At 32.7% G+C, this 70,705-nt stretch overlaps 8 protein-coding genes and 1 non-coding gene across 9 annotated transcripts in view; 4 read left to right on the forward strand and 5 right to left on the reverse strand.

Moving 5' to 3' along the window:
* The first annotated feature begins 10,655 nt into the window (after window positions 1-10,655).
* Window positions 10,656-15,307, forward strand: LOC137814181 (sugar transporter ERD6-like 7). Its single transcript, XM_068616772.1, has 18 exons — window positions 10,656-11,168; window positions 11,345-11,407; window positions 11,849-11,938; window positions 12,039-12,098; window positions 12,190-12,255; window positions 12,357-12,422; window positions 12,576-12,651; window positions 12,992-13,056; window positions 13,149-13,241; window positions 13,337-13,417; window positions 13,748-13,832; window positions 14,023-14,066; window positions 14,156-14,218; window positions 14,320-14,379; window positions 14,461-14,514; window positions 14,614-14,673; window positions 14,766-14,880; window positions 15,003-15,307. Exons 1-18 carry the CDS (start codon window positions 11,004-11,006, stop codon window positions 15,116-15,118), a joined length of 1,422 nt encoding a protein of 473 aa, XP_068472873.1. The 5' UTR covers window positions 10,656-11,003; the 3' UTR covers window positions 15,119-15,307.
* A 7,285-nt stretch (window positions 15,308-22,592) lies between these two features.
* Window positions 22,593-26,959, forward strand: LOC137814182 (sugar transporter ERD6-like 7). Its single transcript, XM_068616774.1, has 18 exons — window positions 22,593-22,851; window positions 23,060-23,122; window positions 23,508-23,597; window positions 23,677-23,736; window positions 23,821-23,886; window positions 24,000-24,065; window positions 24,218-24,293; window positions 24,411-24,475; window positions 24,570-24,662; window positions 24,775-24,855; window positions 25,177-25,261; window positions 25,426-25,469; window positions 25,634-25,696; window positions 25,799-25,858; window positions 25,937-25,990; window positions 26,067-26,126; window positions 26,388-26,502; window positions 26,647-26,959. Exons 1-18 carry the CDS (start codon window positions 22,690-22,692, stop codon window positions 26,760-26,762), a joined length of 1,419 nt encoding a protein of 472 aa, XP_068472875.1. The 5' UTR covers window positions 22,593-22,689; the 3' UTR covers window positions 26,763-26,959.
* Window positions 26,960-26,973: 14 nt separating this feature from the next.
* LOC137814180 (probable indole-3-acetic acid-amido synthetase GH3.6) lies at window positions 26,974-30,054 on the reverse strand. The gene is made up of 3 exons (XM_068616771.1): window positions 29,568-30,054; window positions 28,607-28,720; window positions 26,974-28,521 (listed from the first exon to the last, which is right to left on the reverse strand). Exons 1-3 carry the CDS (start codon window positions 29,843-29,845, stop codon window positions 27,189-27,191), a joined length of 1,725 nt encoding a protein of 574 aa, XP_068472872.1. The 5' UTR covers window positions 29,846-30,054; the 3' UTR covers window positions 26,974-27,188.
* A 3,288-nt stretch (window positions 30,055-33,342) lies between these two features.
* On the reverse strand, window positions 33,343-36,717 carry LOC137814183 (uncharacterized). Its single transcript, XM_068616775.1, has 4 exons — window positions 35,519-36,717; window positions 34,069-34,276; window positions 33,861-33,990; window positions 33,343-33,777 (listed from the first exon to the last, which is right to left on the reverse strand). Exons 1-4 carry the CDS (start codon window positions 36,217-36,219, stop codon window positions 33,506-33,508), a joined length of 1,311 nt encoding a protein of 436 aa, XP_068472876.1. The 5' UTR covers window positions 36,220-36,717; the 3' UTR covers window positions 33,343-33,505.
* Window positions 36,718-48,916: 12,199 nt separating this feature from the next.
* Window positions 48,917-48,998, reverse strand: TRNAS-UGA (transfer RNA serine (anticodon UGA)). Its single transcript has one exon. It is a non-coding gene; the product is annotated as a tRNA-Ser (tRNA).
* Window positions 48,999-50,112: 1,114 nt separating this feature from the next.
* LOC137814184 (protein RESISTANCE TO PHYTOPHTHORA 1, chloroplastic) lies at window positions 50,113-52,059 on the forward strand. Its single transcript, XM_068616776.1, has 4 exons — window positions 50,113-50,547; window positions 50,715-50,925; window positions 51,505-51,674; window positions 51,762-52,059. Exons 1-4 carry the CDS (start codon window positions 50,242-50,244, stop codon window positions 51,786-51,788), a joined length of 714 nt encoding a protein of 237 aa, XP_068472877.1. The 5' UTR covers window positions 50,113-50,241; the 3' UTR covers window positions 51,789-52,059.
* Window positions 52,060-53,091: 1,032 nt separating this feature from the next.
* Window positions 53,092-55,082, reverse strand: LOC137814185 (exosome complex component RRP4 homolog). Its single transcript, XM_068616777.1, has 6 exons — window positions 54,745-55,082; window positions 54,623-54,668; window positions 54,447-54,536; window positions 54,144-54,209; window positions 53,981-54,046; window positions 53,092-53,776 (listed from the first exon to the last, which is right to left on the reverse strand). The coding sequence occupies exons 1-6, from the start codon at window positions 54,999-55,001 to the stop codon at window positions 53,324-53,326; spliced, it is 978 nt and encodes a 325-aa protein (XP_068472878.1). The 5' UTR covers window positions 55,002-55,082; the 3' UTR covers window positions 53,092-53,323.
* A 7,579-nt stretch (window positions 55,083-62,661) lies between these two features.
* LOC137814187 (BSD domain-containing protein C22A12.14c) lies at window positions 62,662-64,330 on the forward strand. The gene has a single exon (XM_068616779.1). It carries the CDS (start codon window positions 62,817-62,819, stop codon window positions 64,128-64,130), a length of 1,314 nt encoding a protein of 437 aa, XP_068472880.1. The 5' UTR covers window positions 62,662-62,816; the 3' UTR covers window positions 64,131-64,330.
* An 846-nt stretch (window positions 64,331-65,176) lies between these two features.
* Window positions 65,177-70,705, reverse strand: part of LOC137814186 (RNA demethylase ALKBH10B-like) — a 6,713-nt gene continuing 1,184 nt past the window's right edge. The window contains exons 2-7 of the mRNA XM_068616778.1: window positions 67,965-68,095; window positions 67,707-67,824; window positions 67,383-67,484; window positions 67,103-67,218; window positions 66,847-67,001; window positions 65,177-66,168 (exon numbers count right to left, since the gene is read on the reverse strand). Of these exons, the coding sequence (XP_068472879.1) occupies window positions 65,691-66,168; window positions 66,847-67,001; window positions 67,103-67,218; window positions 67,383-67,484; window positions 67,707-67,824; window positions 67,965-68,095 (1,100 nt within the window). The 3' untranslated portion in view covers window positions 65,177-65,690. The remainder of the gene's footprint in view (window positions 66,169-66,846; window positions 67,002-67,102; window positions 67,219-67,382; window positions 67,485-67,706; window positions 67,825-67,964; window positions 68,096-70,705) is intronic.

Consider the following 70,705-nt stretch of genomic DNA (forward strand, 5'->3'; position numbering starts at 1 on the left):
AAATCAAACAAATTTACTCAACACAAGGTTTTAAGGAGAATGATTCTTTCTCAGATTTTAATGATTAGACTATTTGTTCACAGATCACTTAAACCATCATATACAACTGTCTTGTTTGTGATTAGAGAACTTTAACAAATCAGGAAGAACAGTTTTTACTTAAACCCAGAATTAACAGATTCAATTTCAAAAGAACAGATTTAGTTTTTGACATGATTAAGCAAAACCAGAAATGAGTGCAGGGATGAAAAGGAAAGGCACACAAGTTTTTATACTGGTTCACTCATACAGAGCTACATCCAGTCTCACCTTACCCCAAGGTGGAATCCACTAAAAACAATACCAATTACTTACAAGCACAGCAGTTCTTGAACACTACAAGAACAACACAATCAATGCTGAAAAACCCTATTTCAGCACACCTTGCACTCCAACAAACCCTATCAAGGAGTGACTAACACTTACACCTTTACAAACCAGAATAAAGGAAAGATTACACCTGAAAAGAAGATGCAAGAACTCAAAACCAGTAGTTCAATTTGCTGCAGAACTGCACTAGCACCTTCACCAAGATCAAAGGTTTCCTAGAACAAGCACACTGGAAAATCTCTTTGGAAAACCTTTCAAAAATCTTTCAATCCTTCTTCTCACATGGAAATTGTTTGATCTCTGTCAAAAACGTAATTGCTCAGCACCTTTTCATGTGAGAGAGACTTTTCTTTATATAGAAAACAGTTTCTAACTTCTTTTCAAAAAACAGTTGAAAAGCAGTTATGAAAACAACAGATTCATTTTTGAACTTAACAGATTTATTTTGTGAAAACCGCCAACTCAGCTAACTGAAATAACTGTCTGAGTTGTACCTTTGGTGCCCTAACTAACTTGTGAAAAACCTTTCAGCTGACCAAAGAATAAACCTGTTCTTTCACAGTGAAACAGATTAAAATATAGCAAACAGGCCAGCTCATCTTTAACTGAAATAACTAACTAAGCTTTACCTGTGGTGCCTTATCAGAATTTTATAAAAGTCTTTTAACAGAGAAGAAATAAACCGATTCTTTCTCCATAAAACAGATTTCTTTGTGTACTGATTTAAAACTTTTAAGAACACTTTAAAAAGCTTTTCAAAAACCATTTAACCACATCATGTGCTTGATCTAGACTTGGTTAGGCATCTAGGATGGGTCATACAGCAAAAGGCAACCTTACACAATTACAAGCCTACATACAAGATCATCTAAACCTATTACAAACTTCAAAGCAAACTAGCTATTTTTCTACATCAAACACACACAACACTAGGTAGAGAAGAGACTTCATCCATCTTCAACATTTATTTCAAAAAACGTATCATCCCACGGAATGTCCATAGGATTTTGACCAATCTCTCTAGCAGCTGCAGCTAAGGATGTTATAGGATCGTTAATCAAAACCTCGTGTTTTTTTTTTCGGACTTGGTTTCTGACGAGGTTTCTACAAAATAAAGAACGTTTATATTAAATTAGATGTAATATATAAGTATAAATTAATATAATGAAAAGAAATTATTACCAGAGGTTCTGGTATATTTCGAATGAGGTGTCTGGGCCAGGCTATGAACTTCTGAAATGCGTCGGCCACAGTTATTACCTCATCTGAAGGTAGTGGAACACGACCATCAGCTACTCGTACTCTTTCAACTGTTACCTTCGCCACATCAAGGGTGAGAGGAACGTTATGTAAGGTGGTGGCCTCTTGATAGACTTTTTCAATGGCCACCACCTGAGGAAGCATGTCGCCCTTTACTAGTAGCTCACATTGGCTCGTCTAGCCAATGATATCCTCCCCTGATGTTGTAGGATCTGCACAACTCCCTTTTGTGCTCTTGGGAGCGAGACTAACAAGTGCCTCAGTCGGCTCAACATAAACTTATTGCAATAGAAACTCTTGTTGCAACTTTAGCCGCATCCGATCAGCCTCCTTTCTCCTTTCCTCCATTAATTCTTGACGTATCTTACTCGTCATTTCTGCTTTGGTCTCTATGGTGGGGGAGGAGGGTGAGTGTCGTGGTGCAGCTCCAAAATATATTTTAATTCCAACCTTTTTCCAGTTGCACGAACACGACCACAGTGCTCAGGTTGTCCAATTGCTTCAACTAGGATATCACGACGACCTTCAGGTACAAAATTACCTTGAGATCTTTGCTCAACCAAGAAATCCCGCAAAAGACCAAAATCATATAAGTTTTTAATATAATTAATGCCTTAAAATAAATACAAAAGAGGATAAAAATAACTTACAATTTTTTTCTGAGACTATCCGCGATTGGTCATAACTAAATGCACCCGACTTTTTAATTCGGGTCATCTTCCATTTTACGTGGCGCAAAGGTGGTGATGGAGGAGAACCCATGTATCAATCTCAGACCCAGTCCCCTATCTGGATTGTTCAAGCTTTTGATACCTCGAACGAGACAGTACGTGCAGGGTAACATTCTTTAATGTTATGTCTTGAGCTTTCTTCTGACGATCCTAAATGAAATAAATATAGTGAATTAAATAATATTAAGTTATTAATGTTATATAAATAAAAAATAGTTAAGTAACTTCACTTACCTTCCAAGCTTCACATTCACGCTTTGAAAAAAAAGATGTCATGTCTCTTCTTCAATATGTTTGTACTTTAAACAATGATTTTCGCCTTTAAACTTGCCAAAAATATATTTCGTCGTCAGTGTTGACTTAAACTGACAGAATTTAAGTCTGATATTGGATATGATCTTTGATTGAAGCAATTCCACATTAGGGATTTCAAAATTTTCCTACAAAATAATATCATCAAATTAAAATTGATCAATGAATATTAAAAAGCATTATATGATAACGATAATAATGTAAAGCTTACCCAAACATTAGAGCATGTTCTGATCGACCTCTGACACAACATCCGATGAATTAATCAAAATGGAGAGTCTCTCACGCGAAACAACTCCAAGATAGTTGTTAAACGTCTCAGCATTAGGACCAGAAGCCACTCCAATGTTAACGTCAATGTCAACACGTGTCTTCTCACCAGCAGCACGTCTTAATGAGAGACGCTCCAATCTAGTAAGTCCCATGCTGCCTCATCCGATGGGGTCTAATTGGAGTTTGATCGTCATCCATATCTTTGTTAAAAAATTAGGTAATAAACATTAGTTAATCTGCATCGAAAGAAAATAATATAAAACAAATACATAAAATTCTAAATGCGTATTATAAAAAATATTTCTAAATTTATTACCATGGTGGGTTGAATGTTCATATGTAAATTCCTTCACTGTGGTCTTTACGAGTTGTATGTACATCATCAACTACATCGTCATCTTTATTAATTATCATTGGTGTGAATAAACGAGGGTCACCATTTTCAATATCAATTATGGCCTCCCCTTGTTTGTTCCCGTGTAAAACGACATACCAATGTTCTGACATAGAATCTTTGATGTAGAAAACCTGAGATGTTTGTTGAACCATTATAAATGGATCATCTCGATACTCTATCTTTCGAAAGTCCACTAGTGTGAATCATGATTCATCAATTTTAACCTCACTTTAATTGTCAACCCATTTACACTTGAAAACTGGAACGAGAAACTTTAGTATAGTCAACCTCCCATATCTCTTCTATAAACCCATAGTATGCCATTGATCCAAGTACAAGATTTGTATCTTTCGAAGTGGAAAATTGCATTAACTCAGCTTCAAGAGTAACACCAGAATTTTGAATTGTACTTTTTTCATCTATAGACTTCGTGTAAAATGTACAATTGTTCACTTCGTATGGTGTATAGGAAATGACATCAAACTTCAATCCAACAGCCAACCAGGTCAAGGTCTTCGATGTCGTTGAATCCTTTAACACCTAATCTTTAAACCAAGGCATGAAAGTTCTATTATGTTCCATCAAGACCCATTTCTCTGCTTGTCTTAGGTTATTTTCCTTCACAATGGCGTTATATGTAAGGTATAACTTTATCTGTGTTATTCAATATATACAAATATGCTTTCAACACTTTTGATCGAGATTTGCTTACAATATGTACACCATGTAAACATTTACTTGTAGAACGACTGTGGTGTCATGAATTAGCTGAAAGACCTATTGAATTTGCTTTTGACATGTACTCTGAACAAAATTCAATACTTTCTTCAGTTATGTACCTTTCTATCATTGAAGCTTCTGAACGATAATGATTTTTCACAAAACCTTTCAAAGTTTTCATATACCGCTCAACATGATGCATCCATCTTAAGTACACAGGTCCACACAATCTAACCTCTCTTACCAGATGCACAACTAGATTAACCATGATGTCAAAAAAAGATGGAGGAAAAAACATATCCAATTCACACAAGATAACAACAAGTTCATCTTCAAGTTCATCTAATTTTAATGGATCAATGACTTTACAAAAGATGGAAGAGAAGAATGAGCACAAACAACTTATGATATATCTAACATTTTTTTGTAAGATCCCACAAATAGTTATCGGCAACAACTGTTGCATCAAGATGTGACAATCATGAGACTTCAATCTAATTAACTTCAAATCTTGCGTTGACACTAGGCTCTTAACATTTGAGAAATGTCCTTGTAGCACTTTCACACCATTTAGACATAGACAAAAACTTATTTTTTCATCTTTTGACATGGTGTAATAGGCTAGGGGCAAATATTATGCTTACCCATTTCTATCGGTGCCAACTTGCCTCGTATATTCATCTCAATCAAATCTAAACGAGCATTTAAACCATCCTTCGTCTTCCTGTTAATGTTAAGAAGTGTACCAATTAAGCTATCACACACATTCTTCTCAACATGCATTACATCTATAAAATGTTTGACTTCTAACCTCGATCAGTAAGGAAAATCAAAGAAGATTGATTTTTTCTTCCAAATGTTTGTCACAAATGACTTCTTTTTCGACTTACCAAATGTGTGGTATATGTTATTTACCTTTTCGTAAACCTTAACACCAGTTAATGGAGTTGGTGGACTACTAGCCTCTTGACATCCATTAAAGGCTTTTTTCAACCTCTGATAAGGATGATGACTTCTAAAATACTTTCGATGCCAAAGATATATTGTCTTTCTTCCAGGTTTCAATTGTTGAGAAGCTGTGTCTTCTTCGCATATTGGACATGCTTTATGACCCTTAACATTATACCATGATAAGTTACCATATGTCTGAAAGTCATTGATGGTGCAAAATAACATGGCATGTATCTTGAAAGTTTCATTAGCAAATTCGTCAAATACTTCAACACCCTGATCCCACATTAACTTCAAATCTTCAAATAGGGGATTTAGATAAACATCTATGTCATTTCCTGACTATTTCGGACCGGATAATCATAGATAACATCATGTATTTTCGCTTCGTGCACAATCCAAAAGGTAAGTTGTAAATAACTAGTAAAACAAACCATGAACTGTGATTCGTACTCATATTACCAAACAGATTCATTCTGTCAGTAGCTAAACCAAGTCAGATATTTCTTGATTCTTTACCAAACTCTAGAAACTCATAATTAAATTTCTTCCATTGTATAGAATCATCTGGATGTTGGTACATGCCATCACATTTCCTCTCATCTGCATGCCATCTAAGATTCTTAGCATCATTTGGGTTTGCAAACAAACGCTTCATCCTTGAAATGATGGGAAGATCCACATAACCTTCATTGGGGGTCCATGCTTTTCTATCTCTTCAATAATATCCTCATATTTTTGTTTCAATTTATAGTGTGATAACCCACTCTTCGGATAACTTTTCAACAATTCAAAATCTTCCATGTATAATATAATCATTAGGACATGCATGTATCTTTTTATACTCCATAACCATTGGACAAATAATCTTTTTGGCCTCATAATTACGATTAGGTAGAGTATTTCCCTATGAAAGCATATCCTTCAACAACTGAAGCAATTTCGTGAAACTTTTATCAGTCCATCCATTTATTGCCTTCAAATTTATAAATCTTAACATCCCTGACAATCGTGTGAAGTTAGTTGATCCAGGATACAATGGAGTCTCTACATTGCTTGACATACTTCCATATCCATGCGCTTCTGCAAAAGACTCAGCTCCCACATCATGAATCATGTCCTCCAAACGATCATCATCTACTTCATCATGTACTGCATCATCTATGGTGGACCCCACATATTCTTCAGTTACGGAAACACGTGGTAGATTTAATAATTCACCATGTCATGTCCAAGTTGTATAAGATCGAAGAAACCCATCACATAGAAGGTGCTCCCTGATTTTCTTAACATTCAGTATCCTTCCATTCAAACAATTAATGCACAAACACCTAATCTTTGCTCCATCATGACCACTATTATTCGCGTTACGTAGCGCAAATTGTATAAATTCTTCTACTCCTATTTTGTACTCATCACTTATGTGAACAAAATTAACCCAATTTCAATCCATTATATTTTGTAATAGATACAAATTAATAAATACAAATTATAATAAATACTAAATATACAAATTAAAAATCATTAAATTAATTATAAATATTAAATAATATAAATCTATCTACCATATAATAATTTAATAATTCTATTCTAACCCAGAAACAAAAATAATATAAATTAAAAAAAAATACAAATTATAATAAATACAAAATAAACAAAATAATAACATTTAAAAAAAATAAAAAAATTTAAAACACCACCAACCTTGTGCGTGAAGGCGGCGGTGGTGGTGAAGAGTGGCGCGGGACCGACAACAACGTGACAATGAAATAGTGGTAACCTTCAAGCAATGACAAAAAACAAACAAATAAGAGAAACGAAAAAAATACAAAAACCAATGGTGAAGAAGAAGTAGAAAGCTCGAAACGACCTTACCAATGGCACAAAGAAGACAATGCAGGCCCGAGGAAGACAAGAGGAAACACTAGAGCAGAAGAACAAAAGATAAAACGAAATGCTAGAGAAAGAAAGTATGAAAGTGCAAGTGATGTGCTTTTGTGTTAGGGTAAAAAAATGTTTTAAGAATGCGGCTTTGAGATAAAACCGCATTCTTAAACAAAACGCTTTATTTAAGAAGGCAACTTTACTTAATAGTCGCTTCCTTAAAACAAAGCGATTTGTTTAAGAATGCGGTATAACAAATAGTCACCCTCTTAGAGGAAGTTAATTTAAAAAATACTACCACTTTTTGAATGATAACGTCTAACCGTAAAAATGACTTAAATGTAGGGTCGTTGTTTTGATATTTTGTACTAGTGGTAAAATAAAAAAAAATAAAAAATAAGGAAGATGTTTGCTTTCAAATTACTTGTCCTAAATTGTTTAAGATCATATACAATTACATCTTATTTAATTCGAAGGAAAAAGCATGTCCTACTTTGACCCTTTTTATTAACACCAATCAAATAATGATTTAGTTATCTATGATGTTGATGTCCATGAATAACAAATGATTTCTTAAAAATCTCAATTTCCTTTCAATACCATAATTTATTGAACTATATGCTACGTTTAAAAGATCAACTAAAAGAATTTTGATAATTCTTTTAATACTTATAAACCTGTCTACACAAAACTCTTCTACAAACTCCAACTATTACTTCCACTAAAACAATAATTTACTTCAATGGACTTTACAATCATATAAAGTCAAAATAATTATGATTTTATTTACAAAAAGTCAAAATAATTATGATTTTATTTAAAAAAGTCAAAATAATTATGATTTTACTTAAAAATTTTGTAATCCTAAAATAATGTTCTAATATAATTAATTAATCTTTCAGTCAACTATTTCACATATTCATCAAAATATTAGAATATAGAAATTGCTGAGTAACAAAAATCTGCATACCATCTTTAATTTGAGTGATAAATAAAAATATCATCCACAACTTAATTATAATAAAATAACAATTAAATAACACTAATATGACATAAATGAACAACTTTAGAAAAAGAAAAAAAAAAATTCGTTTGCTTTGCCCAAGCGTGTGCAGGAAAATTGTAAGGCAAATTTGATTTTTATTTCCAAACCATAAATTTATACGTGGTAGAAAGAAACCTAAATCGCTTCCTGCACCACTGCACCCGATCTCACGAAAAAAACGAAATTATCTTTAAAAGAAATTTCCGAAATATGTGTTCTAGATTTTTTTTTCCAGAACAAAATTTTATATTACGGATTTATTTATCTGGAATGAATTTTTCATTTTTTTTTCTGGATTTTCATTTCTGAAGCACAATAATTTCTTTTCCAGATTTTTTTCTGAATGTATTATTTTTCAATTCTGGATTTTTTTATCCAAAATAGAATTTTAATTTTTTTTCCAGATTTTTATTTCTAGAACTCAATAATCACTTCTAGATTTATTTTTCCGAAATATATTATTTTTAATTCTGAATTTTTATTTCCAGAATTAAGGATATTTTTGGAAATTAAAAAAATATGTTGGGTGCAGGTTAAAAATGATTGGGTGTACCATTTGCCATCGTATTTTTTGGTTCCCTTCCAATGCGTATATATTGCATTTCAATTATATATTTTTAATTTAATTTATTTTCCCTTTTATGTATGTTTAACTTTTAAAAAAATAGAATTTCTATTAGTCTTATATAAAAAGTAAGATCTCTCTACATTTAAATATTTTATTATTAACTATTATTTAATATATTTTAGATTAATTTTTCAATAATATTATTACTTCCATATATTATGCTTCAATAAAAATATAATACAAATTTCTATGTTAAATAATTCTTTTATACCAATTAAATTTTTATTAATTATAAATTTATTTTATTTTTCAAATATAAATTTTTCCATATTTAAAATAAAATTTTCAACTATAATGTCCCTACAACAATAAATTTCAAGTTTTATGAAAATATTATTTAGTTTTATTTAATAAATAGTTAAACTGTAATTAATAATATTTGAAAAATTTTAAGAATTGTGTACTCTAGTTTATTTTAAATTTTTATTTTAATTTTTATGATGAAAAATTATAATGTAATATATCTTTTTTTTCTTTTCTCTCCCTTTTGTTAAATTTTTATATCAGTTATTACTAATACTAAAATTTATATGAAATATTAAATTAAATAACACCAATTAATATTCATTTACATAAAATATTTTTATATTATTATTTAAAAAATATTATTAATTTAATTTCGTTTTTTAAAAACTAAAAAAATCAAAATAGAAATATAAAATATAAAATATTTATTTTAATCTGTATTAGTTATTTATTTATGCTCTTCTATTTTTGTTTTTTTTAAATATTAATTATTTAATCTGTGAACTGAATCTGGATCTAGATTCTGACATGATTAATAAATTTGTCTATTAAGGTAAATAAATAAAGTGGTATGTTTATTTAGTATATTTTTTAAAAAGGTATATTTGAGAATAAAAAATCGTTCATTCATTTAATACAAATTTCTATTAATAATTTAATACTATAAAGTCACACTTTAGGTTTTTTATTAATAGTAATAATAAATTAATAATATTTATTAATGATTATTTAATATGATTAATTAATAATATTTATTAATGAGTAATTAATATTATTTTTTATTTATTATTAATATTTAATAATAATAAAGTATAGTCCACATTAGCCCTATTTAAAATACCGTAAACAACCCTTGGGGAAGAAATTTCAACCATTTATATAAAGATATATTTTGAATTTGAAAGAGTAAAAGTAACATAAAAATTAATTTGTGAACAAAATTAGATGAAATGAAAGATATATTTCCATTTATTTTTCTTCCTTAAATAACTTCTATTTTTAATTTGTTTGTAATTCTTTTCCACGTTATACTATCTCTTCCTCTGTTTTGTTCTTTTCTGCCAAAAAGTCCAAAAAAGAACTTAAATGTGATGCTGGCCTCGGGAACTCATAGTCACATGGCGTCACACTTCTTTTGTAAGTAGCGTAATTTTTTCGGTATATTACGGTTTTAGGTCTTCTTTTACGACTATTCTAAAGGAACCATGATTGAAAAAATCACGTGAAAATAGTAACTAACAGTACGAATTTGTCAATTTGTTTTTATAATATTGAGATAATTTTGATTAAATCTGAAATCATTATGTACTTTAAGTAAATTTTTTAAATTAAAATTTGTAAAAATTAAAGAATAAAAGTTGATTAATTGTTTTGATTTTTTTTTTATATTTTAAAATTTAGGAAAAGAAGTTTCGATTAACATTATTGTACTTTCTACTGCAATTATATTTTATGGGTAACATACAACAAACCAAGGACTACGAAAAAACCTTTCATAATAACTTCTGCACAGTGAATTGGAAATAACTCCTCTAATATGTAAATGGTAAATTTAGTACAAACCAACATCTTTTAACAAAAAATACAGTGCTGATAAAAAAAAATACAGTAACAATACGTACAATTTTAATTATATTATTTTATACTCAAATTGTGTAGATTATGTACAATTTCATTTAAAATTAATCAAAATTCTGAAAGTTACATACTATTTTTCTTTAACAAAATTGTAGGTACAACTTTTATGTGAAATCCTTTTTAAAACTAACTTAAATCCATCCGAGTTACTCTTCAACAAGAAAAATAAATAAAACATCAAGTTGAAGGACTCCCTCAATTATTGTCAAGACATATACAGCCTAAAGATACAATTTTTCCATATTTTTTTTATGATAATTTAGTACACTGTTTTGTCCATGAGTTTGAAAAGTAAATGCAACTAACACCTACCTCCAAGAACCACCACATCTAAATTCAAGTTCTTCAAAGTGCAAGTTTTGTGTGGGACACTGCTTGCTGTCCTTTAACTTCTATCCCTCTTGTTCCTAAGGGGAAAAAAGAAGTTTTACAGCTTCCATGACAGCATGATCACTTGCGTTTCTGTTTTTCTTTCCCTATACATACACACCATCAATACCATATGAACCAAGGAGTTGAACTGGGAAGTGTTCACGGATAGAAGTGAACATGGCTATTAAGGAAGATGTGGAGGATGGCACGCAGAAGGGAATAAGAGAGCCACTTGTGGGGGAACAGAACCACCAGCTTGTTCAACCAACCACAGGGCATCCATGGATGGTTTACTTTAGTACATTTGTTGCAGTGTGGGGATCTTATGAATTCGGGACTTGTGTAGGTGTTTAGTTTATAGTTGAACTCTGTGTGGTGTGGCACAACTAATATTTCTCATTCCCAGTAAAGAGGATGTTGTAAAGTTGAATAACAGAGAGGAAGCACTTAAAGTTTAACTCACTGAGAGTTTAATACCTATATGTTTCTCTGTGGAATGATTACTATTCTGTTTTCAGGTTGGATATTCATCTCCCACTCAAGAAGCTATCAGCAAGGATCTCAATCTGTCTTTGGCAGAGGTATGCCTGTAGTTATTCACATTTTAGGATTGATGAAATAATGGGAAATAGATTGAAAATGATAAACTAGCAGTATGCTTAACTATGGCCAAAGACTGATGGGAACAATGACTATTTAAAAACATGTACATTATCAAATTTCTAAAATCTTTCATAGAAATAATGACTGGTTTCAAAGAAAATTATCATGTACTCATAAAGATGTACAATTTTCTGAGAGTGTCCAGCTCAGCCGATTAAACAAAAAAATATGCTAGTGACTTAAAACCTTTGATTAGCTAAAAAGTTCGGAAAATTTCTTGGTTGCAACAAGAAACTTATCATTATTATGTACTCAAATATACTCCCTTTGCTTGATGGATTTTGATGTCTGTGCTAGCAAACTGGATCTGGATTTGATCTTGTTTTCTTTGGTTTTTTTTGTGCATTGACCGTACGCAGTACTCCTTGTTTGGCTCCATCTTGTCTTTTGGGGCAATGGTTGGTGCAATAACTTCTGGGCCTATAGCTGATTTTATTGGACGTAAAGGGGTAAGTTCAGAGAAATTATGATAGTTGTTCGGGATTAACTTGTTAATTATTTTTATTTCGGGTTTCCAAGGTGTGAAAAGGTTGATTTCCGAATATGCAGGCAATGAGAGTGTCAAGTGCTTTCTGTGTTGCAGGGTGGCTTATAATTTACTTTGCTGAGGTTCTCACCACAAAACTTGTACCATGTTTTGCCATAACTGTTCTACAAGGATTATAACCCTAACACAACTTTGTTTTTTCCTTTTATACAGGGCCCTGTGCCTTTGGACATTGCGAGGATAGCAACAGGCTATGGAATGGGAGTCTTTTCATATGTGGTTGGTTCTACTCACCCAAAACTAAATTCACAAAATTTCATTCCAGAAACTTGCATGTTCAAATTAATAAAAACTGACTATATACGTGATGGATTGTCAAGGTTCCTGTCTTTATAGCAGAAATTGCACCAAAAGAACTCCGTGGGACTCTGACTACCTTAAATCAGGTAGATTTCTTAGACAATTATTGTGACTATGGAATCATTGGCATCTATATATGTCTTTGTCTTCACAGCATACTGAACTATTTAAATCTGTTGTAAACAATATGAATAAAAGTAACAAAGAGATCTAAGTTCTGTTTAAATTTCCCCTTGCAGTTCATGATTGTTTCTGGTGTGTCGGTGTCATTCATAATTGGAAATGTACTTTCATGGAGGACTTTAGCTTTAACCGGTTAGTCTTCCCTATTTGAATTTAATTCCATCAATAAGGGTATAGGAAGAACAGAAAAATTTATTGTTGGTTAACTGTCTGAGTTGTGATCACAAAGGGATACTTGCGAAGGGGATAACCAAAAAGGTTGAGTGAGGCATCATAGTGTGGAGCCACTATGACACTAGCTCTTAGTGGGTTGAGGTCTCATTGAAAAGAGATATAACATAAATAGTGCTTGTAATGCTTTTACAAGCTAAATTTGTGGTGTTGTGTTATGCCAAGACCAAAATCAAGGAATCATAAAATTAGAAATTAAATAAACTTTGCTGGAGAACTAACTAAGTGTTTGCCCTTGAAGGAATTATTCCCGCTGCTATATTGCTTTTGGGTCTGTTTTTCATTCCGGAGTCTCCTAGATGGCTGGTAAGAAATTATTTTAACTATGCATGTTCTTTAAGAGGCAATGAGCAGTGCTTTGCATAACATCAAGAGTAAAAACCAAACAATTATTGCAGGCAAAGAGAGGACGTAAAAAAGATTTTGAGGCAGCACTGCAAACACTTCGTGGAAAAGATACTGATATATCTGAGGAGGCAGAGGAAATTCAGGTTCCTTTACTGTTGCTAGTTTTAGATAAAGTGGAAGTGTTTATGTAGTGTTTAAGATACCGTGTTTAAGTAGTTTATTTGTCATTGCCACACAGGACTATATAACTACTTTGGAGAGGCTTCCAAAATCCAGGCTGCTGGAATTGTTTCATAGAAGATATTTGCTCTCACTAACTGTAAGTATAATTCTCATCATTCTAACTTTTGAATCAAACCTGCTTTCTTGTTCGTTTTGGATAATGCCTTTAAAATATCACATCACTTTCTTTAAGGATGTGTTTGGTTTGGTAGACTAGGTATAGGGGTGAAAAACAAAATGAGCTTGAAATGATTTTCGAAGAATTAAGATGACAGACGGTATATTTTCAACCTTTTTATGTTTTGGTTGTATCAAACATGTTTGTAGTGATTTTCATTCAAAATTTTCATCTTCCCGTTTTTCACGAACCTGTGCAAGTATACACAGTAAAAGCAAATGTATAACTTGTTTTATATATCAATGGCAGATTGGAATAGGCCTTATGTTCTGCCAGCAGCTTGGGGGCATCAATGGTGTTTGCTTTTATGTCAGCAGTATTTTTGAGCAAGCAGGTACGTGCTAATGAGAATTGCGCTAATCATAATGTTTTTGGTTCCAAGTCTATGCCATCATCACCATTTCCATCTAACCTATAACTCACTTCTACACTTCCCATCGAAAGGATTTATAAAATGGAATAAATTTCATGAAGCATTCAAATTTTCATATTTTGGCAATGACTATTTGTGGATTTTATGTCAGGATTTTCTACCACCATTGGGACTATATCATATGCTTGCCTTCAGGTTCGCAATTTTAACTTAATCACTAGTTCATGTAAAATCTGATATCGTTTTTCAAAAAGCAACTCCAGTAGATTTTTTTTCTCTTGCAGGTTGTGGTCACAGGTCTTGGAGCAGTCTTCATAGATAAAGCTGGCAGGAAGCCCCTACTTATAGTAAATCCAACGACCAAACACTTTACCTTCAAGCTTTCATTTTCTTTTAAAGGTCCTTTTGTGCATAACATTCTTATTGTTATTTCTTGGTTACATTGTAGTTATCTGGATCAGGATTGGTGGCAGGTTGCTTATTTGCAGCAGTTGCATTCTACCTCAAGGTACATACCAACATGGAACCCTATAGCTTCTGGTTTTTAATCCTGGTAATTATGTGAAGGTGATATCCTTGTGTGAATCAGGTTCACGAGGTGGGTGTTGCGGCAGTTCCAGCACTTGCAGTAACAGGCGTACTGGTAATGACCATTACCATTTCATTCTCGATGCTGCTACATTGGATGTGTCTGAGATATAAACTCATATCCTACATTGGATGTTTCTTTTGGTGATACCAGGTCTACATAGGATCATTTTCAATAGGAATGGGAGCAATTCCATGGGTCGTGATGTCTGAGGTGCTTACCAACTCACAAGTTCTCTACTCAAAATCTGATTTCTGTTATTAGAATCAGCAAGACTTAATTTTTGTTATTACCTTCCGTTACAGATATTTCCTGTGAATATTAAAGGGATGGCAGGAAGTGTGGCCACATTAACGAACTGGTTTGGTGCATGGTTATGCTCCTATACTTTCAACTTCCTCATCAGCTGGAGCTCCTATGGTAAATAAATACAAGTCTTGTTTTTCAGATTTATTTCAATTAAAGGTGCAGTGTAACTGTAGAATATTGAAGTTCATGAAATTTATAGAACCAATAAATTCACTTCTGTGTACGATTTGCAGGTACCTTCATTCTTTATGCAGCAATTAATGCATTGGCTATATTATTTATAATTGTTGTGGTGCCGGAAACGAAGGGTAAGAGCTTGGAACAATTACAAGCAGCCATTAATTCATAGGAAGCAGGGGTTTTGTGATTTGCAGAACAGTCTAAGGTGGAAATGAAAAGTTTAACGATTCAATCATCACTAGGCATATTATTTGTCGTAAGTTTGCTTCTGTAATGACGATTGAATTTGTTCTCAAGGTTTCACAATTGGTTCTTAATGCCAATGATTCAGAAAATAAATTCCAGACATTAATTAAAATTTTCCACTTGCATTTTACCTCCCAAAAGAACAACAAATTCATAGTATTACAAAAGATCAAATTTATTAAAAAGACATGGTTTACTAGTAATTAATTTAAGGTAAAGTTAATCCAAAAAGACAAATGTATAATTTTTTTTCTTCACAATAGACAAAAAAAAATGAGATCGATAAAAGATAAAATACAATCGAGAATATCAAATTCAATAAAAATGTGATTCTTAATGCAAGAAAAAAAAAGATAAGAATTAGAGAGAAAAAAGAAGAGAAAATCAAACATTAAAAAAAAATAAAAATCAAACATGAGATTTGAAATTCAAATAAATCATATCAAAACAACGAGGATCATTTGTAAATCAAACGTAAAATTTTGAAATTCAAATAAACAAATATTAAAGCAAAAAGGAAAGCTGATAATATCTTTTATTTAAATTAACTTTTAAAACATATTTCATTCTTTTAAATATCTTTTACATAAAGATAAAACTATATTATATTTAATTATTATTTAGATTTAAAAGTTAAGATTATACAAAATGCTACTAATTTTTACCTCAATTTCACTAATCTATTTTGATAAAAAGTCTTACATGAAGAATGGTGTGATGCAATGTCGTTGTTTTAAGACATCATGAGATGACTAGTTACTCTGCAGTCTTTTCTCCTCCACATAGTTATCTTTCATGCATTCAATCAATCAAACTCATTTAGTATGAATATTATGTTACGTAAGAACTTGAAATGACTAACCTTATCTTTTTTCTCTAAACTCAATTTCTCACAGTACGAGTGAGCCCACAAAATTCATGTATTTTGGTTGAAGTAAAGGTGTAGTAGATGAGAATAATGTGAGGAATTGAGTAACCATGGTTGGTGATAAGAGGAAGCTAGGTCATGTCGGCATGTCCATCAAACTAGGTCTTGCTTTGAAGAGAAAAACAATGGAAATAACTTAAATGAGTTTTCTTTAATTCGTTAATTTTAATAGACCTCCAAAAACTTCGATGGTGATTTTTTTAGTTAGTCTATAAGGAAATCTCTGTCAAGAATAAAGAGATTGATTTCAAATTGAATGAATGAGTGTAGTATATATACAAATAAAATTGTAACTACTGAAAATGAATATAAAACTTAATTATGCTTATTCAATCAACTAATTATGTTACATAATAACTAACTAATATATAATTTTCTTAATAACTAATTAAGTCATATAATGACTAATAATATCATATGATAACTAGTATATTCCTTAATACTCCCCTTAAGTTGGAGAGTACAAATCAAGAACTCCCAACTTGCTACATAAAAATTCAAATTGCTCTATGCCAAGCGCTTTTGTAAAAATTTTTGTCAATTGCTTCTTTGTAGAAACATAACATGGATGAATCTCACCTGCTTGAAGTTTTTCTCAAACTATGTGACAATCAATTTCAATGTGTTTTGTACGTTCGTAAAAAACTGGATTAGCTGCAATATGTAAAGCTGCTTGATTATAACAAAATAACGAAGTCGGTTTGTGCAATTCAACCTTCAAAACCTGAAGTATATTCCATTGCTCTGTATTCTGCTTCTGTCGACGAACGTGATACATTCGTTTGTTTCTTTGATTTCCAAGAGATGAGTTATGATCCAAGAAAAAACACAGTAACCAAATACAGAACACCTTGTAGTACGACATCCTCCCGAATCTGAATAACAATATGCATCAAGAGTTAAAATCTTTTCAGATGGTAGAAAAAAGACCTTGATCTGGCGTCCCTTTAATATATCTAAGAACCCGCAACGCTGCTTCCCAATGTACCTTTCAGGGTGTGTTCATGAATTGACTAAAGGTACATACTGAATATACTATGACAGGTCTGGTAACTATCAAGTATATTAATCTTCCAACCAGTCTCCGATACTTGCTCGGATCATGAAGTATTTCGTCGTCTTCATCTGTCAGTTTCAAGTTTTGCTCCATTGGAAATTTAAGATCCCTCTTTTGGAACGAGAATTCTATCAGCAGATAATATTTCAATTCACCGAGGTCTTTAATAAGAAAGTGTTTAAGCATATGACTTTTGAACAACTTGATTTCATGTAAGTCATTACCAGTCAACAGGATGTCATCAACGTAAATGAGAATAACAGTAAACTTTTTACCTTGAGATTTAGTAAAAAAGTGAATAATCCACCTTTGTATGTAATCAACGGATTTAACCGTAGTTGCAAAAGTTGAGAACCAATTTTGTGATGCTTGTTTTAAACTATAAATAAATTGGTGAAGTCGACATACAAGATTCTCCCCTTGTCAGTGAAGACCAGGAGGTGGAGTCATATACACCTCTTCTTGTAATGTCCTATGAAGGAATGAATTGTGCACATCAAGGTGATGGGTATACCAGTTGTGGGAAGTAGCAACAATTAATAAACAATGAAGAATGGTGAGTTTGACAATAGGAGAAAAAGTTTCTTTGTACCTTCAACCTGGGTGAAGCCCTTGGCAACCAAACAAGCTTTATATTGTTCAATGGTCCCATCAAAATTATACTTGATTTTATATATTCAGCAACAACCGATTGGTTTGTACCCCGGTGGAAGAGAAACCATTTGTCATGTGTTGTTGCGTTCTAGAGCTTGAAGTTCAGCAGACACGGCTTGGCGCCACGAGTGGATCACGGTCATCTTGCTTGAAGGAAGATGGTTCTTTCTGTGTTGTTAAGAGGGCTAAAAAGGCACAATGATGAGGAGAAAAACGAAAAACATACAAATTAGGAGAAAGGAGATACCTTGTACCTTTACGAGAACTTGATTGAGTCGAAGAATGATTAATGTGGGAAGACATGTCATAGTCTTTTTGCCATGCAGGAGGTTGAATATGACAAATGGAACGACAGAGAGGAGGTTCATCAAGGATCGAAATTGGTGACAGATTAGAGGGTTTTAACGTCGTGGAAGGTGAGAAAGAAGACAAAGTAGGCAATGGAGAATGAGATGAGGATGGTATGCCTATTTTTGGGGATGAGGATTATGGAATAACGACATTGGAGGAAGGAGGTGATTCGGGATTGTGATCAAGTAAGGGAAGCGTGGAATTGGGAGAAAAATCAGGAGAGGATATCGGTTGAATCAGTGTATCGAAGGAAATGTTGTGAGGTAGAGGAAAATATGGTGATGAATTTTGAGGAAACTACAAATATTTGGAATGAAAAGGAAAAATATTTTCTTGAAAATATACGTCACGATTGATGGATATTTTTTTGGTTTGTAAATCAATAATTTTATACCCCTTTTGGCCATGTGGATATCCCAGGAAGACACAAATAGATGCACAAGGATCAAATTTTTGTTTAGGGTGAACATTGGTCGCATAACATTTACAACCAAAGACCCGTAAATGTGCAAGAGAAGGAGGACGGTTATATAAGACCTCAAATGGAGATTTGTTGGATAACAATGGTGTTGGAATTCGGTTTATGAGGTAAACTGTAGTTCAGACACATTCTCCCAGAATTCAAGTGAGACATTTGATTCAAATATGAGAGAACGAGCAACATTCAAAATGTGTCGATGTTTTCATTCAACAACTCCATTTGGAGTGTGAATGCAAGAATTTTGGAGCTCGATTGCTTTATTTTAAAGAAAACTAAGAAGAGGAATAAATTTTGTGTCATTATCCACTCTTATCGTTTGAACATTTGTTTGAAATTGAGTGTTGACAAATTGTATGAAATTAGTTGATAAAAATTGTCTCTGATTTATGATGCTTGAGAAAAATCCATGTGCAACGAGAAAAATCGTCAACAATTGTAAGAAACTAACGCAAACCTGTATGCATAGGAATTTTATGAGGATCCCATACATCACAATATAAAAGTGAAAAAGGAAATTTGGTGGTTATTGAGCTTTTGGGAAAAGGAAGGTGTGTCTTCTTAGCCTTTGTACAAATTGTACAATTATTTCCTAGTTCTTTAGGATGATCAGGGAGTAAATGTGACATTAATTTAAAACGAGAAAAAGAGGGATGACCCAGGTGTAAATGCCATAAGTCGAACGATTGAGAAATATGGAAAATAGTCGATTTATTCTTTGATGGATGCATGTAGTATAGACCACCACATTGTCTATCCAAGCTAATCATTTTCCGAAACCAAGTCCTGCAAAATAAAAAATTCATGAAAGAATAGAATGCAACAATTTAGGTCCTTTGTGAGTTTGCTGACTGAAACCAAGTTCAAGTTAAAAGATGGGACACATAGGACATTTTTAGTGTGAGTTTGGAATTAAAAATAACGGTGTTAGTGTGTGTGACTTGTGTCGTAGCACCATTTGGTAAATTAACACTTGTAATATTTGAAGATTTGGTTTCAGTTAAAAGAGACACGTGGGAAAGAATGTGGCGCCAGTATCCAAAATCCAAGAACTTGCGCTACTAGAATTCACAGACACAAGAGTTGATGAAATCAAACTTGCGGCATTTGCATATGCATCAACATTACCAACATTATTTTAATTTAATGCATGGATTGCTTGATCCAATATTTGAATCTGCTCTGCGGTGAATCCTTGTACTGCAATAGAAGAAGTTGAATCAGATACTTCTTGGCATTCTGTCATTGTTTGTTGTGGGTTGATAGTTGATGACATTTGATTTGATAGGAACCACGACATGGCCTGGTTTACCAGAATGATGAATATAGAACGGGTGTGAGGGATCAATGGTTTTGATATCTAATCCAGAACCCTTTGAATCGTCTCCCGTGGTAGTATGAGTGTTTTTAGAAAGTATGAAAATTTTGATAATCAAGAGCACCAAAATCGTGCTCTGATACCATGTCAAGAATAAAGAGATTGGTTTCAAATGGGATGAATTCTCATTGAAGGAGTGTGGTATATAAACAAACAAAATTGTAACTATTGAAAATGAATATAAAACCTAATTATGTTTATTCAATCAACTAATTATATCACATAATAACTAATTATATCATATGATAACTAATATATAATTTTCTTAATAACTAATTAAGTCATGTAATGACTAATAATATCATATGATAGCTGATATATTCCTCAATAATCATGGTGATTTACTATCATAAACACAAATATGTAATCCAATCTCATTTTATTTTTTATTGACTATAGACTATTCACGCGGAGACTACCAAAAAAAAAAAACTCATCAACTACGTCGGCTAGACTAACATGAATAACAAACTATAGTCTTATGGACTTTCAAAGAGAACCAATTTCTAGAAACTAAAGTAGTAACAAGTCATAGTTTCAGGAAAGTGATTTTACTACAAAAGTTTTTGTTTTGAGACATTTCAAAAGCCATACCAACATGTAAACGCAAAATCTTTAAGTTGATGTACATCTTTGAATTTCAGATAATTGAAAACCACTTTTACTTTCAAAACAACAAATATTTTCCTTTCTCTTTTTTTTTTGCATTGAATTCGCATGAGTATATACACAAAAATAATTTTGAACTTTTATCCAAAAAAAATAGCCGAAACTATCACTTGAAGAATGATAATTGTTTAGTTTTCAAACAAAACTAAGTTTCTTCTTAATGTAATATAGGACTAACTTGAATATCCCAAAGACGTATCTCATGAATTATATTTTCATTTATCGTATTCTCCTTAAACAAATTAAAACTAGGGGAGAGAAGGAATTAAAATTGAAATGAAGAACGAAACAGGATGTAAAACAAAGTGAAGAATAGACAACTATAGGTAAATCATATATTAACACATGAAATGTAAAGAACTGAAAAGTAAATGATGAATGTGAAAGATTTAAAACTAAAAATTGAATGTAAATTAAAAATGGAAATTGAGCATGCAAAAGAAACTAAATTATAATTATTAGACCCTCTAGTCAACAATCGCTTACTAGTCCATCTAATGATTGTACTCCAAAAAAGTAAAATGACTTATGCAAAAACTAATAGAATGTTTAGTCAACAATTATTTACTAGACTATCTAATAGTTCTACTCAGAGAAAACAAAAGAGAAAGAGAGTAAGAGAAAGAAAGCAAGATCATTTAATAGAAAATTGTAGAAACGAAAACAACTAGAATGTAAATTGTGGGAAATCTAAAGAATTGAAATGTAAATTGCGGAAAACGTATATGACTGGAAGTAAAGTCAGAAAACTTAAATTGCAAAAAAACATAAAGTGCAAAAACTTAAAGACTAAAAACATAAAATTAAAGCATGATTGAAACAGTAAAATGCAGTTAAATTTACGTGAACTGAAAACAAATTAGAATTGTAAATTGAAAATATAAATTGCAGAACTGTGAAAGAGAGAAAAAAACGAAACTCAATTTAGGAATGTAAAAAAACTAACTAAACTATTGTCGCGAAGTGCCTAATCTACTCATTATCTCCTCTATATCCGTTTCTCTTCTCCCGCTAATATATATTTATAGAGTTTCGAAGTTTTAGATATGGGTGGCCTTAAATTGAGTCCACAAAACTTATCTAAACTAACTGTTTTAGCTTTTTCTTATTTGGTCTAATATTTTCATTAGGATAAACTATAAATGATTCTAATACCATTTTAAGAAAATACTCTCGTTAGGATAGACTTTAAATACTCTAATACTATCTTAAGAAGTAAATTTTAAATTTAAATCAATTTTTTTAATAAAATAACACTCACTTATATACTGTGAAATGACATCATATCTCATATATTGAAGAAAATACAAATCTAATCTTAAAATATAAGTAAGGACAAAAGAAATCTCAAAGAAATAGTAGAAAATCAAGAGTTATCCGTGGACCACAATTCACTCACAAAGTGTCATCAACACTAATCATGAACTGATATTGAGACATCTCGATTTTAACTCTCCTGAACAGATGGAGTTCATTAGGTAAGACATACCTGACCAAACCTTGGGGATAAATAGGAAGTTGAAGACGCTTACACAATTATTGTCCTAAGACTAATGCATACAAATTTCTAAATTTTTTATAATGAACTTTGTACATTGTTATGTCCATAAGTTTGATGGGTAAGTGCAACTCCCACGTCCATCCAAAAACATGAGATCTAGATTGAGTAGTTTGAATAATAATGCCATTTAAGTGCCAGCACTGTGTGGTATACTACTTGCTGTACTTCAACTTTGGGATATATTTTAAGATACCGTTTGTTTCTAGTCCAAAAGAAATCAATTATGTTTTTAGTCTCATTCATAAAAAGTGAAAGTTCTTGTCCATTGCAAAAGAAATTAAAAAATCTTATAAAAGTAAAATAAAGGTCACATGACACAATTATATCAATGAGATAAGACTAAAAACAACATGCTTACTTGCATTTGGGTGTGTTTTTTGCATAGGGAATTAGTAATTGATTACGCATAGAAGTGAACATGGAGATCAAAGATGTGGAGGAAAGCGTGCAGAAAGGAATCAGAGAGCCACTGGTGGGGAAACCGGACCAACAGTTGGTCCATACAAGCAAAGGGCATCCATGGATGGTTTATTTTTGTACATTCGTTGCAGTGTGTGGTTCTTATGAATTTGGCGCTTGTGTAAGTGTTTAGTTTGTTGTTGAACTCTATGGAACACAAATAACACTCCTCATTCCCAGGAAAGAGGATGTTGTAAAGTTAAAATCCAAAACGGAAGCACTTTTGTGGCCTTCTGTACAAGACAAACGAAAAAAAACTGAGAACAGAAAAAATGTAGTTTAATTGACTGATATGTTTCCCTGTGGAATGATTATGTGTCTGTTTTCAGGCTGGATATTCATCTCCCACTCAAGATGCTATCAGGAAGGATTTCAGTCTTTCTTTGGCAGAGGTAAGCCTGCATTATTCACCCTTTTTTAGGATTAGTAAAATTATGGGAAAAGTATTAGAAAATGCTCAATAGCGACTACTCTTTCAGTAAGCTTAAAGATGGCCAAGGACTGACAGGAGTAAGAATATGTAGAAAGAAATATGTACAATTTCTGAGAGAATCGAACTCAGCTTATTAAAGCTAAAATAAATGTATGTTGGTGATCTAAAATCTTTGATTGGCTTCAGAAAAAGTTCGGCATTTTAGTAGTTGCTACAAGAAACTTATCAATATTATGTACTCAAATATATTCCCTTTGCTTTATAGATTTTGATGCCTGTGCTAGCAAACTAGCCCTGGATTTGATACAATTTTCTTTGTCTTCTCGTGTACTGATTGAATGCAGTACTCCTTGTTTGGCTCCATCTTGACTTTTGGTGCGATGGCTGGCGCAATAACAAGTGGGCCTATTGCTGATTTTATTGGACGAAAAGGGGTAAGTTAAGAGAAATTAGGATGCTTGTTTGGGATTAACCAGTTCAGGTGCGAAAAGGTTGATTTTGGAACATATGCAGGCAATGAGAGTGTCAAGTGCTTTCTGTGTCGTGGGGTGGCTTGCTATTTACTTTTCTGAGGTTCTTACCACAAAACTTATACCATGTTTTCCCATAACTATTGTCCAAGAATTATAACCCACCAGAACTTCTTTTTCTTTACAGGGTCCTGTGCCTCTGGACATTGGGAGGCTAGCAACAGGATATGGAATGGGAGTGTTTTCATATGTGGTTGGTTATAATTCTACTCTCCAAAAAAACAGCTTAATGCATAAGATTTCGTTTCAGACACTTGCATGTTTAAAATATTAAAATTTTACCATATATGTGATGGATTGTACAAGGTTCCTGTCTTTGTAGCAGAAATAGCACCAAAAGAACTCCGAGGGACACTGACTACCTTAAATCAGGTAGATCTCAGCAGCAACTTTTATAACTTTGGAAACATTAGATTCTATATATACGTGTGTGTGTGTTTCACAATGAACCATTAAACTGTACTAAACAGTATGCAATAAAGTTAACAAAGAATCTAAGTTTTGCTTTTCATTTCTCCTTGCAGTTCATGATCACTGCTGCTGTGTCAGTGGCATTCACCATCGGAAATGTACTTTCGTGGAGAGCTTTAGCTTTAACTGGTAAGTCTAACCTGTTTAAATATAGTTCTAATAATAAGGGTAAGGGCAGAACAGAAAAAAATTAGAAATTAACTGATACTTTGCTGGAGAACTAATTGTAAGTGTTTGCAATTGTAGGCCTCATTCCCACTGCTGTATTGCTATTTGGTCTGTTTTTCATTCCAGAGTCTCCTAGATGGCTAGTAAGAAACCAATTTACAAATTCATGCTTTTATAAGAGGTAAATGTGTGGTGGTTTTCACAACATCAAGAGTTCTAACCAAACAATGGTTGCAGGCAAAGAGAGGACAGCAAAAAGATTTTGAGGCAGCACTGCAAATACTTCGTGGCAAAGATGCTGATATATCAGAGGAGGCAAAGGAAGTTCAGGTTCTTATACTTTTATATATAACTCTGTGCCTTTGCTTCACGCCGCAATGTTGAAGAGAAATCATTCTTAAGATACTGTGTTTAAGTGGGTGTATCTGTCATTGGCACACAGGATTATATAACTACTTTGGAGCAGCTCCCAAAATCTAGGCTACTGGAACTATTTCATAGAAGATATTTGCGCTCAGTCACTGTAACTATACCTTCTATCATTCTAACTTTTGATTGAAAATTTCTTTCTTCATCCTTTTTGGACAATGTCACTAAAATATCACTTCCCTTTCTGCTAGGATTTTTTGTTAAACGAGGTCTAGGGTTGAAAAACAAAAGAAGTAAAAAATTATTTTCATCCAAGAGTGAATATGATAGAGTTTATTTCCAACCCTCATGTTTTTGTTGTATCAAGTAAATCTGAAATGACTTTGTTTCAATATTTTCATCTTGACATTTTTAATGAACCAAAATAAGTGCACTTAGGCATAGATATAACTATTTTTTATACGCAAATGACCAGATAGGAATAGGCCTTATGGTCTGCCAGCAGTTTGGAGGAATCAATGGAATTTGCTTTTATACCAGCAGTATTTTTGAACTAGCAGGTAAGCATGCACTTACTAGAATTGCTGTAATCATCACACCTATACACATTGCTAAGTCAGCATTCCATCTGATCCAATAACTCATTGTCACACTTCCCATTGAAAGTATATTTAAAAAATTGAATAAATTTCAATAGGCATTCTAATTTTTATTTTCATGTCAGGATTTTCTCCCACCATCGGAACTATAGCATATGCTTGCCTTCAGGTTCTTAATTTTAACTTAGTTGCTATTTGAAAATCTGATATTTGTTTGTGTGAAAGGATTGGTATAAACTCAAGTTCGAAAAATTTTCAATTTTTCATTTTTGGAGTATCCTGACTTCATAGTCCCAAACCAATTCATGGTTTTTTGTTGTCTTTCTTTTGCAGATTGTTATCACAGGTCTTGGAGCTGCCTTAATCGATAAAGCTGGGAGGAAGCCCCTACTTCTAGTAAATTCAAAGAACAAAACAGTTTATCATTAAACTTTCCTTTGCTTATAAAGATCCCTTTTGTGTATTATATTCTTATTGTTCGTTCTTGTTTCATTTTAGTTATCCGGATCAGGATTGGTCGCAGGATGTATATTTATAGCAGTTGCATTCTATCTCAAGGTATATTCCAAATGAGAACCCTATAGCTTCTGGTTTTTAATCCTGATAATCATGAAAGTGATATCCTTGTTGAAACAGGTCTACGAGGTGGGTGCTGCAGCTGTCCCAGCACTTGCCGTAACAGGCATACTGGTATGACCGTTAGTATTCCTTTCTCAATGTCTCAGAAATATGAACTCATTCTCCATTTGACATGAATCTTTACTAGGTCTACATAGGATCATTTTCAATAGGAATGGGAGCAATTCCATGGGTTGTGATGTCCGAGGTACTTGCCTCCCTCTCTCTTCTTTCAAGTTTTAATGGCACTAAGCCTCTTGCAGAAGAGATGCAAATTAATTAAAGTGGAATTTCTAGAATAACTGTGGCACTTCAGAACTAGAAATTGTTGATACCCTGCAGTAGTTGCATGTAATTTTCCTGATTTCGGGAGAAGCTAGTTGTGACTGTTATTAGCCAAAATCAACTTATAAATTCTCCCCTTATAAATCATTATCTCTGTTAACCTGATATTACCTTTTGGTTACAGATATTTCCTGTCAACATTAAAGGGCAAGCTGGAAGTTTGGCCACATTAACGAACTGGTTTGGTGCATGGTTATGTTCCTATACTTTCAACTTTCTCATGAGCTGTAGTTCCTACGGTAATAAATGCAAGCCATTAATTTTAGTTTCATTTCATTCAATGGCGTAATGATCACTATTATTATATGATAATTGGTTTACCACTTGGGAAGAATCGTAGGCAACCAGTAGAACTAGCAAATTTACTTGTGTACGATCTGCAGGTACCTTCATTCTTTATGCAGCAATTAATGCATTGGCTATATTATTTATAATTGTTGCGGTCCCAGAAACCAAGGGGAAAAGCTTGGAACAATTACAAGCAGCCATTAACTCATAAGAAGCAGGAGTTGAGACTTGCAGAACAGTGTACGGTAGGGAAAGAAAAAGATCCACAAATTGATGATTGAGTAATAAATAATTTGTCGTAAGTTTGCTTCTGTATTGGTGATTGAATTCGTTCTCATGGTTTCTAATTCTCATTGGTTGTCTTAATGTCATTAATTCATGAAATATATCCAAAGGTAGTAATGTAAACTTTGCAGTTGTACTTTAGCTCCAAAAAGAGGAATAGGTAAACGATTTTATTATGGCATTCAAAACTAAGAACTTAAATCTATTAACCTCTTGAAAAGATGCATTAACATCTTTCAATTACACCTATCTGTACGTAATCAGATTTAAATCAACTACCACCAACAGAGTTGAATTACGGAGGGCGGGGATAGAGGAATTGGTAGAAATTCATTCCATTCAGTACGTATTATTAACCATCAAACGATACTGTCACAATGGCTAAATTTTCCAAGAGTTTGACAACTTCATGATTCCTTATAATCTTGGGTGGCTTATATTGACTAGCTGATGTTCCGTTCTGAATGGCTAAATCTGATAATTGATCAAAAGCTCCATGCCTTATGATGAATAACAGTAAGTTTCTTAGTTGGCCTTTATCCCTCTGCACCTTGTACATAGCTCCCAAGCCACTCTCGAGAGTGGACACACAACTTCTTAAGACACTAACTGATTCCTCTAGCTTATCCTCCACAAAATTGGATTCCTCTTGGACTTCCACAAATACCTTCAACTGCTTCGGCATTGACCCCTGGTCCAAGAAACTTGCATACTCAACAATCTCAATTTTCATAGCATCTCCAAGTGCTAGTTGAAAATTTTCAACTGCTGAAATCAAGTCCTTCTCAGTGACAATCTCAGAAGGAGATTTAGGTGCTCTCATCACATACTCTACTTCTGGAGATGAGTTATGGAAACCAACAACTCTCACTATATCGCCCAAACGGTAGCGATAAAATCCTCTGTAAGTAGTAACTACCACTTCATACATCTTCCCAACCTCCACACTGCAAAGGTCCACTGTTTCTTTGCTAACATTGTCCTCATTCATGCTAAATGGAAGAAACTCAAAGTAGGCAAAAGTTGGAAGTATCGCAAACCGTGTTGTCTCAGGGGGTTGCATCACGTCCAAGTTTAAACCAACACAGCATTCTGAAGCAAAGTAGTCTCCTCCTAAAATAGGTACCTCTCCTGCGTAGTACTTGAGCTTTTGGTAGTATTGCTTCATGCTTCCAGTGGTAACACACCTGATATAACGAGTGTTTGGCCACAATCTATGCACAATTCCACCCCAGTTGTTACCTTCACAGATTAACCTTATTCTATTTGCCAATTCTGGCTGAGGTCCACCAAGTGTCTTAATCACAGCTTCCCTCATTGCCCCCTCAGAAATTTCATTACACGGAAATCCATGGTCAAGATCATCACATAGTTGTCCCCACTTGGACTCCAGAAGACCAAATGCTTTGATCAAGCCTATGGCATAAGGGGTTGTGATTCCATCTATAACATCAAGATTCTTAAGACCACATAGAAGGTGGCAGTACATTTGATGCTCAACATGAGATCCAAGAATCACTTCTAGGGGACTGGAAAAAGTATTAAGTTGCTGAGGGGTAGCATTGCCACTTTGCAAAGGGTATGTGGAAGCAGCCATGACTTTCAAGCCACATTTAGTAGTAGTCGTATTTTCAGCATAGAGAAACCATAAGATCTTGTTCACTTCAGGTCTAGGAGGGAATAGCCTGCAAGGAATTTTGAAACTCATTGTTGAACAAACTTAATATTCTTCAAATTCTGGCATAAATTAAAATTATTTTATTGATTCACCTTTGACGAACAGCAATACTGCCTCGGTGACCAATAAAGGAGGCAGCTTTAGAAAGGCTTGAATCGAAGTAAGGGATCAATTTCGGTCTCATGGTGCTTGAACTTGATCCCGAACTGAGGAAGAAAATTAAGACACCGGTTATCAACATATTTAAGTGCCCCAAAAGCATTAAAACGTACAAGAACCAAACAAAACTTGGTCTAAGGAATTCTCGAGGGTGAATCCCAAGTTTGTTTGTTCAGTATGAGAAAATTCTTAGTAGTTCAGTGTAAACGTTTTTACATTTGTTTTTACTTTTAATTACAAAATATCATCTTAAGAAAAGATGAAAATTAATGGTTTATTCAAATCATGAAATAAAGTGAAAAATTTACATTTTTTAAAAAGAAGAGTGGTATCAACATATTCCACACAAAATTGAAAACATTTTATCCAACTATTTTTTAGTAAATAAATTATATTTTTAAATAAAAATAAAAATTTATAAAAAGAAACAAAACTCCGAGTTACACCCCCTGAAAGTTAAGTGGGGGGTCACCACCAGTGGCAGAAAGTTCTCCCTTTTAAAATTAAGAACAAAAACCGAAACATTTTATTAGAACAAACATCAATACCAATATATTCCAGTATTTGATTTTAAGTACAAAAATCAAATTAAATCGGTGAATTTTTCAAGGAAAATGTATTATCATCAGTAAAACCCTCATTCGTCTAGAATGCACAACTTTTTTTAACGATATGTAATACTGCCAATGATTATACTACCTTCATATGTAATAGTATAAAGAGACATCGCTGATTCCAAGAATGCCAAAACTGAGAACCATAGTTAACTATTTTTGTGATGGTTTGACCAAAATGGAGAGTGAGAGATCATGATTTATGATGCGATTTAAAGAAGAAACCAAGAAGGGATTTGGGAAATTGACAAAGAGTAAAGATAGAGAGAAATTGAGCAACCTGTAAAAGAAGCAGCGGAGAGGGTCAACGGAGAGAAAGGGGTCATCTTTTCCATCTGCCATGTGATTAATGTGATCAACGTAGTCTTCATAGGAAGAAAGGGGCACGAGACGTGTGAAAGTGGAGTGATCAAGAGGAAGAGGACCGTTGTTAAAGGGCTGAAGATAGCGCACGGTGCCATTGTGAAGAAGGATCGAACGGAGAGTCTCCGTCTGGTGATGTTGGGCGTTGATGGTTAACTCTTCAAGTTTCTGTATCAGTTCCTCGTCTGTCATCATGTTTTGGTCTGGTTTCTGCTATGTTGTTTGTTGTTTGTTGTGCTAAGGTTGGAGATCACAACACTTTAAGAATCACCACTTTCTGTTGCTCCGTTGCCGTCTGTTTTGGAGTCAAACCTAAACTACTAGTTTTGGTTTGGTTTGGTTATAGCTTTGTCGAGTTTTGACTTCGGGCACCGTGCCACGGTATTAAAAGCTTTTATTTATGCTCCTGACTTGGATGACGCGAAGGATGATAAAGACAGACGCAAAGTGTTGTGGTAAAGCTGACGCATAATTCGGTTGCAACTTCATGAGCCCAATAGAAATTCAAAACATGACCTATCATATTTTGTTTAAGAATAAAATAATGATAAATGGTTAAAGTTAGAAACTTAAATAAAACCACTAAATATTCCGAAAAATTACTTCAGATTTCTTTAATTTCATAATTAATGTTTTATTTCAATAAATTATTTTAACAGTATACCTTTTGGAGACCAAAATGATAATTTATTGTTAATTTTATTCCAGAACCAACAGTTGTTTATGGAGGACAATTCATAAATGAGTTTAAAATATATGGATTAAATGGGGTAAATTTCCACACCATTTACACTTTTATTTTCCACCTTTTTGTTTTTATTTTCCTATCTAGCACTTTTTTGTTTTTATTTCCCTATCTAGCACTCTTTTATTTTTTATTTCCCTATCTAGCATTATTTCAAAAATAAATTAAAAAATAATAAATTAACTTTTTTTTTATAATTTTAATTTTGAATGCATTAAAAAAAATATTTTTAATGTTTAAAATAGTTAGAAATATAATTAATGAATAAAGAAATGTGTTTTTACAAAATAAAAATAAAAAAAAAAGTAATAAATTTAAAATGTTTAATTTAAAAATTATTCTTTTTAAAATGAATAAAATAAAAAATTAAACTCTACAACAACATAAAAGTTGAATATATAAACATAAATTAATATTTATTTTTATTATTATTAATGATGTAATTATGTTAATTTCAAGTAAAAAATACATGACATAATTATAAAAAAAACAAAGTTAAATAAGGAATGATATGGACATAAAAAAACAACATGATCGGAAAAATATGTTCATATTATCAAACATCAAGACACACATAAAGAATATGTCCCAACATTATTGGATTGTGCACTTCTCGTCATTAATTATGTTTCATTTTACACAAACTATTTAATGTATCATTGAAGAAAATATTAAATGAATTATTATCTTTCATTTATTTTCATTTATATATCTTATATTTATCTTATTTGGATTTATTTTTATATCTTTTATCTTTATCTTAATTTGTTTTGCCTTTATTTTATATCTTTTATGTTTTTAGTTATTATTTTTTTCTACCATTTTTTTTATTGTTGCTGTTTTTATTTTCTAGACTTTTTTTTTCATTTTTTGCTTCTCATTTTTAAGCATTAAGTGTAACATTTGCATTAGTTTATTTTTTTAGGATTTTGCATTTAGGATAGACACTTCAACATTACTTGTGTATCCACTATTAATTAATACTAATTGACTTTGGTTTTTTTGTAATTATGTCATGTATTTTTTACTTGAAATTAATATGATTACATCATTAATAATAATAAAAATAAATAGTAATTTATGTTTATAGATTCAATTTTTATGTTGTTGTAGGGTTTAATTTTTTATTTTCTTCATTCTTAAAAAGAAATAATTTTAAACTAAAAATTTTAATTTTTTTTATTTTATTTTATAAAAACTCATTTCTTTATTCATTAATTATATTTCTAACTATTTTAAAATTAAAAATATTTATTTTTTAATGCATTCAAAATTAAAATTATCAAAAATAAATAAATTATTATTTATTTATTTATTTTTGAAATGGTGCTACATAGGGAAATAAAAAATAAAATGGTGCTAGATAGGGAAATAAAAACAAAAGGGTGCTAGATAGGGAAATAAAAACAAAAGGGTGCTAGTTAGGGAAATAAAAGTCTAAATGGTGCTAGTTAATTTTTTATTTTCTTCATTTTTAAAAAGAAATAATTTTAAACTAAAAATTTTAATTTTTTTTATTTTATTTTATAAAAACTCATTTCTTTATTCATTAATTATATTTCTAACTATTTTAAAATTAAAAATATTTATTTTTTAATGCATTCAAAATTAAAATTATCAAAAATAAATAAATTATTATTTATTTATTAATTTTTGAAATGGTGCTACATAGGGAAATAAAAAATAAAATGGTGCTAGATAGGGAATAAAAACAAAAGGGTGCTAGATAGGGAAATAAAAACAAAAGGGTGCTAGTTAGGGAAATAAAAGTCTAAATGGTGCTAGATATGGAATTTACCCGATTGAATGATTAAACAATTAATATTTATATTAGGATTTATTAGATATAAGTTTATTTCAAAAAAGCATACTTCAACGTGACTTGGTCCTTTAAAATGAAAATTTTAAAATTTAAATAAAATTAAAGTATCAATATTTTGAGAAGATATATAACTGAGGAGATATTAAGTTAATTTTATCAAGAACGTTCTGAGAAAATTAAATTCTATTAATTGAATTATTAAATATTTTAATATTTACTCAATGATCATAAAGTTTTAGACAAATTGGACGTTTTACATGATTTATAGTCAACATTTACTTGTTTTAATTCTTAAAAACATATTACATATTAAATTAAATTTATTTAATACACTATAAAATGATTTTTAAATTTTATAAAAAGTTTACAAATTTGATTTATTGAATAGAATTTCAAATAGTGGCTAGATCAGTAAAATTAATTTGAACAGATAAATTTTAATGCATAATTTAATAATATGAAATTAAATTATAGTTATATTGAAAGTGAAAAAGTTCTCACATGAACATTATTCTCGTTGGGAATTTCTCCTTAATTAATGGGAGACTATTACCAATAAATTTTGGTAATTGATTCGTTGAATTATATATTCAAAAGTTTTAAAATTATATCTCTCTTAAAGATAATCTTTTAAAGGTATCTTAAATATGTGACAAACATTAATTATTCATTATCTCTTTTATGAATGAAGTAGTTTTTTCCTCCTTCTCTAGGTAAAGGGCATTTGTGAGAAATAGAAAAGTAAGCAAGGGAGAAAAACAACATAAGAAAGTAATTGAGAGAAACGATATTCACCATTATGTGAGATTAAAAATTTTAGTCTGAGACTAAAGAGACATTGGATTTCATCCTTGGTAAAATTAAATCTTAACTTTGAACAAAAGAAACATATATTTTAATCAAATTTTCATAGTTAAAACATTTTATAGACTAATTACATAAGTTGTTAAAGTGTTTCTGTTAAAAATTATTTTTATCATTATTCTTTCTTGTTCTATTTTTTTATATATACTTATTTCTTATTATGCAAGTATCTATTTTGTGTATAAAAAAAACAAAGAAAATTAGTTTTGATTTTCCTAATAATTTCTTAGGAGGGCGAAAAGGCTATACAAATCCAAGAAATTAAAAAAAAAAATATGCAACTCATCATATATCACCCTTATTTCATATGTCTGATTCTTTTGAATAATATACAGAACACAGTCAGCAAGCTGTAAGCAGGACAAAACTAATTACTGCTCCGTCTCCAAAAATCAGTAGAAAAAATGAGGAAAGAAAAGAATTTTCAATCCATATCTGCAGTTTGTGTTTTCCATATACATTTGGATGGAGTTGATTTTATTCTTACAACTTTGTTTCCTGGTTGTCCTTGCTTCTTTGTCAGATTTTCTTGAGGATTGCTATTTATTTTTACCACATCAGCTTTGACTATGTGATGATCTGAAGTCCCTTTGGAAGAAAGAACTAAGTACGAACCCGAAACGAATTTATACGGAGAATCTGAGGAAGATAATATGTAATCTACCCGAGTCCCATACTTACACGTTCCTTGAACACCTGCATATATCAAATTTATACTTAATTCATCAATAAAGTTGAACCTCATAATTAAGATAAACATTAAGAGTTTGGTGTTGTACTTTGTCCTTTGGCGATCATCACAACAGACTCATATTCCCCTGAAAACTCCTTTGCATCCCTGTACTGCCTGTTCTTCAGATACTTCATGACTTCAACCTTCGGTGTTGGCTTTCCCATCTCTTCATAGTACTACACACAAACCAACCCATTCACAATTTTTATGTTTGCTTTTTGAGAAAATTGAGGTTGTTGTCATGATGGATATACCTTTACAATATCTGTCCATCTTTCTTGGGAATAATCCGATTCATCAAGCGAATTAAGGCCCCCAGCTAAAATGTGTGGCTCCTCATTAGATTCAATTATTGCATTTATCTGCTTCATTCTCCATTTCTCATCAAGATGATCAAGGTTGGTGCAGTAAAACTGTAGTTCACCTTCTTCGGGTACATCGATAGTGGCCTTCAGAACATTCCTGTTGCATAAAATTGCAATTTCTTGTATGTCACATTCACCCTTGTTATACTAACACATTCTAACCCACCGAATTTAAGAGACATTTTCTTTAATTGTAGTTGTTCTAGCTAAAATTGTTTTCAAGTTCCAACCTTTCGCAGACTGTATTTCCACTAATGTTTCCATAATCATTCTTTAACATATGGGCATGGCAACGAGTACCTTCTGATTAAAGTAAGACAAATTTCTTGCTTTCAATCATTATGAAATTGAGCAAGAAAAACATTGATAATATTCTTACTCTCCTTCATGATCAGAAAAAATGGACGTACATAACATTGAAATGTTGTCTTGAAACGGCAACATTACTAAGTTTTTGCAATATTCCAAAGTGATGATAATTTCATACGTACATAACATTGTATAAATTTGCTTGACTCCAAACATAAAACTATTTTATTGTGCCGTCTCTACCCCTGAAAGAAAAACAAGAGAAACTTGTTGGAGAAGAATGTTATATTTTTTATTCCCCTGGTATGTTTTTTTTTTTACAATTTTAATTTCATATTTTTGTAATTATTCTGTTTTAACCTAATATATATTGTTTAAAGAAAATGTAATGCGACATAATTTTAAGGTGCTGTCAAGTCAGAGATGCAAAACTTTATTGTCAAATATTAAATGTCAGTTAAAAAATAACCAAAATTTACAGAATAATTAAAACAATAGAATATAAAATTTATAAAAGAAAATTCAGGAAAGGAAAATAATAAAAATATTAAAAATACACACACTAGTGTTATATTTATCGGAGACTATACCAGCATTAAAAACTGTAATATCACAGATCGAAGTATTAAAGAAGCTTGTTCTACAAGACCTAGAACGTTGGAGGTGCGTGTGTAGGTAAACAAATTGAGCAATGAATAATCCATAAATTTGTTCACAAGAATGTTGATGGAAAATGTCAAATCTGAAATGAAGATACATCCATAGCTGACAGACACCACAAAAGCTTAGGTGGGGACATTTATCTCTGCACAGTGCATACATTCATTCATAAAGCTATTATTACAGTTGGTTTTCCGTGCTTCTTATCAGTGCCAGTTGCAAACACTAGAAACAAAGAAAAAACAGAAACCCCCACCATCCATAAACGACACGGCATTTGTTTTTTCGTTAGCACTGGATCAAACCAAGACACAACAAGCAATTAAAGTAGTAAACTGTAACTACAGTAACTAATTAACTGAGAAATTACCTGAAATCGGTGTGGTCGAAGATTTTCTGCAGCTTCCACCGTTTAATGGGCCACTTGGACAAAACGGCGTTGCCGTATTGAGGGGCCCAGCTTTCGGCGAAGACGTAGTTCATCCCCAAAGCTCGAGCCAAATCAGACAAAGGCTTCATCCCGTTCTCTTCCTCCGCCTTCACGTCTTGCAATCCCAAAACGTCGGCGTTTACCTCTCTCAGAACTTCAAGCACCGTTTTCCTCTGCCTCTCTCCCTCCACTCCCTCGGCGAAACTCCACGACCATGAGAACGACCCTTTTGCTCTCTCGTGCTCCGAGAAGCTCGTTTGCCGCAGCGAAATCTCGTTGTCGGGTAAGTTGATCGACACTCGCAGCTTTGACTTGCCCAACAGCGGAGACTGCGATTGTTTCAATATGCCTCGCGGTCGGTCGTACGTTGACTTTGGTCGCTCCACGTTGTCGTCGTCTGAGGTGGCGCTTTTGTCTGGTTGGGGAAGCACCGGTGCCATAGAGAAGAATGCGGCGTTGAACGTAGCGATTCGTATTGGTTTGGAAGGAGGAGGGGGAGGTTCGGGGGTGCTGGTGCTTGGTTCTGTGTGAGGTTTGGGAGTGGTCTTGCCGAAGCGCGGCTTGGACTTGGAACGACGCCGTAGTGGCCACTTGATGTGGGAGCTGAGGCGACGGAGCTTCTTGTTGAGGAGTTTAAGCATGATGGAGAAATTTTCAGCTCTTGTGGTTCTAATGTTTTCTATTTCAGTGTGGTATAGAAGGGTTCTTTGAATAAAATAGGACACGACAATCTTAAAATCTAATTACTGTTAACTAGGTTAATTATGCTAGTAAATTAATTTACTGACGATTTTTTTTTTCTGACCATGGATGTGTGATGTTGGAGATGACAAGTTCACAAACCCACCATTCTGACAATGAGTTTAAAGTGACATTCTACGTGGGCTCTATCTAACAAGAAAAAGAAAAATTAGAAATGGACAAAGCTGCTACATGCATTGGTGAAAGCAAGAAAATTAACAATCTCACTCGTCTTTAGGACACATGCCTAATGCTCACAGGTTCACTGCATGCCCGCTACATCTCTAACATGCAAAAAGGTTCCACTGTCACTACCAAAAAATATCACTTCAACCAAAACAAAACAATATAAAGGAAAAAGAAAATCACTCTCCTTTCACACCTCGCAGCGGTGGGACGAAATCAGAAAATAAAAACTGCAGTTTATATTAGTTTGCAAATTATTTTCTTTTTCTATTTTAATTATTTTCTTGAACGGATATGGGACTTAGAGAACGATTGTTCACGTCTCTTCCTTCAGTCAGTCACTCATGCTCTAAGCTCCCTACTACGCCTTCCTTCTCTTGGTCCTTTGGTTTTACAGGCGGGAGTGGTACCTGCAAAAGGCACTCCAACACTCAAGTCAGTCGAGGTGTTAGCACTCAGATGTCAGAGTATTGTAGACAATGATGTATCTTTCTCCTTAAAATACATGTTATTTATATTAATTTAATGGAACTTCATTGAGGGGCCGGATTAGAAGGTTGATTCATGTTTAGAATTGCACTAAACAACTCTTAACTATAGATTAGCACTGCTGATCTAGTCAACCTTTGGCTCGTCGTCTGGGATCAGTCGATCACGTGTCGTCATGTGACCCTCTCACCAGGGTTAGGTGGTTAACTGATCCGAGTACTGGCCGACTCACTAAGTCGTCCGATCATACCGGTACAGTTTTAAACATTCACATTCATTGAATATCATTACTACTGCCACAACACTAGGAGTGACAATATGTCTGTTCTGTTTGTATTTTCTTTTAATAGGATAAAGAGTTCATGTGTCACTCGTTTAATTTATTTAACTTTATATATTTTTTCATGTGTAATTAAAGATAGAGAGTAGTTTGAGTTTATTTTTGGTTAAAGGAGACATTGTTTGGCTGAAAACAAAAGATGGGTGACTCAAACATGCCATATTGACAGTATCTGGCCCCAACTGCTCCACAAAAGATAATTGGCTTCCTTCAATTGTTTTTATTTAACAAATGACACTATAGCCTTTTAGGGAAACAAAGTTGCTCAACTTAGTTTATATGCAAATATAAGAAAAATCATGATCATATATTCGTTGCATCCACGTAAGTGATTGGGGCAAAAGTTCACAGCCCTGTTGCCTTTTATCTAAAACTACTCTTATTCTTTTCTAGCTTTCCTACTTTGATTGAAACGATGCAACAAACCAAATAGGGAAAAACAAAGTCTAACAGTAATAATATGACTGTGATCCAACAACTCTGCTCATTGCCATACAAATGGGATTCATATAAAGATTGATTGGAATTGAACTATATAACGTGGTGTTCTATGACTTACTTAATAATTTCTTCTCCCATACCCTACCAATTTTTCTAACAATCTAAACCATAGACAAGTGAGATTTTGTATGATATAAAACCCATCATGTTAGTTGTAGTGGGGGACCTCAGCCTCAACACATCACCTTTCCCTTCGCATGCTTCAGTATTTTACATTGAACCTTGGATTTTTCTTTTCTCGTTTGGTTTCATTAGAAGATAAGTAATTATAAATGAATATTATGTTGTGAGTAGAAGTACTTGTTATAAGAAAAAGACAATTAACCTTTCCTCAAAGAAGATATACAAGAAAAGCTTCTTAATTTTGTATGCATAGTGACATGGTTCTGTGGGACAAGGCAAGAGTGAAAAGATGAAATAGGATGAATAATTGTTTTAATTAAGGTTTGACATGTGTATATATAGTTAATTGAAGCTCTTCCCTTTACATCAAGATGCAATCTTAGTTTTATAGTAAGATGATTGACACATTGAGGATTTGACAGCCACTCATAATTATAAGATGTAAAAGGTAATGTAGATCACGTGGTGTCAATTTCCGTAGAAAACGAAGGTTGAGATTAAGATTGAAAAAGAAAGAGAGGTTGATTGGGAATGAGTGGCTCAAAGGCTCACATTGGTACTTATCAGGTAGAATAACGTAGTATGAATGATTTTAAATAGAGGGAAACCAACGTCAAAATATCGACAAATTGTACCCACTTAAATCATTGTTTTCAAAATGAAGATTAGGAAAAGTAATGTATATTTATTGCTATGAACTAATATCTGGGTCTAGTTGTTTTTTACGTCTCAAATAAGATGCCAAATGCATAAATTTGGTCTTCCAAGCTTACAAAGTTCTTCGCATATTGACAAATTTTTTATTCTTCAAACCATGTTCTGAGTTCTGGCCGTTGGAAGTTCCTTTCATTATAATTATTTATAGGAGAACATTCTATATCTGTATCAGAGTTATAATGTTTATGGTGTGTTAATAATCTCTTCACTGATTAACTTTGATTATGAATGTCCGATTTAATCTTAAGGAATTTTAATTGGTATTTTTTTTCATTATATCAGGATTTCATATTAGGTGATTATTCTGGGTTGATTATAGTAAAATCGTATGTGAGATACACATTTTTCAACTTATTTATTAATAACTAGATCTAATTTTCTTAATTAGTATGATAGAAAAATCTTATGTGAGATACATATCTTCAAATTATTTATTAGTAACTAGATCCTAATTTTCTTAATTAATATTGAATGATTGTGTAAGTTAGAATCATATATTTGTCTCTACAAAAATCAATCATCAAACATAAAAAAAAAAATAAAGAACACACTAATAATTAAGAAGTCTTACATGATAACATAATTTATTGGTAGCTAGTAGTTGGAATGAGAAATTGTGTAAAGGGTTTACATAGGTGTGGGATTCGAATGAGCTGTGGTAAAGATGCATTATTAAAGAACGTGCATGTATGGTTCAGTGCCGTATCCTACATACGTATATAACATCTCGCTGGCGTTTTTTACAAATGCAATTTAACATTTCTATAGCAGACACTTTATCGGCACAACAATCAAAGGTTCACCATAATTATAATCCCATTTTAACGTTACATGAATCAGAGACAAAATATTCTTTGAAATTTTTGCTATATTTGGATTCAGATGAGAATTTGTGGGGAGGGAAAGAGTTCATTAGAAAGAATTAGAGAAGATGCATAAGAATGTGTGAGGTTATTTGAATTGAAGGATGATACAATGGATTTGAGAAGATTGTTTATAAATTTGTGACTGATGTGATTGTTAGGAGATAATTTAAAAATTATTTTAAAAGTATAAAATATAAATTTACAAATTTATTTTTGTCATTAAAAAATATTTTAAAATGAATTATCGTATTTTTTTAAAATTTGAGTTAATTATTTTTTTATAATATATAATATTCATAATTACTCTTATTTTATAATAAAAATAACTTTGTGTTAAATTCAGATAAATTTATTAAAATTAAAATTTATCAAAATAATATTTATTATATACATTTGTTATTTTATATAATTATATATGTTTTTGTTAATATTAACATTTTATTTTATTATTTTTATTGTTTATAATTATATGTTGTTATGAATAGTATAATTAAATATATTTAAAATTATTAAATAAATTTATGTAATATTTAAATTTGTATATTGTATATTGTAGGTATATTATTATAATAATAATAAAATAAATAATATTATTAATATTTTGAATAATTATATATTTTAAAAATAATGTACAATTTAAACATAATAGCACTATACAATTCACATATTTTCGTAAATATTAGAAAATATTGACTAACAACATGAAAAAAAATTATATTTTATTTTTTATGTATAATTTTTTCTTTCAATTTATATCCAATAAAATAAAGAAAATAAAATAAAAATTTTCACTTATCATTAATAAACATTAGATGAACATGAAATATTCGGTGATTACAATAAATAAATGAAGTCATTAAATTAGAAGTCTAAATTATGTTGTGTTATGGGAATTTAAAAAAAAAATTACAAACATAATAATGTCTAATAACGCATTAAATTTAACTAACAATCAAAATAAATTAAACATAAAAAATAATAATAACACAATAAAAATACAATTAATGTTCTTCATTGAGTTGAAGCTGGTAAAGTGTATCTTCGATTCGGTCCAAACATGTGTGGATAGTGTTGATATTTTTCTGTATATTTTGAATTCCCTCCCAAATTTGTGTTAACATCGCCGAATCATGGGGGATTTCGGGTTGAGGATGACCGCTTGCAACATGTTCTTGAGGCAATGGAGTGTCTTCGTGGTCTTGTTCATGTTTGTCGTCAAGCCTTCCAAGTTGTCACACATCATTGATCTCAAAGATATTCATTTTCTTCACGGTTTTTTTCCCGAAGAACTTATTCCACCCTAACGTGATTGATGACTCTCCCATCAAGTTCATATCATATAACAACATGAGGTGTGTGATTAAACAGCCATATGGAAGAGGCATATCATTGTCACAATATTTTATCATATGTTGCATGATATGATGAGGCCAATTAATCATTACATTACTTTTTAGGCCCCAAAATATGAAAACATCTTCATGAACCAACTGCGAGAAATTGCTCCCCCGAAGACACAACATGTGTAATAAAGTAGTTTGTCATTTATAGTCAAACGACCTACGTTTCTTATATTTTAATCGTGCACCTCTTCTCTTGTCATGGTTAATAGGGCTTGTTGTTGACGATCAAAATGTATGTCCTCAGGGATAATCGATTCTCCTTCTACCTTTAAAAGCCACATAATAGATTCTCCCAAATCACTTCTATCAAAAATCGATTCTGCATCATTTGAAAAAATGGAAAATCGATTTTGCACCATATACAAAACTAGGAAAATCGATTTTGAAAAATTCGGAAAAATGAAGACAAACCAGGGCGATCTCCTTCCTCAAACCGGTGAGTTTTCTCTTGCTCAAACCATTTCTCCCTCGTTTGTTCTCGGCACTATCAAACCTAATTTCATTTATAGCAAACATAAGTTCACTTTCACATTCACGGGATCTACAGTTTTTTGGTTAAAATAAGTTTTTGGGCAACATTCTTCTACAATTGATAGCACTGAACCGTGTAATAAAGAAGAAAAGTGATTGGCTTGTGCAGAACTACACCAGTGTAACACAATGTAAACCCCTTCACATGTGCCCAAAGTGTTTAAAGGGTACGTAAGTAAAATGTTATTTGTGTCCTCTATGCCACATGTAATCCTCTCAAATCTTCTCAGTTTTGTGAGGAGGAAAAACGCTTCCCACCCTGCTCTCCCATCCGCACCTACACCTTCAAAACACACGGATCCAAACAGGAACTCCCCCGCTCGCCCCTCCATCCTCCTTGATCACACCCGAAAAAACTGGTGTCTTCGTGAACTGCACAAATATATTTCATTATTCATTCATGAGTGAATTCCATTAACTCAGGATGCTCAATCACTTATTCTTCTTAAAAGAAGCACACTTTAGTCTCTTTTTTTTTCATCATTCAGAATGAACAATAAATTAGTATTAGCTTTAATTTTTATTTAGTTGAATAAAACCAATAAACACATAATAATAAAGAAAAATAAATACATAAAAAAATAAAAAACCATAAATAAATAAATAATAATAATAATAATAAAGAAAAGTAACTACATTCGTCAAAAACCGTAAAAAATAAACTAAACAATAAACACATATAAAATAATATAAATATATTTATTAAAAATAAAAAGAGTAAATATATAGAAAAAAAAAGTAAATACATTTTGAAAAATTAAAAAGAGTAACCGCACATAATAAAGAAAAAACTCTAAATACATTTAGAAAAAATAATTAAAAAGTTACTTGAAGGTGAAGAGCACTGGAAAGAAGAAGCACTCCAAAGAAGAAGAAGAAATAGTGTGATTAAGATAAGCAAAGAAACACACCTAAGATGACTCAAGAGACCCAAGATCCAATCTAGAAAAATAAAAAAAGCATAACAGAATCAAACATTTTTCTCACACAAGGGAGAATCGATTCTCCTTCTACCTTTAAAAGTCACATAATTAATTCTCCCAAATAACTTCTATCCATAACCGATTTTGCATCATTTGGAAAAATGAAAAATTGATTCTGCACCATTTGAAAAATTGGAAAATCGATTATGCACCATGTACAAAAATAGGAAAATTGATTCTAGAAAATTGGAAAAATGAAGACAAACCAGTGCGCTCTCCTTCCTCAAACCAGTGAGTTTTCTCTTGCTCAAACCACTTCTCTCTCGTTCATACAAGAGCACAACAAACATAACTATCAAGCCTAATTTCATTTAAAGCAAACTCAAGTTCACTTTCACATTCACGGGGTCTACAGTTTTTTCGTCAAAATAAGTTTTTGGTCAAGATTCTTTTGCAATTGATAGAGCTGAACCGTGTAATAAAGAAGAAAAGTCATTGGCTTGTGCAGAACTGCATAAGTGTAACACAGTGTAAACTCATTCAAATGTTCCCATAGTGTTTAAAGGGTACGAAAGTAAAATGCTACTTGTGTCCTCTTTGACACTTGTAATCCTCCAAAATCTTCTCAGTTTTGTGAGAAGGAAAAATGGTTCCCACCCCGCTCTCCCATCCGCACCCACACCTTCATATACACGGATCCAAACAGGAACTCCCTTGCTCACCCCTCCATCCTCCTTGATCACACCCGGAAACAAACAGTGCCTTCGTGTATCGCACAAATATATTTCGTTCTTCATGAGTGAGTTCCATCAACTCAGGATGCTCAATCACTGATTCTTCTGAAAAGAAGCACTCTTTAGTCTCTATTTTTTTCATCATTCATAAATATTAAGAATGAACAATAAATTAGTATTAGGTTTAATTTTTATTTAGTGGAGTAAAATCAATAAACACATAATAATAAAGAAAAATAAATACATTAAAAAAAATCAAAAACCATAAATAAATAATAACAAAGAAAAGTAACTACATTAGTCAAAAACCGTAAAAAAACTAAACAATAAACACATATAAAAAAATATAAATATATTTATTAAAAATAAAAAACCGTAAATATATAGAAAAAAATGTAAATACATTTTTAAAAATTTAAGACAGTAACCACACATAATAAAAAAAAAACTCTAAATACATTTTGAAAAAAAAAATTAAAAGCTTACTTGAAGGATGAAGAGCACTGGAAAGAAGAAGCACTTGAAAGAAGAAGAAGAAATAGTGTGATGAAGAGAAGAAAAGAAGCACACCCAAGATGACTCAAGAGACCCAAGATCCAATCTAGAAAAATAAAAATAAAACACATAACAGAATCAAGCATTTTTCTCACACGAGGGAGAATCGATTCTCCTTCTACCTTTAAAGACCACATAATCGATTCTCGCAAATCACTTCTATCGAAAACTGATTCTGCATCATTTGGAAAAATGGAAAATCGATTTTGCACCATTTGAAAAAAATTGAAAATCGATTATGCACCATGTACAAAAATTGGAAAATCGATTCTGGAAAATTCGGAAAAATGAAGACAAACCAGTGCGCTCTCCTTCCTCAAACCAGTGAGTTTTCTCTTGCTCAAACCACTTCTCTCTCGTTCGTTCTGGGCACAAGAGCACAACAAACATAACTATCAAACCTAATTTCATTTAAAGCAAACACAAGTTCACTTTTACATTCACGGGGTCTACAATTTTTTGGTCAAAATAAGTTTTTGATCAAGATTATTCTACAATTCATAGCACTGGACCATGTAATAAAGAAGAAAAGTCATTGGCTTATGCAGAACTGCACCAGTGTAACACAGTGTAAACCCATTCACATGTGCCCAGTGTTTTTAAAGGGTACAAAAATAAAATGTTACTTGTGTCCTCTTTGACACTTGTAATCCTCCCAAATCTTCTCAATTTTATGAGGGGAAAAAAGCTTCCCACCCCGCTCTCCCATCCACACCCACACCTTCAAATACACAGATCCAAACAGGAACTCCCCTACTCGCCCGTCCATCCTCCTTGATATCACCCGGAAACAAACAGTGCCTTTGTGAACTGCACAAATATATTTCATTATTCATGAGTGAGTGTCATCAACTCAGGATACTCAATCACTGATTCTTCTGAAAAGAAGCACTCTTTAGTCTCTCTCTTTTTTCATCATTCAGAAATATTAAGAATGAAAAATAAATTAGTATTAGCTTTAATTTTTATTTAGTTGAGCTAAAACTACAAGAGTGGTACCTAAGATGACATCATTCATGAGATAAACTAACTGTGTTTGAATTTGGGTTTACTATACCTAGCTATGATAATTGTTAAGTGTCCTCAAAACAATCATAATGCGTTTTACCGTGGACATCAATTGTTTTTGTATTAAAGGTTAAAATGGTAATTTTTATCAGTTCAATAATTGAGTTTTTCTTTTCAGTAGCGTTTTTCTTTTTTCTTCTTCTTTTCTTGTGTTCGAGTTTCGACTCTCGATCAGGAATGTACATGCAAAAATTTATCCAATGTTCAAGTGAATATTTAGTATTTAGGTGTAATTAATGTTTTTTTATCATCAAAGAAAAAATATAATAAAAATAAATATTAGGCATACTCTAATCCTTGTATATAAAAAATATAAGTTATAAATCCACCATACATGAGAAACACTAGCTTTCCTGCAAACATCAAATAGACCATGTGTTTAAAACACACTACACACTCTCCTAATAACCAACAGAGGGACCTATCCCATCAAAAAGTTGTTCTAGAAAATCTTTAAAACACGAAGGACGCATACGACATGAGAAAACATCACAACCAGAATTTTCTCAATATAGATAGTTATAATTATGATATACATTTATTTTTGTTGTTATGACTATTTATACAATCATAATATCGATATTAGCATGATAAGTGTCAATGTGTAGTTTTTATGATTGATAAAATTGAACACTTTGGAACTTAATTGTTGCTTAATGTAAGAAAATTATCCTAATCTGAGAATTATTGAATCTGATTATATATTTTGAACCAAGAAACAAATGAAGAAATTTAATCTCAATTTTTGTGTAAATTGCAGATGAATATGAAGCATTGAAAGAAAGAAAGCAAAAACTTAATTGGATCACAAGAAGATTTAGCTCAAGCTCAAATTTTACAGAGTTGATTAAAGTTGCAGTACTAATCTAGCTTAGGCTAGAATTGCTAGCTCAAGCTAAAAATGCACTGAAAGATCTAGCTTAAGCTAAATTGGCTAGCTTGAGCTAAAGTTCATTATATAAATTTTGAAACACAACTCAAAAGGAGGGGTGAAAAAAGATTGGATTTTTATAGAGAGAGATTAGTGAGAGAAGAAGAAGAGACCTTTGTTCTTAGAAGAAGAACTTGCTCAGATCAACCCTTCTTATGCAATCCAGATCAAGAATGAAGATTAGAGGAGCTGTCATGAGTGGCTAAGTGCTTTCTAACTTGGGATTGAATGTAATCTACTATGTTCAAATGTATTCTTGGTGATATATATATATATATATATATATATATATATATAATATTTTCTTTTCTACTCGTTCTTGGTATTTTCGTTTCATGCTTACTGCTTGATTCTATCTGATCAATGGAGTCTTGATTTTTATCCTTAAATTTAACTGGAAAGTACCTTTAAGGATCTGAAATAGACGAAAATACTTGATAACTTGTAATGCTAGGAATAGATTTCAAGTTATTGATTGCATTATAATTATGTTCCTAAAGCTGGATGATTTGTTAAATATCTGAGGAATCAGTGTTTGAGAAATTATCTTATGAATTTCATCTGTGAGGAATCAAAGTGAATGACTTTAAATTAACCATCAAGAATAAGTAGTTTTGAGTATTATGTATTGTATTATTCCAAAATACAGATGATTGAGATAGACACAATTCAATTCCAAATATCTTTCTCTATATTTGATAAGATAGTTTTGGTTTTGGTTGAATCAAACCCTAAATCTCCGAGTTACTTGTGAAATCTTTAATTTGTTTATGAAAAAGTTCTCAAAATTATTTTCTATACTTAATGAGTTTCATAACAGAACATCTTAATTAGAATTGTTCTAGGTGGGTTCGACATTCGTACTTTAAAGAGTATTATATTACAGTTGATTCGGTACACTTGCCGAGAAAAATCAACATAGCACAGGTACCATGACTTAGAGTGTATCACCTAATTTTTCATACGATTTAATTTGAGTTCATATCTTGTTATTTTAATACATTTTAAATATGATAGATATTGAGGTGTCATGGGAGCACCGATAAAAGGCTAATTAATGCATAATACTAATTAATTCCATAACCCCAAGTCGAACAAAGTCAGTCTGAGTCTATGTCGAGAGTAGTTGGCCCGGGCCAAAGTTGAGTCGATTTGGCCAGGCCCAAAGTCGAGCCGAGTAAACATTGGGCCAAGTCGAGATGAGTGGGCTAAAGCTCGAGTCGAGTCGACATCGGGCCCATGTCACGCCAAGTCGACTCAGTCGGTCTGGGCCCATGTTGAGTTGAGTCAGCCTAGGCAGATGTCGAGCTGAGTCGGTCTGACCACATGTAGAGCTGAGTCGGTTGGGCCCATGTTGAGTTGAGTCAGCTCAGGCCCATATAGAACCGAGTCGGCCTAGGTCCATGTCGAGCCGAGTTGATCCTGGCCGACGTCCATCTGAGTCGGTCCTAGGCTATGTCGAGTTGAGTGGGTCTTGACCGATGTTGAGTCGAGTTGGTCCAGGTTGATGTCGTGCCGAGTCGGACCAGGCCAACGTCGAGAGGACTGGGTCGGGGTCGATATCGAGTCGAGTCGGCTCGAGCCCATGTCGATTTGAGTCGAGTCGGCTCGAGCCCATGTCGATTCGAGTCGGACCGGGCCCATGTAGAGTCGAGTCGGTTCGGGCCCATGTTGAGTCAAGCTAGCCTAGGCCCATGTTGAGTCAAGTTAGCATGGGCCCATGTCGAGCTGAGTTGGCCCGAGCCCAAGTCGGTCCTAGCCGGATTCGAGTAAAGTCGGTCCTGGCAAATGTCGAGTCGAGTCGGTCCTGGCCGATATCGAGTCGAGTCGGCCCTGGCCGATATCGAGTCGAGTCGGCCCTGGCCGATATCGAGTCGAGTCGGTCCTGGCCAATGTCGAGCCGAGTTGGCTCGTGCCGATGTCAAGCTGAGTTGGCTCATGTCCATGTCAAGCTGAGTCGGGCCCGGGACAATCTCGAGCTGAGTCGACCCAGGCCCATGTAGAGCAAAGTCGGTTCGGGGTCATGTCAAGTCAAATCAAATCAGGTCCAGGTCAACCCAATTCAACCCGATTCGAAGTCTAGCCGAGTTGGCTCAGATCCAGATTTAGCCTAATGGGCCTGGATATAGATCTAGCGCTTCTGGTATAGATCGAATCGGCATAGACTCAGGTTGAGTTAGGTTAGTGTGTATCCAAATCAAAATAAATTTAATTTAATTAACAAAATAAATTGAATCTAAATTTAATCCATTTTAAATGAATTTAAAAAATTTAAATAAATTAATGTCGAATCCATTTAGATTAAATCTAAATTAGATTTTAAAAAATCCAATCGATACCACCTTACCCATTACTGTACTAGTATTACTGGTCTTCAGAGTCCCAAAACTTAATGTAAGTTTCCCATGGTTGTCATAGTGTAAATAGGTTCACTGTATAATACACAAACTGGTTGTGGTGATAAGCATATGTACTAGATGGGTCCCAAGCCAGAAAGCTTCAGCTTTGAATGATATTGTTCTCGAACTAGGTTGGGGACTGGGAGAACTATTGTCTTCGGGTGTCACTCGGTCGATCGTGTCTCACTTCCTCCTTCGGTCCTTCTCGCTGAACGACTCCTCAGGCTGGTGGGGTACCTGTAGATGGCACTCCAACGCTCAAGTCAGTGGGGTATCGTATTCGGCTGGTTAGAATACTGTAGATAATGACGTACCTTCTTTCTTGGAATGCGTGATATTTATATTACCTTGATGGGCCCTTGCTGTTGGGTCGGATTAGGGGGTTGTTTAGCGATTAGGGTTGGATTAGGTCGTTTCCTAACCGTGGGTTGACCTTTGCGAATTGGGTCAACGGTTTGACTTGAGCACCTTATGTCGGTCGGCCACATATGACACGTGGTCGACCTCGTACTTTAAAGTATGGTCTTGACGCATGGGTTGACCGGGTCAATAGACCGGTCGGTCATCCCGGTACAGTTATTATCGAGGCTTACTTATGTTTTTTCTTTTTCTAAAATAAGTTTTAATTTTTTTAGTTTTTGATAAAAAACAATTAACTTTTGACTTCTGAAAAAAATATTGTTTATTTTTTTACCAGAAAAAGGCTTGTTACCTTTATAAAGTGGTCTTAAAATATGTGTTCCCTACAAAATTTTCATGTTTTCCATTCTACACGTGATGTATCAAACTAAGAAAGTTAATGAATATAAAAAGCCAAAACTTAAAATTTATCGTCGACAGCAGGGTTCGAACCTGCGCGGGCGTAGCCCAACAGATTTCAAGTCTGTCTCCTTAACCACTCGGAAATATCGACCTTTGATAATTATTCGCTTAATTCGTTATATCATTTGTATTAACGTATTATTTGTTCTAAAAAAGTACTTATGGGACCATTTATGAAAGAGAAGAACAAAACTAGAATGATGTTTACATCGTTTATTTTTCATATATTAATATGAATTTACATTATTAATTCATTAAATAATATTTTGAATATAAGCTTTAAAGTAAATAATATTTAACTTTAAAATTAAACAGTTTTTTTGTCACCTTTCTTCTCATTAAATCATTAGAATTTCTTTTACCTAAACATCCGTCTTTTATTAATCACCAATCCACAATTTAATTTTTAAAATGTAGCATTTTTACGAATAGATATTACAATAATTTTGTTAACCAAATTGAAATTCTTAAATAATTTAAGCACATTTGTATAGGAATTCATTGTTTGTGATTTAAATAAGAGAAAATTGTTCATACAACGAAAACAAATTATTAATAATAATAATAGTAAAATACAACGCTCTATTAACATCCATTAACAAATCTGAAAATTTTCACTTATACGTACACTATCATTAAATTCTATACTTCATTATAAACTAATTCCTTATTCCAAAAATTATAAGTATCTATACCTATTAACCAATTCTTTAATGAAGAAATTAGCGTCTTTGCATTAAAATCAGGAATTGGCATAACCCTTCTTCATTTTTCTCTTTAGCTGAGGAAATTGTGCTTTGTCTAAAGTAATTTGTTTGTGCATTTGGACCTCTTTTTAAAATCTTCTCATGTATATCCAAAATTACAAAAAGTTTCATTAAATAATGTTAACCTTTCATAATACAAAATATTTCACTAAAATCTATTCTTTGGATTTTTTACATGTATTTTCTTTTCAAACTCAAATAAATAAGGGTCATAAGATCATAATTAACGAAAAAAATTGTTCTTATCAATTGCTCTCATCGAGAAGATGAAAATCTAAATTTCTCAAGTTAAAACAATATTAATGTAGTTTGCTTTATTTTTATGTTCAAATATATGTGTAAAAAATTAAAAATAAATGAAATTTATACCCAACTGCAATTACTTTACGAAAAATAAATGAAACAAATAAATTCAGACCGTTAGAGTTTAAGCGGGGTTCCTAAACGTTGTCGTTTAGCTGGGCTTCGTTCCAATTCCACCTCACATTCCTTATCTTCCTCCTTCTCATCGTCGTCGAGTTTCAGTTTCCGATGAAAACTTAATTTCAGACATAAGGAAAAAAAAACATGAACACGTTGATCTCACCACCTTCTACAAACCGTTACCTTTGGGGGGTCCCCTACTCTTCCCTCTCTCCGGTTCGAAACAACAACACCAACGCTGTTAACGTTACAAGGTTCCATTCCACAGTTAGTAACAACTTGTTCTCACACTCTCTCGTTCATGCCACGCTCTCCGCACGTGCTGCTTCCGATGAAGTAGACACGCAAATAGTGACTGAGGAACTAGCAGAGGAGACGAACGTGGAAGAGAAAACCAACAAGGAGAACACCTCCACTTTTTCTGCTCCAATTGACAAAGAGCTCAAAAAGGTTGGTTCTGAGTTCTAAGTTCCCACTTCTGGTCGTTCATGAATTTCAAATTTAAGACAAATTTTAAGGGTGCCCATTTCGTTAAAACCCATGCTTTCTTGGAATTTTTTAAGTTTGCATGTTGGTAAGTGGATGGAGATTTTGATGTTTGTTTTTTTGTATAACAGGTTGCTCAGAAAACTGCTGCTACCTTTGCACCAAGAGCTTCCACCGCCTCCAAAAACCCTGCAGTGCCTGGAAGTGTTTTGTACACTGTTTTTGAGGTTCAAGGGTATGTTTCAATGTTGTTGGGAGGAGCTTTGTCTTTTAATCTCATATTTCCTTCTGATGAACCTGACATTTGGAGATTAATGGGAATGTGGTCCATTTGGATGTTCAGTAAGTTTCTACTAGCCAGTTTTGAATTTATTGTTTTATGTAAAGAACAAGTGCTTACTTGCTACTTCATGCTTTGGACTTACCATTCTGAAGCAAGTTTGTGTGATCATTTAGTAAAATTGAACCTTGCGAAGATGATGCTTTCCTCAGAATTAATGGTGTGCATTTGAAATTGAAGCCAATTTAATTATTATCAGTAGCTCCTTCATATTCTCTGTTCTTGGATCTGGTCACTCCAGAAAAAAAAATTGCGGATGTGATTGCAATTCGTCACCATCTTTGATATTGCAGGAAATTATGAAATAGCACTCTCAATCTGATTTTTTAAAACATTGCTTTAGAGTATAAATGAGGTCATTTTAGCTGTTAATGGAAAACCAATGGTCAATTTCTGGTGCAGATACATAACAAATCATGAAGGTATTAGAATATCGATGACAATTGATTTTCTCGGACTGAAACTAATTACTTTACTTTTCATAGATGAGTCATACCCATTTTTGTTCACGTCCTAATTACCATGGTTCTGTAGTTAGTTTTTATAAAATATGATGGGCAGAGTTCATTATATGTGTGCAGCAATTCCTTCATTGCGAGCTCGAGATTGCTCAAAGAATGAAAAAGAAGCTCTCAACTATCTTTTTCTCCTCGTCCCATTGATCAATGTTATAATACCATTCTTTTGGAAGTCCTTTGCTATTGTTTGGTCGACTGATGTAGTAGCCTTCCTTGGAATGTATGCATGGAAGGTACATCTACTTTCTAGTTAACCTTATTTTTGTTACTTGTTAGCTTTAGTTTCTTGTAAATTGATATCTAAAGCGTGTCTCTTGCAGTTTGGATGGTTTCAGAGAACGGATTAGGGAACTCAAACTTGGTTATCATCAAAAGCGTGCCTTCAAGGCTTGTTGGATCTTGACATCATGGATCTTAATTATATATGACACGTAGCAATGAATTGTCACAGATGCATTCTTTCTTTTATCAAATGAAGATGTTATAGGCTCTTTAAAAAGTTTTGCATTTTGTGTTGTGTTGTGCGTGTCACATTTCAGAGAACTGAAATTCCCATGTGATAATAGTAATCTCCGAAAGATGAAATATAATGTGGCCATATACACGGATTTTGTATCATTGAGATTTCATATGGCTTTACTGTATTTTTCTTAACTGCTCAAAAATCAAAATTTAGAAAACAGTTGTATTCTGGTTTGTATTTTGGTGAATGAAGCGTAATGGCGAAATTATAAGTATTGTCTTTGGAATATATCTTATGTATGTGTAAAGTATAAGAAAACCCATCAGACATTCATTTTATCTGGCAAAATACAACGGCAATGACCATATTCTGCATATTGTAATGAGTGAGTTTTGAGCAGCAACATCCACCAGCGACTACTGCTTTAAAATATAATACTTGATTAAGAGATCAAGTTGCTAAGTACCCTTGTCTGCAGATTCATTCTGCACAATGGCTGACATCACAAAAACTAACTGAATTATTGTCTGAACTCTCCTTATTGAAGCATTCTAGATGCAATGTCGATATCTTCATATTATATATGCATTACAATGTTCCACGTGTGCATCCAAACAAATCCCAGCCCTTAAACTCTACCCATCTTCTAATCTTCCTAAATTCAACAACAATTTCAGATAGGGCATTGGCTGATATAAAGGAATGTCATCATATTCCCCACGTACATTCAGTATAGAATTAGACAAACTCATCAGGCATAAACAAGAAAGATTGCACAATCAACCAAGCATCAAAATGACAAACAGCAAGTTCAACATGGCAATGGTACCGGATTGACTTCCAAGCAAAATGCATTTCAACAAAAAAAAATAAAGAGGGCTGGATTTGACAAGCTCATATAAACAATACATATTTATTGCACGGCCATGCAAACACTGCACATGACCCACCTTTGAAACTCCAAACAACCTCAACATGGTCATGCTATGACGGTAATTCTCAGGCAATATATTTCATCAACAGGGTCGAATTTTATATATTCTACGATAAAAATAGCAAGTCCTGTTTTCCAAATCATACTTATCTACTTGATACTAAATTCAAAATATATGAAAACTGTATTCGGTAGATTACACTCCCTTTTTCCTTTTTATTATTACAAAATAGCTAGCTATCTCTAACAAATATTTAAAAAAGAAAGAAAAGCCACAACCATGGGCAACTCTTATAAACATTCACTACATACCTCATACATCTGAATTCCCTTTTACACGATGAAAATCTCAAACGTGAATTACACTATCTTGGGGGTATTTTTCTTTTAAAATTAAACCAATTTTGTAAATTGAAAATTAATTCTCCCCAAACAAAACCAAATTACAAATAGTCCCCGGTCAAAAAGCCCTACCATTTCACAATCTACCGCTTCTTTTTATTTGAGCTTCTCCTTTCAGCCTCTTTTTCGGCAACCAGAACACAAAACTCAGAACCAAGCATCTCATGTATATCAAGATTCATAGATAGGCTTAGATCAATAATTCCCTTGATGATTTCCAATGTCATATTAAAGCTTAAGATTGATAGAACTCTAACAGCATTAGCTGCTCTGCAAATGTATTTTCTTGTCTCCAATATTGTATAATTCCTTTCTTGCTCTTCAAGACTCACGCTGTTATGCAGTAAAACTTGTGGATCAGATTGGCTCACCTGATCTTCTACCATGTCATCTTTGGCTTCAATATGTTCTCCAACCCATATGAATCCATTACAGCCAATTATCAAATCAATACCAAACTCCTCCAGATGATGGAAATGTTGTTTTTGTCTCTTCACTAAATAAGGTGGGACTGAAAGCAGTTGACCTCTATTAAGCTGTTGTACAACAGAGAGACATTAGTAACAGTAAAAGACTGAAGAAACAACTAGAATGTATTACAAGCCATTTCTTAGAGAATTTTCATTTTCTACTGTCTCCTACTTTACACAATGTGCTACTAGCGTACTACATTTTGAGGTGAAAACAGAAGCAAGTAAAAACAAAGTAAATGATTTATGAGGATTTTCAAGCCTGCACACCTTTCCATATTTCCGGCTCCTTGCTTGAAGGTGTAAGCCATCATGCTGGAAACCCCGAACTTCAGCCTGGGGTCACAAACATAGTATAGGAACACTAATCAACCATCATTTACTTCAAACCAATGAAATTAATTTTCAGTATACACAACACAACGGGACTTACACAAACAACATCATTTTCCTCAAAAATGCAACGCATGTTTAGCTCATCGAGCGCTGTCCTCCGCCTCTAGCATGGATAAGCATAATTCTGAATGAGAGAGTTTCCAGATTGATTGGGGGCAGAAAACACCCTTTTCATTTATATAATTAAACACATTTCCGCTTAAGTCAAAACACCCTTTTATTTTCAAAAGGCACAACTTAAATTTTCTAAAAAATCAGAGTTAAATGAGCTATACAAATTACATATGCTTTTCTGATAAACCATAACAAGATATACCCCCAAAAAAGTGTTATGAAATACCTGGACACCATCAGGCATATTCATAGAAGAAAGCATCAAAACTGCATCCTGATTGAAATTTATATCCAATCTCCAGCGCTTCTGAGCAACCTACATAACAGCCATTAAAATAAAAATAGTGAGAATACAGTAAAAAGCACAAAAATAAATTTCCAAGTGAAATTATTGATATGTACCTCCACAACACGACCTATAACAATGTCACCAACCTCAGGTTTATACCTACGAGTTATCACATAACTCCGTCAACAAAGATAGCAACAGAAGAAAGTTGACAAGTTAAGAAGCAAGATTATACCTGGAGCGTAAAGAGCGGACGTAGACAAGTTTATTGACGCGCTCAACGACACCGCAGACGGTGGCGACGACTTCGCCGTTGAGATCGGCGGTTCCGTGTCCCTTGAGGACGCCGTCTTCGTGGTTGACGGGAATGGAATCGGCGATGATGACGGAAGCATCGGAATTGACCTTGGATGAGAGAGATTCTAACTGTTCTAGAGTCTTCTGAAGACGAACCTTCTGAGTTTGGCTTAACGGTAACTGTATTCGTCTCATTACGATATATCTCTCTGCAAACACTGAACAATGGAAGAAGAAACCCTAAGCCTAAACCTCACTCTTCTACCACCACCATTTCTAATTCCCTCTTTCGAACTTTGAAATTTGGGCCTATGAGCCCATCTATTCGATGGGTCTTATGTAAACAGGCTTTCAATCTTGCTTTTCCATTAGTGATACAAATTTAGGGTAACTGTTATTAGCACCTCTCACTTTTACTAATATGTTTCCCTTTTATCATTTTTTATTAAAAATATCTCTTTTCCAAAAAGATTTTCTGAAAACATTAAATTTAACAGATTGCAGAAAGTAATTTTAAAAATAAATTTGGATAAAAGGTTCAAACATTGTCTTTAAAGACTTGCATGTTTATTTAAATTATAATAAGAAAATAAAATCTCATTGAATATATAATAATTATATATAAATTAAATTTAAAAAGTAAATTCATGTTGAATTTTTTTACGTCATTTATTTTTAAAAATTTATATTTAATTATTTGTAATTGAATATAATTTAGATAGTTTATTATTATAATTTAAACAAATATTTAGTTAGTTTAATTAATGAATTAATTTATTTTTTAAATTATGTATTTAATTATTCGTAATTAAAAATAATTTAGATAATTTAAGTAATTAATTGATTTATTATTGTAATTTAAACAAATATTTAACAATATAATTATAAAATTTAAAAACTAAAACATTTAAAAAAATATTAAAATATGAAAAACAAAAAAATATATATAAAAAATCAGAAATCTGTTGATATTTCTCGACAAGTGTACCGAATCAACTGTAATATAGTACTCTTTAAAGTACGAATGTCAAACCCATATAGACAATTCTAATTAAGATGTTAAGTTATAAAACTCATTGAGTATAGAAAATAATTTTGAGACTTTGTTCATAACCAAATTAAAGATTTCACAAGAACTCAAAGATTTAGGGTTTGATTCTGGATGTAACAAAACCAACTTATCAAATATAGAGAAAGATATTTGGGATTGAATTGCGTTTATCTCAATCATATGTATTTTGAATGATACAATATATAATACTCAAAACTACTTATTTTTTATGCTTAATTTAAAGTCATTCATCTTGATTCCTCGCAGATGAAATTCATAAGATAATTTCTCAAACACTGATTCCTCAAATATTTAACAAATCATTCAGCTTTAGGAACAAAATTATAATGCAATCAATAACCTAGAATCTATTCCTAGCATTACAAGTTATCAAGTATTTTCGTTTATTTCAGATCCTTAAAGGTACTTTCCAGTTAAATTTAAGGATCAAAATCAAGACTCTATTGATCAGACAGAATCAAGCAATAAGCATAAAACGAAAATACCAAGAACAAGTAGAAAAGAGAATTATATATATATATATATATATATATATATATATATATATATCACCAAGAATACATTTGATCAAGATAAATTACATTCAATCCCAAGTTAGAAAGATGTTACGAAGTGTATTACGAAGTGGACTTTAAGCCTAACTCAACCCCATAAAATCGGCTCATAGGGTTGAGGTTTGCACCCACTTATATACAATGAAAGGCTCTAATCTCTAGTCGATGTGGGATCTCCAACACACCCCCCTCACGCCGAGACTACCAACTCGTGCGTGGGACTATTGGGTGGTCCGATAGTGGCCCGATAGCGGGTGGCACGATAGGCCCAACAAATACTCGCTAGGATAGGCTCGAAAACATGCTCTGATACCATGTTACGAAGTGGACTTTAAGCCTAACTCAACCCCATAAAACCGGCTCAATAAGGTGAGGTTTGCACCCACTTATATACAATGAAAGGTCCTTATCTCTAGTCGATGTGGGATCTCCAACACACCTCCCTCACGCCGAGACTACCAACTCGTGCGTGGGACTATATATTATGGGTGGTCCGATAGCGGCCCGATAGCGGGTGGCCTGATAAGCCCAACAAATACTCGCTAGGATAGGCTCGAAATGGCTCTGATACCATATTACGAAGTGGACTTTAAGCCTAACTCAACCCCATAAAACCGGCTCATAGGGTTGAGGTTTGCACCCACTTATATACAATGAAAGGCTCTAATCTCTAGTCGATGTGGGATCTCCAACAAAAGAACTTAGCCACTCATGATAGCTCCTTCAATCTTCATTCTTGATCTGGATTGCATAAGAAGTGCTGATATGAGCAAGTTCTTCTCCTAAGAACAGAGGTTTCTTCCCTTTCTCTCACTAGTCTCTCTCTATAAAAACCCAATTTGTTTCCCCACCGCTGGTTTTGAGTTATGTTTCAGAATTTATATAATCAACTTTAGCTCAAGCTAGCCCGTTTTAGCTTGAGCTAGATCTTTCGGTGCATTTTTAGCTTGAGCTAGCGATTCTAGCCTGAGCTAGATCAGTACTGCACCTTTAATCAACTCTGGACAGTTTTAGCTTGAGCTAAATCCTCTAGCTTGAGCTAAATCTTCTTGTGATCCAATTAAGCTTTTACTTTTTTTTTCTTTTAATGCCAGCTTGAATACATTCTTTCAATGCTTCATATTCATCTGCAATTTACACAAAATTTGAGATTAAATTTCTTCATTTGTTTCTTGGTTCAAAAAATATATAATAAGATTCAATAATTCTCATATTAGGGTAATTTTCTTACATTAAGCAACAATTAAGTTTCAAAGTATTCAATTTTCTCAATTATAAAAACTTCACAAATCGTGCATGAATTCAGTTAAAAAAAATTGAAAGTCGTCTTTTAAAGCTCTGATTTGAAAAAAAAAAAATCATTAAAACAAAAATATTGAACCTTAGAATCACTCATTTATAGGGAGGAATGTATTTTTTTTTTTCTTTTTCTTTGTCATTCATCTCTTTAGCTCTACGCTCGTTGAGGAATTTTTTTTAGAAAAAACAGTATGAAATATAGTCAATGAGCAAATTTTAATTATTTAATAACTTAAAGGAAAGGGTTGAGAATATTTATTCCTCATTTGTTTAATGATCATATAGTGACAGTAAGGTAAAGTTGTTTAATGGGAGCATGATGTAATTCAACATGTTGACATCTATCTCACTTCTTTGGGTACAAAAAAAATTCTTATATATTGGACCAAAAATATCCTACATGATGAACCTTGCTCACTAGTGATCAAATGCCGACATAGCTATCACATATTATTTCATGAAGTTCCACTATGACTTCTTGAACTTGCATATATAATTGTAAATTAGGAATTGGGAGCTAAGTAGCCCTTTTCCATAGTGTTCGTCACTTCTACTACTGAATTATGTGCTTTAATATTTTTTAATAGATATGATATCAATGATTGTTGACCACCTTTAATTAGCAATATCATTAACCTCTACACATTAGATATTTAGAGATGTTCAGAAAAACATTCTAAGATTGCAGTTGCATGTGAAATTATCATAAGAGATTCACACTCCATTGTTCTTTTATCGAATGTTTTCTTCTACCTCACTCTCCATTGTCTATTCACACTCACTCCACCCCGCTCGTACCTAATCGTGTCTAGCAATTCGTTAAACTTTGTTCAAAACTTTGTTCACTTTCATCTAACACTTTGTTGACTCTCGCGTCATCGTGTCACTGACGGAATCAAAATACTGTAAAGAAACAAGGTGTAAGTCATCTTCCTTCTTTCGATTTTCTCATGGGTTAGGGATTTTATAATAAAATTTGGGATTTGAATCGATTTAGGGTTTAGGGGAGTGAGCTTCCTTTAATTCTTATTTAGGTTTTTTGGATTTGATTTTGAAATGTTTAGTTTGATTTGTTCAGCGACTAAGAACCCGTTCAGTATTATTTTGTGGGATAGGTCGTTGATTGTGGTTAGTTTGGAAAGCTTGCATCAACTATCCTATAATTGGTGGGTATTGCCTCTTATTTTCAAATGGGTATCAAATGCAGACAGAGTTTTTCTGTTTCCTATTTTTTGTTTTAATTTCAGCTTTCAATTACTATTTTTTGTCTCTATTTTTTTTTATTTCTGTATAGGTTTTGTTTCTAATTCATTTCAGTTTGTGGTCTATTTTCTTAATTCTTTCTTTTAGATACAATTTCTGGATGTTTTCTTAATTCTTACTATTAGATACAAGTCCTTGATCACGATGATTTTTTGCATTCATCAACCCTATTTTTTCCATAAAAGCAAGTTTTTAAAAGTTTTAATCCCTATTACCCCTCTTACCTAGAAGCCTGATGTATTCATCCACTCGGTTGACCGTAAACACTTTCAATTACTCTCACCAAATTCAAGTAGTGTCCCTTTGGTCATGGTGATCACAATTGAGAACCCAAACTATGCAAGGTTCAAGCATGAAAGTTGTAGTAGTTATCTTAAATATTGTGACAACAGTGTAGCAGTAGTTAATTTTCACTAAGATTTTGTACTTCTAAGAATCCTACAAATATTTTGACTATTATGAACGTATGTCCTTCTTAGATTTGTAAGTGATACTTGTAAAGAGTTTCCATCCTTAAATTAGTAACAAAATAATAAATCATAAATGTAAACTTTATATATACACATAAAGATTTATCTATTATAAATTTCATAATTAAATATGCATATTATGAAAATATGATCACATTAAGAATAGATAATGAAAGATGATGATGAAGTCAATAAATTGAAAACACAAAGCACTGGAGTAGTTGAGTTTTAGATGACAGGGAATTAGTGTTATAATATCTAAGCGCCTAATAAATAAAGTTATAGTTCCATCATCCCATAGAATGTTAAAGTTAAACTTGTTGCACATTATATAGTTCACATAATGGAATGTTAAAGTTCAACACATTATATAGTTCACATAAAAAATCATTTATGAATGGTTTATATTGCCAACATGATTCATATTAATGCTTATTATAATATTATAGTAACTGCAATATAGTTAAAAACTCTTGTAATTCAATCATGCATAAATTTTTAGATTTGCTTCACTTTACAACACACAAAATTATTGATTCATAGAGTGAACACTTTCATATTAATATCTATTATTTTCTCCTTCTCTACATTTTCCCTTTTCTATTTCTCTCATCTTTTCCTGGATCCACTGATCACTTCTTATTAGTACGAGTTTTTGTTGAATAGAAATAGTGTAAAAATGAGAGAAAGAATGGGAAATAAAGAAGTCTAAAGAAATGTTCAAATAAAGGTTTTTTTTTTTTACAAATGAAACGTGAAGGAAAGAAAAAAAAGGATTAAAATATATAGTTAATAGAAGAAAAAATGATTAAAAAATTAACACAAATGAATAGATATATTAGCTTATCTAGTTTCTATCAAAACTAGTTTTTTGTCCAAACATAATTTGATGGTTAGAAATTTCTTGATCCGTGTAAAAAAGACAATATATATTTTTTATTTATAATCTGATTTCTCCAATTCTTTTTACAGTAAATCAAATAAATTAAATAAAATAATTATTTTGAATCATAATATAATTAACTTCTTCTATTACATTTTACCACATACAAAAGTTGTGTTATTATTTAAATATTTTTCATTAATATGTCTATCATCACATTTTACATTTCTAAAATATTATTAATTTTTTTATATTAATGATTTGTTTTGCATAATCAAAATGCTTGAAGATACTAAATATCATTTATTGTTATTTTTTAAATATTTGTGTAGTTTAAATGTTTTGAAGTATAATTGAGACTCATTTCATATATGCATATTTGAATTTATTGTTGGATATTTTAGTTTTTGTCATTTTGAATATAATGGATATTTTATATTCTATTTGAATTTTTAAATATTATTTGTATATTAATTGTGATATCATATTTATTTGTGACAACTACACATTATCAAAAGATCTTTTTGCACATTTCACATACTCTTAATTGGTGTCTTTGTTCCGGAATGTGTATCAAAAACCTTAGTTAGGTAGTGCCTAACGTTGTGTTTGTGATTATTTACTATTTTATTCTACTATTGATTTATTATGCAGGACTTATCTACTTAATGGAGTAGATCCAATGACAAAATACATTAATAGATATGTCTTTGTCTACCTACATAGTTGTGAATGCTCAAGAATTAATATAGGTCATATTGTTAAATGTATTTGTAAGCCTATTTACCGATGCCTCTAAGACATAAGGTTAAATCAAAAGGATGATTGCATTAGACATATTAGACTTTGTTAATTGAGAAAATGCACTTTCAGCTTAACCTAAGTCAATTTACATAGCAATTGAGTATATGGTTTGGAGGTTAATGATGTAAAAATTACAAAAGAGTTTGAAATAGCACATATTTGAGTAGCACAAAGTTGAAGAGAAAACAATTTCTAAACTTGCTACATGAATACCAGGTCTAAATATATCTAATTATATATTTCTATAATGTTAATGCACTTTGGAATTAGTATAGCTTCAAACATTTTTTTTTCTCTAATGAAGGCCAACAAAAGACCTCAAGTGAGGGTGTAGGCATGCACTTTTTCTCTAATGTTTATGAAGGTAAATAGGACATTTTAATTCGAGACTAAGCTTGGTTGAACAATGTGTGGTCCCAAACTCAACATTAAGGGGGAAAGATGCAGGGAAGCAATACAAGAGTTCAATACTAACATGCAAAATAGAGTCACAAGGAACTATGAACCATTGACAAAAAAACAGATATTCTACACACAGTACAACTAGAATGAAAGGACAATGCACGGAATAGACGAGGAATAAAGTAGCAACACTCACATCTTCAACACCTAGGTTGCAAGAATATATTTCTTAACAATTATAAATATATTGTAGGTTTTTTTTTAATTTGAGAGTTATATAAATACTTTAAGTAAGTTTTTGCAGGATTATATTTATAAATACAGTGTCATATATACATAAAAAAAAAGTGATACATAGGTTGAAACACCCTTGATATTTCTATATTTAATATATCTTTTATTCAATATATTTTTTTGTTGCGGATAAAAAATACTATCATAATTTTTTATAATAATTATCAAATAAAATTTGATATTAAAATAGTTATCTTTTTATATATGTGTAATAACTTATTATTATCACTATTATATATACTAATGACACTTAATTTATCATATTCTCTTATATATTTATGATATTTTATTGTTTACTATACATAAAATTATTATTAGTGAAAATTATTTTGTTACATTATGACAAGTACGTAAAGATAAGAATATTAAGGACAATTTAATTATAAATATTAATAATGATATATTTATAATATTAAAACTACTTTCAATTTCCCATTTCATTTAGGTAATTAGTTATCTTTTAATTTGGATTAAATTATAATTACTCTGTTATTAGTTTCCTATCGTCATTAATTTCATATATATATTAAACTTAAATAAGTTTCATTTTATTTTCTGTACACTTTCCGTATGAACTTTATGCACCTTTTGACTTCAATTAATACTGTAATCAATTTATTTATAAGAGAAACTGAATTTGAGTTGAAAGAAAGAATATTCTATTCTTAGAAAAAGATTTTAAAATTTCAGTCCTTCGTTAAGAAAAGATTACGCATGCATAACCAAAATCACAATATTAACAAACAAAAGTTAACCATTTTAGTGTTTCCATTAGTTATAAATATATTAAAAGTTGTTTTAATAATTTGGTGCTATTGGGCGTTATCCTGAACCTTAGATTACGGAGTGTTAGTTAGTCGTTACCCCACGCGCACTCTTTCTTATAAGTACACATTCACAAAATCTTCCAATCTTCCACACTACGTTACGCAAACCAAATTCAATTTCTTATCTGTTTCTGCGTTCTTCATGAATTTCTTTGCATCCGTTTTCTCCGACTCCAACAATGAGCACCAAAACGAATTGCAAGAGCAAGCGAATCACGATTCCTCGCCGCCGGAGCACCAGTCCGATTCCTCCGGCGACGGTGCGTGGGAAATCGGCGATCTGTGGAAAAGGCTGAGCGCGAAATCGGAATTGATCATCGAGACTTACCGTCGCGACCTGCAGGAATTCGGTACCGGTTTGAAGAAGGAGATTGAGGTGGCTCACGGTTCTCTGGAGACGGTGGGCCACGTCATCGACCAGTTCGGGAACACCGTCGCGAAAGGCACCGCTAACATTATATCTCACGGCAAGGACGCCATCCTCCTCGATTCCGAGTCTGATAATGATGTTAATACCAAAAGCAAGCGCGGTACGGAAAAAAAGAGCTTCAATTCGAGGCGCTACAGTCGGTTTGACGCTCAGGTTCGGGCCATTCAGGATGACGTTAGTACTTACACCGAAGTGCCTGAGGATTTAGACGGGTATGAGAAGTGGAAATCGGGGTTTTCGTTGGAGGGGAAGAGCGAGGAAATGGAAGAGTTGCTGAGAGAGAATGAGGGTATGGAGAGTGTTTACAGGAGGGTTGTACCTAATGTTGTTGACCGTGATACGTTTTGGTGTAGGTATTATTATAGAGTTTATAGGTTTAAGAAAGCTGAGGATGTGAGGGCTAGGCTCGTGAGGAGAATGTCGAGGGAGGAGGAGGAGTTGAGCTGGGATGTTGAAGATGATGATGATGAAGAGGAGGAGGAGGAGGAGGATAGTGATAAAAATAGTAAGGGAAAAGAAGGAGATTCTAATGGAACAAAGAGGTCGAATGTGGAAGGGATGTATAAGTCTTGTGAGGACGGGTCTAAGGAAGAAAAGAGCCGTGATTTCCTGCAAAGCAGGGGAATTGGTGATAAGAAGGATGAGTCTGTTGAAGAATCAAAGGTTGACAAGAGTAACAAGGAAATGGGTGATGGGAGCAAGAAAAAAGTGGACGCAGTGGATGACACTGGTAACATGAATGATTCTGGTGTAGATTCTGATAAGAAAGTAATCATGGAAAAGAAGATTGATGATGGAAAAGATTCATTGGTTGCAAATAAGCACCCTGGGAATGAGAAGGAGGAGGACCTCGACTGGGATGAGATTGAGGATCTTAGTAGAATTGATGAAGAGAAGGTAACTCAAACAGGGAGCCCAACCAAAGTTGATTTGCGGAAGCGCCTCAGTACTGCACAAGAAGATGAAGAAGACTTGAGTTGGGATATTGAAGATGATGATGATAAGCCTGCTAATTCTAAGGCTTGAGCAATAAAAAATGTGCTTCACTATTACGAGATTTATACATGTAAGTGTGGCTTTGATAGAACGAACTAGGACTCTCTTCTTGCTTTTATATTAGTATAGATTTCTTAGGATTGTCACTTTCACATTTTAAATGTATGAAAAACAGCTATGTTTATTGATATGTCAGCTCTTGTTAATTTTCATCATAAGTTTTCTACGCACATTGGGTGAATGTCTCCTCTGTACTTGTTCCTTTATTTGATAACTTGCCAATCAATAATAGTTAGGGGTAACTGACCAGAAAATCAGTCCATTTTGAAATCAGCTCCTTCATGTCGGACGTAGTTTGAAGTTCTCTCTGTTCCTTGTAGTACCTAATTTGTTTCAAGGTTTGGCTAACCATTTCACGTGATAGACAAGAAATCAAAAGTGAAAAAGTTGATATTGAGAAGTACAACGTTTAATGTTATCAATGCATCCCTACTGATTTCTAATGTATAAAATTACATTCATTGATTTCTTAACGATTGGGCTTAGCATTATAGTTAGCAAATCTATTTATTCTATAGGCTTTTTTTTGACAATGATATGAAGCTAACCACGATAGGTTATAAATATTTGCAAACTTTAGAAAATAATATATTAATTCTGGGTAAGAACGCATAGAAAGATGGTAAATAATTTGAAATGTCGAGGATCAGAGTACTGCAGAGTAAAAACCTTCACCGGAAGCATTTAGTGCAATCCTTTTTTATTTCAATAGAAACTGTTATCAACAGTTATTTGTCAAGGGACACTTGCCTTGTCTAAAGTGAGCATATAAATAAAGAAAAATTGTAAGGATATATGGATACAGTTGAACTTAGTTAAAATTATTACTTATTAAAATTAACGGTAAATACATTAAAATGTGTACTTCTTCTATACAGGTTCATAAAAAACAAAATATTTCATTGCTAACCCTCCAACATCATAATGGCAAACTGAGTACAGGATGAAGAACATAATATGCATCCTCACCGTTTTCATTTTGCGGTGCTGAAGAAAAAGGTAAAACAAAAAGAATTACAAGGACAAAAATAAAACAGAATCCATGAAGTGGAAATCATGCACACATACAAAAGGAGGAATGTGTACTAGTTTCCCCTCCCATTCTCGGTTAATAATGCTTTCAATGTCCTGACCCACTTTTAATACTCACATGTCTTGAAGCAGCCAGTAGACAGTCAGACTCAAATTAACCCTTTAAAATGAAAATATAAGAGACCATTCTTATAAAATTCTATCGGTACGGTAGTATAATTCACATTCTTCGAATTTGGAAGCTATACTTGTCCAAATCCCTTAAGCTGATTGGAACCCACGATAAACTATTTGTGAATACTAGATTCTAAGTTATCTATCTATAAAAGCAAGTAAAAGGTATGTGAGGAAAAAAATGAATTAAACAAACTCTTCTAGCACCCCTGGGCTTGTTTGTACAACAAAATTAATACTCCACAGTTCAGATTAAATAACTGAGGCACGGAATCCATTCACATCTCTTTAAACCCAAAGGCAGCTTCAAGACTCAACTCATACCTACCCTTCAACAGCTATACTGGGTTCAGAGGTAGACTCTCCCAAGTGTGATTCAACTGGGGAGGGTAATTCCATAAGTCGTCCTTTTTGGGCACGAGGTGGCAGATGCCTTGCGTGTTTTCTGGATGCTCCCTTCCAAGGCAAGAAAACCCCAGTCCCACCTCGAGGAAGTTTGCGAGAGTGCACTGCCATAGGGCGCATAGGGGGTAGCATAACCATTGGAGCACCAAATATTCCCCACTTAGGCATCATATCCATTACCTCATAGCCACTAAGAGCTCCATTTGGCAAAGTATATGGGCTAGTAATGCCAGGTTGCCAAAGAGTCATTGCAGCTGTCATGGTAGGATTTGGTGATTGACATTGATTGGAATCTGGCTTCACTCTAAAGAAGCTGATGCTCACCCTTCTGTTAGGAGATGGACACATTACGTGCCTTGACATGTCTGCACTGTTTCCCCTCATCACTATAAGAGACCTGCATTATGTTCATCATCTCATCACGTATTGTACAACACTGCAATGTTATAGATCAAAGAAAACAATGGAACATATTTATAATAATTATTAATTAACGCTAGAAATGGGATGGGAAACTGGCATCTATTTTTTAACTAGCATCTATTTTCTAAGGCATAACATCTACAGCCCCTAAAATAGCAGTAAGTCAGTTGTCCAGACACCATATCCATATCTAAAGAGCGTCTCAAAAGCTTTCAGACCTTCAATGTAGAAGTTCATACTTATTCAACAAGGAGAACTTGACCACTTTAAAGTTCAAACACAAAAACATATATGGAAATATGTCCTTCTCCAGCGATCAGAATGGAAACCTATAAAGGACATTGTGCAAATGCTGAAAATTGGAGACTAGGTGTCACTTCTTCAACCTGACCATTGATATTTCCAGGACCGAAAAAGAAAAATAAATTGTTCCCCGAAGTACTCAATAAAAATAAGGAAAAGGGAGAAATCTAACCAAATAATAATGGGCATTTAGTTTCATCCTCTAAAAAGGTAATATAGTTGCATAGCCTACTATTCATTTAGATGCTGTCCAATAAAGGTATTCTGCCTCTGTATCCAGAAATATGACTAGAATATTAAAATAAATGGAAGTCAGAATCACTAAGAGTGTAATCTGTTTAATATATACCCCTCCTTCAATGAGAGCATGAGTGGCCCCTTGTAGTTCCCATCATTCTCACTGACAAGGATGCGCCCAAAAGCCATTGTTGATTCAGAGAGAAGAAGTGTAGATAGAGGCTGGTCCAAATGTGGTGGTTTCAGGAATGGTTGAGAAAATTCTCCCTACAATACAAACAATGCTATTTGGTTACTCCCTAGCAGAAATGAATGTTTATAGTACCTTCCAGGGAAGTGAAGTGACAGGCAAAACTCTAAATGTTTACCTCTTCAAAAAAGTTGATGATACAACCATTTGGCCTTTTGTACTCTGGAATCAATTTCCATTGAATAAGGTGATCAATGACATCATGGACAAGTGCTGGAATCGGCTCTATATTGTCTGTAAACAAAATAGGAAAAAAAACATGCTCATAATTCATCATATCCTTATAATTTAGATTTTTTTTTCTGTATAGGAATCGGATTAGAAGAACTAAATTACAGCTTTGTTAAAGTGGACAAACATCAAATTATCAGATTTTCCTTTAAATATTTTACTCTTACTTTTGGTATCATCCTTTATCTGTCCAAATATAGGAACACCCAACTGAATCAGCTCTCTCTTGTTTCCCTTCATCTGTTTGTTGAATAGTATAAATGTTTCCCCTACATTTATTTAAGAAGATTAGGTTAGAAGGGTATAATATTTACAGACAACATTTAGCCTATCATCACATAGATTCTGATAATGATTATATTGCATGTACTAACCAACATACAGCTGTCATTTGTGATTTGAAGATGACCAATACGATTGAAAACTTTAAAAAAAATTAACATATGATATGTCCTACAACATTAGGAAATAACAGATTAATGGTGATTTACCTGAGAGTTCCCCGTTCTGACCAGCAGCATGGATATCATTCACAAAATCAGTCAGCTTGCAGATTTCTGATTCAGAAAAGACATCCTCGTACAACTTCAATCCTTTCACAACGTTCACCTGTAAATTGCAATTATCTGTCATTCAGCAATATGCAGCTGCTTCTTGATACTAAAACTAGTGTGATACCAGCTCTATGAATCATGCTTCTTTATTAAAAGGAATATATTGGCTATTGAGGTTGTAAACGAAAAACTTGCCATATGCCCCTTCACTGACTCCTTTGCTGAAAAACCTTTTGTCAGCTTTATCTGTGAAGAGCGTCCTTCACATTCTTCATGATTGGAACATATATTATTGTTCAATGCACTGGGTTGCATTTCCTGAGATCCTGCACGCCAGACCAGAGAATATCCAAGAAGCATTTAGCATTCAACAAAAGAGGAGAAATGGATAGACTTATCACATTAAAGTACAAAAGATTTTCTTCCAAAGCATTATATTCACTGGTATAGTTTATACCTATGATTTATTACACGCATCTTGGGTTACATGGTTAAATCTTACCAGCCTTTAGTGATAGGTAACTGAGAGAAGCAGAGAGATTTCAAGAATGGTTAGCAATAAAAAAGACCGAATACTAAATATTTTCGTAGTAACCATAAGACGAGTAAGATTGTTAAATTGAAATTTCGCCATTTGAAAATAGATTTTGCTGAGTGATTGTTGAGAAACATTTGCCGCCTACAACAAAGTAGCTATGCGTTTGTCCTCCTCCGGCACAATGTATACCAATGTTCCAAACACAGAGTACAGTTAATGGTGACAAAATGGGTGGGCCATTGAAACAAACAAAAGTATCATGATAGCACATGTGCGGGTATGAACGCAACCGGCTCAGGCTCAGGCCAGACATTTTTTTTTAGAACCAAAACATAAATAATACACATTAATAACAAATTCTTACACTTCTTTTTATAATTTATTTTTTCTTTTTCATCTATCTATCACTTCAATCTTCTTATTTCTCATCTTTTTCTCTCAGTGTACTTTCTAATGAAAAATGAATGAAAGAAAATACAAGAAATAGAAATAACATAGTAAAGAAGAATTATTTATTTCTTCAACTGAATTTATTTATCATCTATTATTAAATTATTTATTTATTATAAAAAATGGTAATCAACTACTCTTCCACTTCACAGTTCTAGAGACCTTTTTCATCCAAAAAGTTGTTTTTTTTATTTTATTTCTCTTCTTAGAACATATACTCAAAATTTAGTACATTTTTATCTTAATTCTCCTTCTCTTTTTTTATCCAACTATTTACACTCGCCAAGACACGATGTCACCTTATAAGTACTTGCTTGATTTCAGAAGCAACAAAATAAACTTTTAGTATAATGCATTTGTTTATATTTTAACCTGAAGATGTGTTTTAATGCACATTCAAAACATGGACCCTCACTAGTCTCTTCAATCAAACTTTCTAATAGGACCATTAAATTATTGTATTATGATTAACCAAGAGCTAAATATTAAAAGGAAACTTTAACTGCAAGGATCCAGGTCCATAAGCAATGATGCACTTGGAATTATTGCAAAGGTGTTTCTTTTCAGTTTTTATTCATTCTAACATTTATAAATTATATTTACTCTGTATTTTCCTACCTGTAAGTAAAGTTCCTTCATTCATGGACAGAGTTGACCAACCAACTTGGACCCATACAGGAAACTAAACACCAGGGTGTTTCATAGGGAATAGCGCCTAATATGTCAAAGCTCAACTATCCAACCATTCAAACCCGAACCCGCACGTGGTACGATACCAGCACATGGAACCACTCACGTGTCGTAAACCACGACAGCCATAATGCAACCGGCTGATCGTTCAGCCGACTGTAACAAGAATCATTGCACACATCCTTAGAAGTCTACCCAACTAACTTTGTGGTGGTCGCCCAGCCCCAGGCACCAACTAACCGTAACACCAAAGCTATGTACCAAACCGTATTCAAAATTCAGAAATAAGGAAAATGTTTTTATGAAAGAAAAATAAAAGATTAAACGTTTTCATATAGGAATTGAAAAATGTAAACAATATTTTAAATATAACCAAACAGATTATGCAGATTTCTATTTATTTTTATTTTTATATTAATTTAAATTATCTCTTATTAATATTTCTTTTCATTTTGTCACTTTATAATAAATGACAAAGAATATAATAAAAATATTTAATATTTCATTATTAATATTGTAAAATAGCAATCAAAATTAGACTTTTTTTTAGAATGCCAAATAAAAAATAAGATAAGGATAATAATAAAAATCTAACAATAAAAAATATACTGTAACTTTAATTATTATTATTTTATATGAAGTTTTAGATCTTTAATAATGTATTAACTATTTTATTTCAGTTTTTTTCAAATAAGTAATTAAAGTAGCAGACTCAATATATAATAAAGATATTATTTGAGGAAAAGTATTTAAAAATCACTTTGTATGTTAATTGAAAATTACGATAAAAACGTATTATATATTTTTTTTTAATATTTAAGCAGTCAACAGTATTGTATTTGTCTAGAAGTTACAGTTTCAAAAAAGATAAAAAAAAATATATTGTCTAACCATTTTAATTAAATTATAAAAAAAAACTCATAAAGACTAAAATTAAATAATAAAAATTCAAAATATAATTTAATAATTTAATGAAAATAAATTATCAAACATATTCTCTGCGGGCCATTAGTTTAATAGCACCTTTCTTATACAAAATAAAAGTTTGCAGAAACATTTTCATTAAAAAAATAAAAGAGAAAGAAACAGCCCTATTGGCCACGATTTTGCTTCCCCCTTAAAAAAATTAATTGAAAATAAAGGGGTCAAAATGTTGAACTACGTCTGCGGTCTACCGTTGCGCAACCGAAAATTGACTTCAATGCAAAAATAAATAATTTGGAAAACTAACTTTCCTGTGCTTCTATTTCTTCGCCAC

Source organism: Phaseolus vulgaris, chromosome 1 (genome assembly GCF_000499845.2).
Source record: "Phaseolus vulgaris cultivar G19833 chromosome 1, P. vulgaris v2.0, whole genome shotgun sequence".
Taxonomy (NCBI): domain Eukaryota; kingdom Viridiplantae; phylum Streptophyta; class Magnoliopsida; order Fabales; family Fabaceae; genus Phaseolus; species Phaseolus vulgaris.

Bases quoted from the DNA above. Each gene is read 5' to 3' on its own strand.
- LOC137814185 (XM_068616777.1), bottom strand. From the start codon at position 55,001: ATGAGACGAATACAGTTACCGTTAAGCCAAACTCAGAAGGTTCGTCTT. The intron at 54,047-54,143 runs GTAAGTCCCGTT...TTGTGACCCCAG, and splicing joins AGGAAAATGATGTTGTTTGT to GCTGAAGTTCGGGGTTTCCA. The intron at 53,777-53,980 runs GTGTGCAGGCTT...GTTGTACAACAG, and splicing joins GGAGCCGGAAATATGGAAAG to CTTAATAGAGGTCAACTGCT.
- LOC137814180 (XM_068616771.1), bottom strand. From the start codon at position 29,845: ATGATGACAGACGAGGAACTGATACAGAAACTTGAAGAGTTAACCATC. The intron at 28,721-29,567 runs GTTGCTCAATTT...TTTCTTCCTCAG, and splicing joins CTCCGCTGCTTCTTTTACAG to TTCGGGATCAAGTTCAAGCA. The intron at 28,522-28,606 runs GTGAATCAATAA...AATTCCTTGCAG, and splicing joins AGTATTGCTGTTCGTCAAAG to GCTATTCCCTCCTAGACCTG.
- LOC137814187 (XM_068616779.1), top strand. From the start codon at position 62,817: ATGAATTTCTTTGCATCCGTTTTCTCCGACTCCAACAATGAGCACCAA.
- LOC137814182 (XM_068616774.1), top strand. From the start codon at position 22,690: ATGGAGATCAAAGATGTGGAGGAAAGCGTGCAGAAAGGAATCAGAGAG. The intron at 24,294-24,410 runs GTAAGTCTAACC...TTGCAATTGTAG, and splicing joins GAGAGCTTTAGCTTTAACTG to GCCTCATTCCCACTGCTGTA. The intron at 25,859-25,936 runs GTATATTCCAAA...TTGTTGAAACAG, and splicing joins CAGTTGCATTCTATCTCAAG to GTCTACGAGGTGGGTGCTGC.
- LOC137814183 (XM_068616775.1), bottom strand. From the start codon at position 36,219: ATGCTTAAACTCCTCAACAAGAAGCTCCGTCGCCTCAGCTCCCACATC. The intron at 34,277-35,518 runs GTAATTTCTCAG...TTTATGCAACAG, and splicing joins TTCGACCACACCGATTTCAG to GAATGTTCTGAAGGCCACTA. The intron at 33,991-34,068 runs GTATATCCATCA...GTTTGTGTGTAG, and splicing joins GATGGACAGATATTGTAAAG to TACTATGAAGAGATGGGAAA.
- LOC137814181 (XM_068616772.1), top strand. From the start codon at position 11,004: ATGGCTATTAAGGAAGATGTGGAGGATGGCACGCAGAAGGGAATAAGA. The intron at 11,408-11,848 runs GTATGCCTGTAG...GACCGTACGCAG, and splicing joins TCAATCTGTCTTTGGCAGAG to TACTCCTTGTTTGGCTCCAT. The intron at 12,099-12,189 runs GTTCTCACCACA...CCTTTTATACAG, and splicing joins TTATAATTTACTTTGCTGAG to GGCCCTGTGCCTTTGGACAT.
- LOC137814184 (XM_068616776.1), top strand. From the start codon at position 50,242: ATGAACACGTTGATCTCACCACCTTCTACAAACCGTTACCTTTGGGGG. The intron at 50,926-51,504 runs GTAAGTTTCTAC...ATATGTGTGCAG, and splicing joins GTGGTCCATTTGGATGTTCA to CAATTCCTTCATTGCGAGCT. The intron at 51,675-51,761 runs GTACATCTACTT...TGTCTCTTGCAG, and splicing joins TTGGAATGTATGCATGGAAG to TTTGGATGGTTTCAGAGAAC.